The following is a 72,089-nucleotide window of genomic DNA, read 5'->3' on the forward strand; positions in this document are numbered from 1 at the left end:
AGTCCCAGGCTCCAGCCAGAACAATTTTCTTAGAGCAGTGCCTACTCCTATGGCTTGCCCTCAGCACTTTCGCACATCTCAGCATCTGTGGCTCTGCCTGAGGGCAGAGATGATGTGCACAACTCATGCCAAGAATAAGGCCCCAAGTGCCTGGGAATTAGTACCACTGGGCCATGCCCTCAACCCTCAAGGATAGGCGTTGGTGGATAAATAGGCCACTCCTCCTTCCTTGAGTGGGGCAACTTTGAGGCACGTTCAGCACAATCACCCAGGTGTCCCCAGTAACATTGAGCCCTAGTTGCTCACAGTGTCTTCTGCTCATGAATGCACCTCACATTGGCTTCCTTCCCTTCCCTGTTTCACTTCCCAACTCCCTCACCATCCTTCCTGGAATTACCTCCCAAATAGCCTAATGGCAACCGAAGTCTTGTTTGAGGGTCTGCTTTTGGGGGGAACAGTCAAATTCCACTCGTGAGGGCAGTGGCGTCTTATATTAGATATTTTCACTTAACAAACAAATGTGGGGTCAAGTCACATGAAATTTCTAGTCTCTCGTCCCCCACAGTGTGCCTGGTCTTATTAGGTTATTCTGTATGCAGAGAGTTCAAGTTCTGAAGTCAGGCCATCATGTGTTTCTTTCCAGGGCTTGGCCACTTAGAGCTGGCTACCCCTGGGCAAGTTACTTTATTCTCTAATCCTAGTGTCCTCATCTGGGACTAGAGACCAAAATAATCCCTACCTCATGGGGTTGCTGAAAGGAATAAAAGAGATGCTGTTTGCAAAGGCTTAGTACAGTGCCTGGTGCATTGTAAGTGCTTAATAGGTGTTAACTATCATCACTGTTTTTATTGTTATTATTATGTCTAACTTAGTTTCCAGAATGCATTTCTGCACATAATTTAAGAGTTGCCACCTGTTTCTTTGGCTCAGTGTTAAACTCACAGATATGCTACAAGGAATTCAAATTGGTGATCAGATTTTTGTTCAGAATATTTCTATGTCCTAAAGTGTTCAAGTTCTGGAGTTTGGCATTTACCAATCCAAAATTGTCTGGTGCCAAACCATGTAGTTTCCCTTGGAGGGAGAAAATTTTGCCTGATAATCTCTCTATGCTTTCTCTCCATATTTGCCATTCCATTTTCTGGAATATTCCTAATTGTGCCCATAATTTAATGGAAGTAGTTCAAGATTCTATGACAGTATTTCAGAAGTAAAGGTAATTTTTGTGTTCTGGTAAAATCACTCATTTATAAAGCATTTTATGTTAAAATATTTTAAATTTCTTGTTTTGTCTCTTCTATCACCAAATTATGTTCTCCTCTAACATTTATTCCCAAGGGCAAAACCATGCCAGAAATTGAGTAGGTGCTTTGATTTTACTGTGACCCAGACAAGTAACCATATGAAAAAGAAAAGCAGAATTATTTTAGGGGCCCTTCAACATCCTTTCCTAGCTTTACATTCTCAACCTCCTGTACCTTTCTTCCTTAAAAAGTGTCCTTTCTCATCCCTTTCCCCTTTCCATCCCACCAAATAACATGGCCTGTAAACTTCAGTATCAATAAAGAGGTTTCCGTCTGTGAGAATTCCTTAACAAGTAATTTCTAGACTCTCACACACACACAAAACACTCTCTGGTTATCACACTGAACACTGAATGGAGCATTTCCCTCAGCTATGCATTCCACGAGGTGGGCAGCACCCAATGGTGCTAAGTTTTCAACTGCAGTCTTTATTTTGGTATATCCTGTACTGGCACCTTGTCCTTCCAGGTGCTTAAAATTTCTCCCTTACCTTTTGCTCCATTTTGGCCCCCTTCCTGACACCAAAGCTCAGGAAGAATCCACTGTAAGTCATTTGTACCTTATTGTTGTTAAACCTAATTATGGGGTTGGCATGGTACTGGGGCCAGGAAAGCAGGCATCTTGAAGCTACCCTGGACCACAGTTTTTGCCCTCAAGCCTGCCGTTAGACATTCAGACAGGGACAGTGACCGAGGCAGTTAGTATTCTATATATAAAATTATAGGGATTAGTTCATGTGACCACGAGGGCTCCCAAGTCTGAATTCTGTAATTCTGTAGGGCAGGCTGAAAGCAGGAAATTCTGATAAAGGGGGTTCTAAAATTTGGCATATTCTAACCCTTTAGGGCAGGCTGCAAGCTGGAAACACTGAAATAGGTGAAATCGTGTTCCCCAGGGGAAGTTGGCTGACTGAAGCAGACAGAAATTCTTCTTTCTGACTTCTAAAATCTTCACTACTGGCTTTTTTTTTTTCTTAAATAAAATTAATAGTTTATTGATTTTTCAGTGGAATACTGTACATGCCAATAATAAATGAATTTAAAAAAAGGGTAAAGAAAATGCATTTCAATAATAGACATAAATGCAGTGGTAAAATGAACCTGCCAGTTACAATATAATGAAATTACATTACAAAAGTTAGACAGCCCAAGTTCACATTATGAATTCTTTTGTCAAAACCAGGAACTATGGAATGCATCCTTAATATTCAAAGATATGATAACTCAAGGAATAAAAGTCCTGATCTACACTGTGATTTTGCTAAACTTTTCAAACATAAGGACCTATTACGATGCTGTTTCCGTTTAATACGAATATTGTTGTAACTGGTTTTGGTTCAGACTAAATACAGACCTAGATCACATGAGTTCCATAGAGAGAAAAGAATACAGAATGACCTTTCTACATAGCCATTTAGGCCAGTTCTGAAATTATGCGCTGATAACCTTGGTCAGAGAATTTTATCTGGGCTGCTGGAGGAAAGTTATGGCGTAATGACCAAGATCTTTCCTATAAATGGCCTCCTCTAACTTCATACCGGTTAGCCCTTCCTTGGCTTCTTCAAGGGCTGACCAGAGAGTTTCCCAGATGGCCATCACCATAAGGACTCTACCCACGTTGGTTACCACTTTGCCACCTTTCAGGGCAGAACCTGCTTGAAACACTTCCAGTCCTAAAGCTTGATCCTCAGGAAACCCTGTTATCTCCACATCCTTGGCGTTATCTCCAGGGCAACCTTTACTTGCCATGATAACAGTTATGGCGGAATGGTTTTCAGGCCAAATGGGCAGAGATGTGTGGAGCAGACCATCTAAACTAGACTGCATCACTTCATAAAGGTCATTTTTAAGGAGGGGGAGAATTGCTTGGCACTCTGGATCACCAGAATGACAATTAAACTTCAGAACTTTCGGGTCATTCTTGGGCAGCATTATACCAGCATGCAAAGGCCCTGTGTATGGAGCACCTTCCCGCTGCGTGCCGTCCACTGTCCTCTGAAGAACGGCATTTTTAACTTGTAGTAAAAGGAGGGGCTGTACAATAGGCCCCCATCTCCACTGTGTTGGGGTCATGATCTCCTTCCAGCAGTGGCTTACGGTCCTGTGCTGGGGGACATGGGGGCCACAGTCTTTCTGCCAGTGAAACACAGACAAGATATCTGTACTGGTTTGAAAGGAAGTATGCCCCCTAGAAAAGCCATGTTTTAATCAAAATCCCATTTCAAAAAGGTAGAATAATCTCTATTCAATATTATATGTTTGAAACTGTAATCACATCATTTCCCTGGATGATGTGATTTAGTCAAGATTGGTTATTAAACTGGATTAGGTGATGACATGTCTCCACCCATTTGGGTGGGTCTTGATTAGTTTATTGGAGTCCTATAAAAGAGGAAACATTTTGTAGAATGAAGGAGATTCAGAGAGAGCAGAGAATGCTGCAGCACCACAAAGCAGAGAGTCCACCAGCCAGCAACCTTTGGCGATGAAGAAGGAAAATGCCTCCCGGGGAGCTTCATGAAACAGGAAGCCAGGAGAGAAAGTTAGCAGATGATGCTGTGTTCGCCATGTGCTCTTCCAGCTGAGAGAGAAGCCCTGACTGTGTTCACCATGTGCCTTCTCACTTGAGAGAGAAACCTTGAATTTCATCGGCCTTCCTGAACCAAGGTATCTTTGCCTGGATGGATAAGTTTGGGCATTTCTATAGACTTGTTTTAATTGGGACATTTTCTTGGCCTTGGAACTGTAAACTAGCAACTTATTAAATTCCCCTTTTTAAAAGCCATTCTGCTTCTGGTATATTGCATTCTGGCAGCTAGCAAACTAGAAAAACATCTTTTCTCCTTCAAGAAGTTCTTCAATGACAATTGTTTCTCCAGCTGTTCCAAAAGCTTTATCTTCCATAACCTCCTGTACAGTTTGGCAGGCCTCTTCTTTGCTCTTCCCCTTTCCCAGCTGCAAGACCACTGGTTTCACAACCAAAGCAGAGAAGTCTGCACTGAAAATAGAAACTACAGGCTTCCTCAGGTTTGATGAAAGCTCTCCATTTTGCAGTTGGAATTCCACCTTGGTCTATAACTCTTCAGCAAACCTTTTGCTGGATGCTAAGTTGCTTCTTTGGTAGTTCCAAAGCATTGCACCTCAGCAGTTGTCAGTTTCTCAACAACTCCAGCAGCCAAAGGGCCTAAAAATTCAATTTTCTCATCTTTGCAGAACTGAGCCAGGGTAACATGATTGCTGATTGAGATGTTAGTATTTGAAATCTCTCCAGAACACGTAGTACCTGCATTTCCTGGGGCAACCAACACATGTTTCACGTGATGAGACTGCACACGTTTACAGGCTACTGTATTTTTCCCTTCCTCCATTGCCAATGATAAGAACTTGGGCTGCCATGGCTGTTGATACGAAGTGGCTCTGTGTTCCTGCCTTCCCACTCACTAGTGTGCTCTCAGTACTGGCTTTTAACACCTCCAACTAATTGGACGAGATCTCTCACATTGCTGAGGGCAATCTCCATTGCTGATTATAGATGCAATTAGCCGTAGATGCTAACTATACTAACTATAGCTGCAAATCCATCTACAAAACACCCTCACAGTAACAATCAGACCAGTGTTCATGTGAACAAACAAATGGACACTGTAACATAGCCAAATTGACACATAGAATTGACTGTCACAGTGGCCAAGGAAGTTGAGTCCCTTGTTTCTCTTAGTTATTGTTGGGCTCCCAATGTGCAGGGCATAGAGCCCTGGAATGCTGGGCTAGAGAGAATGGACAAGCCTAACATTGATCCCACGTAGTAAACCCAAATAGTTACAACGCTATACACATAGACCAGCCACTCAGAAGGCCAGGGCACCCAAGGAAGGAGGGGGTCAGAGTGGATCAGAGAGAAAAGTATAGAAAGCATTGTAGCCAGGCCTCTTCCCTAATTCAAAAAAGGCATGCCCCTGTTTACCATGTTGGCCCCAGGAAAGAGGGAGAAGAAGAGAGAACAAGAGGGGCACCAGCAAGATAAAGCAAGAGGGCCAGATCTCCTCTCCACTGGGCAAAGCCTCTGGCCAGTTTCTGCTATTGACCTTTTGGCTGGAAGAGGACGAGAGGCTCAAATACCCTTCTGTGTGATCTAGGAAGGGTGGAATTCTGTTTACAAATATGTCCCAATCCTTGCCTTGCAACCGACTGGTCATAATGGTGTTCCTCCTTTGGAATGGGGTGTGGATCCAGGAGTGAGTGGAGTGAGAAATCTTCATCTCCAGAAGTAGAAATTGTTAAGTTAAAATAATTTATTCCCTCTCCTAAGGCAATTTGCATGTTGAGACTTTATTAAAGGAACTTCAGGCATCACTGAGGAATTGGGGAGGAATTCAGACCCATTTAATTAGGCCTTCCATTCTGTCCTGGGGAGTCACTCCAGACTATGTCAATAGAAGTCCAACAGGAGTATGCTTCCTGTTTAGTGACTTGAAATAACTAAATGTCAGCCCCAAAGTGCTTGGGAGTGTGGACAGATTAGCTCCCCATATCTCAGCTCTCCCCGAATCCCATGGGAGCTGAATTGAAGGTCAATACTTGGGATTCTCTGGCAGTAAGTGGGTGTCTAGGGAGTATAGATTTTCTGCTAGGTAAGCACCACTCTCCCTCATTGTTGGCCTACATGAGGCCAATTTCAAACCTGTCAAAACATATTATGGAGTAACCAGCCATTAACAAAACACTACACAGGGCATTTCTGGAATTTAGGGTTGATATTGCTCAACATTCACCCTTCCCTCTCTCTTCCCTTCATATCCTGGCGACAACAGACCCTGGCTGGTAACAACATATCCAAGATGCCATGGGCGAGAACAGTTTACACTTATGGTTCCTTATTCACCTGTTGTTACAGCTGTTCTGGAAAATGATGGATGGTGGTTGAGCCACCTCTGCCCTTGGGATTCACTCCCTAGAGAGAGTATATTTAAAGTGCATTGGTACGCATAAAACCAGAAACTCAAAATAGGCATTGCATTCTAGTTCATTCGGTGTTTTCCTTTGACTGTCAAGCATTCATTCATTTCTTCGTTATCTGTTCACTCAATAGTTATTCATTAGCATTATTATTTAGTAGACACCATACTAGGTACTGTATATTCAGTAGTTAACAGGGCAATCTCTGCCTTCACAGTGTTGGGGACTTATCTGTATCACTTAGCAATTGCTACGATATGCTGCAGAGCACGCAACCACAAGACTTCAGTGGCATACAGCAGGCATTCATTCGACTTATCTATTTGTGGGTTGGTTAATCTTGGCTGGGCTGGGCAGGGCAGCTCTGTTGGTTTTGACCAGGCTGGATCATGTCTAGAGGTTGACTGAGTTAGAATTGCTTGGCTGGGTGGCTCCACTGCAAGATCGGCTTGGGCATGGCTCTGCTCCGAGGGTTGGGCTCAGGTCTGCTCTATGTGGCTCCATTCTGAAGCTCCGACTGAAGGGGAAGCAGCTGCCCTGGGGGAGCTCTCCCTGATGCCAGTAGTATAGCAGAGTTGCATGCCCAATCTGGCAAACACTCTTCAAGCCTTCAGTCATGCTACATCTGCTAACATTCCATCAGCCAAAGCAAGTAACCTGGCCAAAACTGACATGAAGAGGGTGGGGAACGTACCCTGCCTCTCTATGGGAGGAGCTGCCAATTCACAGGGCAAAGGGAGGCGTGATAAATCAGGGCCATTAATGCAAGTGACCATTGTTATTTCTCAGTGGGCACTCCAAGCCTCAGGCAAAAACTTCTACCAGCAGAGGCTGGGCATTGGCAAATGGCTGGCTTCGAGGGGTGGTGCGTATGTTCTCAATTTACCATTCTGAGCTGCAAAAGCCCAGAATACTTAAAAATATTTTTAATGGTTAAAAAAAATTATCTTGCACACACATGTGTTGGAGAATGAAGGACACGATAGAATTCTTCAACATTGTTGATGGCACCTGATTGTTTTGAATAATGTTGTTGTTTAATCACAAGGTACAGCAGAAGGAAAAATATGGCCTTGGAATCACATAGCACTGGGTTCCAATTCCAATTCTGGTCAAATTACTTAACTCCTCCAGAGATCAGTTTCATTTTATATAAAATGGGGGGAGGGTGGATATTATATTTGCCTTGGTTGTTGTGAGATTTTTTAAAAATTCAGTTGTTTATTTGAGGTTTTTTTTGAATAATAAAGTGTTTTAGAGTAGTTTTAGATTTACAGAAAGAATGCACAGTACATACAAAGAATTCCCGTATACAACCCCCTCCCCACACAGTTTTCCCCTGTTATTCTCATCTTGCATTAATTTGGGACATTTTGTTGTGAGAATTTAATTCTATCATCCACATAGAAGCTGCTGGTAGAGTGTGTAGCACTGGTTATTTTATTAATTACTTACTATGTGCAAAAAGTACTCTAGGCCCATTAGGGAATGATTCTCAAACTTTTTAGGTAAAAGGATTTCTTTTGTATGAAAATATGTCATGGGCCAGCCCCCTACACAAGAATTCTTCTTTTACTATTTTCTTTACTGAAAAGGAAGAAAAAGTTAAAGCACTCCTTGCTTGGCCCCTAGATTTTGAACTACTCTGTGGGAGATACAAGATTAACTAATTGCAGATGTTATAATCATTTAACCCCCTCATTGACCCCATGAAGGAGCTATTGTTCCTATACCTCCTTTACAGATGAGGAAACTGAGGCTCGGAGACATTAACTTTTCCAAGGATTCACAGCGCCACAGAGATACAACCAAACCCATTTTTAATTCCGCCTGAGCTTCTGGGTGGAATGTATTTCCTAGTTTCCCTTGCACTTAGGTGTGACTGTGTGACTGCATTTTTTTTTTTTTTAATGGGCAGGCACCAGGAATTGAACCCGGGTCTCTGGCATGGCAGGCAAGAACTCGGCCTGCTGAGTCACTGTAGCTTGTCCTGTGTGACTGCGTTTTGACAATGGATTGTATGCACAAATGGCCACAAAAACCTCCTCCATGATTTTCTGCACTTTCTTTTCCCATCTGGCAGCTGAATGCAGAGGACCCAATAGAGGACTTTGAGTCCCTGAGCGATCGTGGAGCCACACGGGATGGAAGGAAACTAGATCCCTGAATGACCACATGAAAAGTACCTCCTGAGCAGAAACATACACTTTGGATTTTGTATGAGCAACAAATTAACTTTTATTGGGCTTAGATGCTGAGATTTGGGGGGTTTTCTGTAAGAGCAGCTGGTGTTCCACACTGTTATGTATTGAATTGTGCCCTCCAGCCCCACCTGCAAAAACATATTCAGGTTCTAACCCCGGGTCTTGAAATGGGAACTTTGTAAACAGGATCTTTGAACACGTTATTAGTTACAATGAGGCCAAACTGGATTTGGGTGCGTTCTAGTTTGCTAGCTGCTGGCATGCAACACACCAGAGATGGATTGGCTTTTAATAAAAGGGGATTTATTTCATTAGTTCTTCAGAGGAAAGGCAGCTAACTTTCATCTGAGGTTCTTTCTTATGCTGTGCTACGTTGAGATCTCTCATTTCAGCACCAGCCAAACATCATTCATTGCAGCAGGCACGCCTCCTAGCCGACTGCACATGTAATGAGCAACAGATGAGGTTCATATATCATTGGCTCATGTCCACAGCAACATAACTAGGCACCTTCACCTGGCCAAGTTGACAACTGAATCTAACTACCACAGGGTGGGCTCCAATTCCATATGATTGATAACTGGTGTCCTTCTAAGGAGAGGAAATTTGGACACAGACAATAGACAGGAAAACAGCCATATGATGGAGGCAGAGATTAAATTATGCCACAAGCCAAAGAATGCCATGGATTGCGGGCCAGCCACCACCAGAACCTGTAGACTTTAGAGGAAGCACAGCTCTGCCTACATCTGGATTTGGACTTGTAGCCTCCAGAACTGTGGGACAATCAATTTCAGTTATTTTAAGCCCCTCAGTTTGTGGTAATTTGTATCCACAGTCCTAGGAGACTAAGACACATACCCTAACTCATTCATGTAGATTGTAAGCAGTGGGGCACAGATTTTCACCCCGGCAAAGTCTGTGAATTGAACTACTGTGCCATACTGTACATAAAAATGGAAAAGTCAAAGGAAAGAGTGACACATGTCTTTTAAAAATCGATTTATCCCCATCATTGGCATTCTTAGGAGACTCACCTATCTCTTTATTTTGGCCTTTGAAAGAATGTTGAGTTGTGGACATGAGCAGATAGAGGAATGGGAGGGGGTGGGATTGGGAATTTGGAAAGGGAAGTGAGGTGCAAAAAAGGGACCTAGGCAAACCATGTGTTCAAGAAAAGTGAAAGGGAAGTGCTTGCTGGGCCCAGGTACAGCTCAGCTGGACGTCTGTTGGGTGAAATGGTTGGGATGGCACCTTTTTTTTTTAAAAAAACGTTTTTTATTGTATAGTATAACATATACAAAGCAAAGAAATAAAAAAGCAATAGTTTTCGAAGCACTCTTCAAAAAATGGTTACAGGACAGATTCCAGAGTTGTCCTGGGCTACCATACGATCTTCTCATATTTTTCATTCTAGTTGCTCCAGAATATAGGAGGCTAGAGGGCTTAAATACTTTTTTATCATTACAATCAACTTTTTTCTTTCTTTTTTTGTTCACAATAATAATATATACAAAAGAGCTATACATTTCCAAGCACAGCACCACAATTAGTTGTAGAACATATTTCAGATTTTGACATGGGTTACAATTTCACAATTGTAGGTTTTTACTTCTAGCTGCTCTACAATACTGCAGACCAAAAGAGATATCAATTTAATGATTCAGCATTTGTATTAATTTGTTAAGTCCTATCTTCTATATATAATTCCATCATCAACTTTGATCTTTCATACCTCTCACTTGGGGTTGTTTGGGCTATGGCAATTCTAAATTTTTTTACATTGGAAGGGCCTGTCAGTAATATGGGGTAGGGAGATGTAACTATCTGATGTTCTGGAGAGGTTGGCCCCTCTAGGTTTCAGGACTTATCTGGACCAGGGACCCATCTGGAGGTAAGTTTCTGGAAAGTTACTCTAGTGCCTGGAACTCCTGTAGAATCTTATATATTGCCCTAGGTGTTCTTTAGGATTGGCTGGAATGGTCCTGGTTGGTGGTTGACGTTCTTATGATAGGTAGCAAGGTATACCGAAAGCTTGGGTAAGAACAACCTCCAAGAGTAGCCTCTCAACTCGATTTGAACTCTCTCTGCTGCTGATACTTTATAATTGCACGTCTTTTCCCCCTTCTGGTCAGAATGTAATTGTTGATCCCATGGTGCCAGGTCTGGATTCATAGTTCTTTTTTTATAGTTTTGATTTCTCTATTGAGATTCCTCAATTATGTGGAATATAATAAATATGATTCCAATTTGGTATGTTTTTCTTTGAATCTATTTATAATAGCTGTTTTAAAGTCCTTGCCTGCTAATTCCAACTATGCTGTCATTTCTGGGTCTGCTTCTATTGACTAATTTTCTTTCCAGTTATGGGCCACATTTTCCTACTCCCTTGTATATCTAAGCTTTCTTTATATAACTTGCAATTCCACTTTTATTATCTATCTCCAAAGAATTGAAAACAGGGACTTGAACAAGATACCTGTACAACAATGGTTATAGCAGCTTTACTCATAATAGCCAAAAGGTGGAAGCAACCAAAGTGTTTGTCAACCAATGAATGTATAAATAAAATATGATATATATATATATATATACACACACACACAGTGGAATATTATTTAGACATAAAAAAGAATGAAGTTCTGGTACATGCAACAACATGGATGAACCTTAAAGATATTATGTTAAGTGAAATAAATCAGGCACAGAAGGACAAATATTGCAGGGTACCACTTATATGAAATATCTGAATAGGCAAATTCATAGAGACAACAGTAGATTAGAGGTTACCAGAGGCCAGGAGGAGAGGGTAACAATAATAATAATACCAGGGAGTTATTGCTTTCTGAGTGTGGGGTTTCTGTTTGGGGTGATGAAAGGGTTTTGGTGATGGTAGCACAACACTGTGAATGTAATTAATGCCATAGAATTGTACACTTAAAATGGGAAATTTTGCATTTAAAAAAATAACAAATTACATGAAGGACAAAAACATGAGTGGAGGGGGATTGTGTCATGGAATAAAAGCCACAAAAGAGACGTAAAAACAGCAAAAAAAATAACAAATTTAAAAAAAAAATTGTATGCTAGGCATTGTGAATGTTGCTGAGGTCTGGATTTTGTTGAATGCTGAGTTTTTGTCCTAGCAAGCATCTACTTTACATGCTATTTTAGTTTGCTAATGCTGTCAGAATGCAAGACATCAGAAATAGAATAGCTTTTGAAAAGGGAATTTTAAGTTGCAAATTTACAGTCCTAAGGCCATAAAAATGTCCAAGCTAAGGCATCCAGATAAAGACACCTTGACTCAAGAAAGGCTGATGTCTGTCACATGGGAAGGCATGTGGCTGGTGTCTGCTGGTCCTTGTTCCCGGTTCTGTAGCTTCCAGCTTCTCATGCCAGTGGTTTCCTCTCTAAGCATCAATGTGCCTTCACTTAGCTCCTCCAGGACATAACTCTGGATTCTGGGTCTCTTAATATCTCATGGGATGGCACATGGCACCATCTGCTGGACTCTGCATCTCCAGACATACGTGTCTAGGCATTTGCTCTCTGAGTTTGGCACTCCAAGCATCTTCAAATGTCTGTGTTCCTGTTGGCTCTGAAGCAACTCTTCTCTAAGCATCTCTGTTGGCTTGAGCTTTCTCCAAAATGTTTCCCTTTTTAAAGAACTTCATTAAACTAATCAAGACCCACTTCAAATGAGTGAGTCACATCACCATCTTATCAAAAGGCCACATCCACAATTGGATGTGTCACATCTCCATGGAAGTCATCTAATCAAAAAGTCACACCCAAAATATTGACTTAGGATTAAAAGGCATTGCTTTTCTGGGGTATACCACACTTTCAAACCAGCATACATGCCAATCAGTTTGATCCTTTGGACGCTTGCCTTTTTTTTTTTCGCATGGGCAGGCACCAGGAATCGAACCGGGTCCTCTGGCATGTCAGGCAAGCATTCTTGCCTGCTGAGCCACCGTGGCCCGCCCGTGGACGCTTACTTTTAAGCTTTGTTAGGGTGAACCTAGAGTAGCCTTTAGTTGAGAGCAGACTGTTAGCCCTACTCCCAAGTCATGTAATTTCAGGGGCCTTGACTCAATGCATAGAACATTCAGTGACATCTTCCCATTCTGGTAGTTGGAACCGCAATATCTCCCATTCCTATGCAAACTCCAGAATCTCCACGTAGCTCACAGTTCCCCAACAATTTCATTCTCTCAGGCCTTATATATTTTTTGCTCTACATGAGTTCAGCTTAGCCTTTGGACAAAGTTTTATGGGAATCTTTATGCAGATTTCTGAAGCTCCTTCTCTGCACAGTTCAATCCCCTTATGCATCCTGCCCCTCCTATTTCACCCCAGCAGCTCTATACTCCCATCTTTGACTCCTCACCTCAATGAGGCATCCATGGTCTGTTTAACCTCTACCTGCCTATACTGTGGTCTGGAGAGTGTCTCCAGGCAGAAAGCCAGGACGATCATTATCTTATCTTGTGTGTTTCCCTTGCCCCAAGAATCACAGATTTGTGCTGCATCTCTACATCTGAAAACAGTCACATTGTATTTTTTGTCCAGTTTCAGAGTTGTTGACTATGGGAAGGCTAGTAGGGAATCTATTTATGCCATGATAATGGGAAGCAGAAGTTAACTTCCTGTCTCTTGGCTTTGAAAAGAGTCATTTGCCTCTTCTTTTTTTTTTTTTTAATTTTTTTTCTTTTTTTATTAACGGAAAGAAAGGAAAAAAAAAAAGAAAGAAATTAACACAACATTTAGAAATCATACCGTTCTACATATGCACTCAGTAATTCTTAACATCATCACATAGATGCATGATCATCATTTCTTAGTACATTTGCATCGGTTTAGAGGAACTAGCAACACAACAGAAAAAGATATAAAATGTTAATATAGAGAAAAGAAATAAAAGTAGTAATAATAGTAAAAAAAAAAAAAAAACCCTATAGCTCAGATGCAGCTTCATTCAGTGTTTTAACATCATTACTTTACAATTAGGTATTATTGTGCTGTCCATTTTTGAGTTTTTGTATCTAGTCCTGTTGCACAGTCTGTATCCCTTCAGCTCCAATTATCCATTATCTTACCCTGTTTCTAACTCCTGCTGGACTCTGTTACCAATGACATATTTCAAGTTTATTCTCTAATGTCCGTTCACATCAGTGGGACCATACAGTATTTGTCCTTTAGTTTTTGGCTGGACTCACTCAGCATAATATTCTCTAGGTCCATCCATGTTATTACATGCTTCATAAGTTTATCTTGTCTTAAAGCTGCATAATATTCCATTGTATGTATATACCACAGTTTGTTTAGCCATTCTTCTGTTGATGGACATTTTGGCTGTTTCCATCTCTTTGCAATTGTAAATAATGCTGCTATAAACATTGGTGTGCAAATGTCCGTTTGTGTCTTTGCCCTTAAGTCCTTTGAGTAGATACCTAGCAATGGTATTGCTGGGTCGTATGGCAATTCTATATTCAGCTTTTTGAGGAATCGCCAAACTGCCTTCCACAGTGGTTGCACCCTTCGACATTCCCACCAACAGTGGATAAGTGTGCCTCTTTCTCCGCATCCTCTCCAGCACTTGTCATTTTCTGTTTTGTTGATAATGGCCATTCTGGTGGGTGTGAGATGATATCTCATTGTGGTTTTGATTTGCATTTCTCTAATGGCCAGGGACATTGAACATCTCTTCATGTGCCTCTTGGCCATCCGTATTTTCTCTTCTGGTAGGTGTCTATTCAAGTCTTTTTCCCATTTTGTAATTGGGTTGGCTGTCTTTTTGTTGTTGAGTTGAACAATCTCTTTATATATTCTGGATACTAGACCTTTATCTGATATGTCATTTCCAAATATTATCTCCCATTGTGTAGGGTGTCTTTCTACTTTCTTGATGAAGTTCTTTGATGCACAAAAGTGTTTAATTTTGAGGAGTTCCCATTTATTTATTTCCTTCTTCAGTGCTCTTGCTTTAGGTTTAAAGTCCATAAAACCACCTCCAGTTGTAAGATTCATAAGATATCTCCCTACATTTTCCTCTAACTGTTTTATGGTCTTAGACCTAATGTTTAGATCTTTGATCCATTTTGAGTTAACTTTTGTATAAGGTGTGAGATGCGGGTCTTCTTTCATTCTTTTACATATGGATATCCAGTTCTCTAGGCACCATTTATTGAAGAGACTGTTCTGTCCCAGGTGAATTGGCTTGACTGCCTTATCAAAGATCAAATGTCCATAGATGAGAGGGTCTATATCTGAGCACTCTATTCGATTCCATTGGTCGATATATCTACCTTTATGCCAATACCATGCTGTTTTGACCACTGTGGCTTCATAATATGCCTTAAAGTCCGGCAGCGTGAGACCTCCAGCTTCGTTTTTTTTCCTCAAGATGTTTTTAGCAATTCGGGGCAACCTGCCCTTCCAGATAAATTTGCTTATTGGTTTTTCTAATTCTGAAAAATAAGTTGTTGGGATTTTGATTGGTATTGCATTGAATCTGTAGATCAGTTTAGGTAGGATTGACATCTTAATTATATTTAGTCTTCCAATCCATGAACATGGTATGCCCTTCCATCTAGTTAGGTCTTCTGTGATTTCTTTTAGCAGTTTTTTGTAGTTTTCTTTATATAGGTTTTTTGTCTCTTTGGTTAAATTTATTCCTAGGTATTTTATTCTTTTAGTTGCAATTGTAAATGGGATTCGTTTCTTGATTTCCCCCTCAGCTTGTTCATTACTAGTGTATAGAAAAGCTACAGATTTTTGAATGTTGATCTTGCAGCCTGCTACTTTGCTGTACTCATTTATTAGCTCTAGTAGTTTTGTTGTGGATTTTTCCGGGTTTTCGACGTATAGTATCATATCGTCTGCAAACTGATAGTTTTACTTCTTCCTTTCCAATTTTGATGCCTTGTATTTCTTTTTCTTGTCTAATTGCTCTGGCTAGAACCTCCAACACAATGTTGAATAATAGTGGTGATAGTGGGCATCCTTGTCTTGTTCCTGTTCTTAGGGGGAAAGTTTTCAATTTTTCCCCATTGAGGATGATATTAGCTGTGGGTTTTTCATATATTCCCTCTATCATTTTAAGGAAGTTCCCTTGTATTCCTATCTTTTGAAGTGTTTTCAACAGGAAAGGATGTTGAATCTTGTCAAATGCCTTCTCTGCATCAATTGAGATGATCATGTGATTTTTCTGCTTTGATTTGTTGATGTGGTGTATTACATTAATTGATTTTCTTATGTTGAACCATCCTTGCATACCTGGGATGAATCCTACTTGGTCATGATGTATAATTCTTTTAATGTGTTGTTGGATACGATTTGCTAGAATTTTGTTGAGGATTTTTGCATCTATATTCATTAGAGAGATTGGTCTGTAGTTTTCTTTTTTTGTAATATCTTTGCCTGGTTTTGGTATGAGGGTGATGTTGGCTTCATAGAATGAATTAGGTAGTTTTCCCTCCACTTCAATTATTTTGAAGAGTTTGAGGAGAGTTGGTACTAATTCTTTCTGGAATGTTTGATAGAATTCACATGTGAAGCCGTCTGGTCCTGGACTTTTCTTTTTAGGGAGCTTTTGAATGACTAATTCAATCTCTTTACTTGTGATTGGCTTGTTGAGGTCATCTATTTCTTCTTGAGTCAAAGTTGGTTGTTCATGTCTTTCCAGGAACCCGTCCATTTCATCTAAATTGTTGTATTTATTAGCATAAAGTTGTTCATAGTATCCTGTTATTACCTCCTTTATTTCTGTGAGGTCAGTAGTTATGTCTCCTCTTCCATTTCTGATCTTATTTATTTGCATCCTCTCTCTTCTTCTTTTTGTCAGTCTTGCTAAGGGCCCATCAATCTTATTGATTTTCTCATAGAACCAACTTCTGGTCTTATTGATTTTCTCTATTGTTTTCATGTTCTCAATTTCATTTATTTCTGCTCTAATCTTTGTTATTTCTTTCCTTTTGCTTGCTTTGGGATTAGTTTGCTGTTCTTTCTCCAGTTCTTCCAAGTGGACAGTTAATTCGTGCATTTTTGCCTTTTCTTCTTTTCTGATATAGGCATTTAGGGCAATAAATTTCCCTCTTAGCACTGCCTTTGCTGCGTCCCATAAGTTTTGATATGTTGTGTTTTCATTTTCATTCGCCTCTAGGTATTTACTAATTTCTCTTGCAATTTCTTCTTTGACCCACTTGTTGTTTAAGAGAGTGTTGTTGAGCCTCCATGTATTTGTGAATTTTCTGGCACTCCGCCTATTATTGATTTCCAACTTCATTCCTTTATGATCTGAGAAAGTGTTGTGTATGATTTCAGTCTTTTTAAATTTGTTAAGACTTGTTTTGTGACCCAGCATATGGTCTATCTTTGAGAATGATCCATGAGCACTTGAAAAAAAGGTGTATCCTGCTGTTGTGGGATGTAATGTCCTATAAATGTCTGTTAAGTCTAGCTCATTTATAGTAATATTCAGATTCTCTATTTCTTTATTGATCCTCTGTCTAGATGTTCTGTCCATTGATGAGAGTGGTGAATTGAAGTCTCCAACTATTATGGTATATGTGTCTATTTCCCTTTTCAGTGTTTGCAGTGTGTTCCTCACGTATTTTGGGTCATTCTGGTTCGGTGCATAAATATTTATGATTGTTATGTCTTCTTGTTTAATTGTTCCTTTTATTAGTAGATAGTGTCCTTCTTTGTCTCTTTTAACTATTTTACATTTGAAGTCTAATTTGTTGGATATTAGTATAGCTACTCCTGTTCTTTTCTGGTTGTTATTTGCATGAAATATCTTTTCCCAACCTTTCAGTTTCAACCTATGTTTATCTTTGGGTCTAAGATGTGTTTCCTGTAGACAGCATATAGAAGGATCCTGTTTTTTAATCCATTCTGCCAGTCTATGTCTTTTGATTGGGGAATTCAGTCCATTAACATTTAGAGTTATTACTGTTTGAATAATATTTTCCACTACCATTTTGCCTTTTATATTATACATATCATATCTGACTTTCCTTCTTTCTACACTCTTTTCCATGTCTCTCTCTTCTGTCTTTTTGTATCTGACTCTAGTGCTCCCTTTAGTATTTCTTGCAGAGCTGGTCTCTTGGTCACAAATTCTCTCAGTGACTTTTTGTCTGAGAATGTTTTAATTTCTCCCTCATTTTTGAAGGACAATTTTGCTGGATATAGGAGTCTTGGTTGGCAGTTTTTCTCTTTTAGTAATTTAAATATATCATCCCACTGTCTTCTAGCTTCCATGGTTTCTGCTGAGAAATCTACACATAGTCTAATTGGGTTTCCCTTGTATGTGATGGATTGGTTTTCTCTTGCTGCTTTCAAGATCCTCTCTTTCTCTTTGACCTCTGACATTCTAACTAATAAGTGTCTTGGGGAACGCCTATTTGGGTCTAATCTCTTTGGGGTGCGCTGCACTTCTTGGATCTGTAATTTTAGGTCTTTCATAAGAGTTGGGAAATTTTCAGTGATAATTTCTTCCATTAGTTTTTCTCCTCCTTTTCCCTTCTCTTCTCCTTCTGGGACACCCACAACACGTATATTTGTGCGGTTCATATTGTCCTTGGGTTCCCTGATACCCTGTTCGAATTTTTCCATTCTTTTCTGGAATTCAGATTCCGGAATTTGGAATTCAGATGTTCCATCCTCCAAATCACTAATTCTATCTTCTGTCTCTTTAAATCTGTCATTGTAGGTATCCATTGTTTTTTCCATCTTTTCTACATTATCCTTCACTTCCATAAGCTCTGTGATTTGTTTTTTCAGTTTTTCTATTTCTTCTTTATGTTCAGCCCATGTCTTCTTCATGTCCCCCCTCAATTTATCGATTTCATTTTCGAAGAGGTTTTCCATTTCTGTTCGTATATTCAGCATTAGTTGTTTCAGCTCCTGTATCTGATCTGAACTATTGGTTTGTTCCCTTGACTGGGCCATATTTTCAATTTTCTGAGCGTGATCTGTTATCTTCTGCTGGCGTCTGGGCATTTAGTCAGATTTCCCTGGGTGTTGGACCCCACAGGTTGAAAAATTTTTCTATGAAATCTCTGGGTTCTGTTTTTCTTATCCTGCCCAGTAGGTGGCGCTCGTGGCACACGTTTGTCTACAGGCTCCACCAGTAAAAGTTGTTGTGGGTCCTTTAACTCTGGAAAACTCTCGCCGTAGGGGAAGTTTGGCAGCCAAAGCGTCTTGGAAGAGTGCCAGCTGGCCTGGGGGTCCGAACACGGGGAGGGTCGCCGGCCGCCGCGGCATGGGAGAGCGCCCGACCGAATTTCCTAGTCAGCCCGGGGTGCCAAGCGTGGTGGACGGGCGCCAGCTGTGCAGCCCGGGAGAGTGCACTGTTCCCAGCCGGACCGGGGAGTCACGTGTTTGGAAGGGACCCCCTGGTCACCGTTCTCCGCAGTCTGGGGATTTTCTACCCAACTCTCTCAGTTGGTGCAGGGAGCCTCACTTGGTGGGGGTGCCAGCTGCCGTGGCCCAAGGGGACCACTTGCCCAATTCTGCCAGCTGGCCTGGGAAGGAGGAAGGGAGGGACTCCAGCTGCTTGCCGTCCCGCCCAGGAAAACCCGCGACCCTCGGTGTTCTCACCGGAGCTGGTTCTCCCAGACAGTCAGCCGTTCCAGAATGGGGTACTCCGTCCCTTTGATCTCCGTTGTGGCTCCGGGAGCTGCTCTGTATTGTCTCCACTCCCCTAGTAGCTGTTCTGGAGGAGGAAAGGTGAGGGTGGCAAGGCTGTCGAGGCTGGTGGCGGAGGAGCCGGTGAAGGCGGAAGAAGGCACGGTGGTGGTTGGAGAGCCGCCGGAACAGGAGGGGGAAGAGGGGAGAGGAGGGCGGGCAGGTCGGCTGCTGCAGGGCGTGAGCGCCACGCGGCGGGCCGGCGGAGAAAGAAAGAAAAGAAAGAGGGCCAGCGGAGAAAGAAAGAAAAGAAAGAGGGCGGGCAGGTCGGCTGCTGCAGGGCGTGGGCCTCATTTGCCTCTTCTATCATCACCCACTTGCTCACTGTCTGTTGGTTGCTCAATACCAGAGAGTAGGCTGGAGGGTCTCCCAGTGGGGGTCCTTGGGGAGAAGCCATCTTGTGCTATGTAAGGGAGCAGAAACTCAGAGGGGCATTGAGGGGTTGTGTCCTGCTAGATGGTGCCAGCCTTACTTGGGTTGGCTGTTCAAGCCCCTTCAAGACTTGGTAGGATGCAAGCTCCTTTTTCCTTTGTTTATTTTGCAAATATGTGTATGAGTTGAGAGTGGTGGTAGGAGGGAGCTAGTAGGAGCAGGAGGAGCTCTAGACCAGGAGATCTGAGGACCAGACCTAGTTCTATCACTTATAAGCTGAGGGATGTTGGACAAGCCATTTGGCCTCCTTGAACCTCCATTTTCTCATCTGTAGAATTGGGAAAACGGTCATATTGTTGCCCGCTTTAGCAAATTCATGCTCACAGATGTGAATGTGTCTTGTGAACCCTGAAGCCTCTTATAAACATAAGGAGTGTTTTCTCTCAAGGAAGCCAGGTGAGATAAAGAGTGTGATTTGCCCAGACCTCAGCATCCCTTTCACAATATCCCATGTAGCTGAAATAAGCAACCAAGAGAATGAATAAAGATGAGACTCCCTCTCCCATGCTCCCCTGGCAGGTTGAATTGGTCGATTTGGTTCCCCCAGCCAGAGTAAAATCAAGCCTGTCCACTTGGGGGGTTTGTGGTGGGGGTTCTTGGTTCAGAAAATAAACAGGTGACCCAAGGCTTGCAGCCACCTGGAGAGGCTTCCCAAGGCCAGGCCAGTCTGCCTCTGTGCCGAGGGCTGCTGGCCACCCAGAGTTCAGGCAGATGGCTTTGGGGACCTATGGAAGTGGCAAGCTCTTCTCCCTGTGAGGGTTTTGACTTCTCTTCCACCAGCCCACCATGCTCCATGGGCAGGCACAGAAGGTCAGAGACACAATTGCCCTGGAGTCAGGGTTTGATAATCTCCCCGGGTCTGAGGCCGAACAATGGGGACCACCAGCGAGAGGTGCCAGTTCAGCCTCCCAGGCTGACCCCAAAGACTTTACCCGTAGGATTCAGCCATATGTCCTTGTTAATCCAACATCGGGGTCACAGGGTGGAGAAAAGTATAGCGCCTGCCTAATGCATTGGCTTAACTCCCCTCCCAGATTATAATTCTAAAACTCAGTAGCAGAAGAAATTTAGTTGTTGAAAGATGGCAGTGAAAAAGCAAGAAAAAACAAAAAAGTCGTCTGTAAAACAGCTACATTCAATTTGTACATAGAGTCCTAGAGAGAAAAATGGATTAATTTTAACGTCACCCCCATTTCTCTTCCATTCTCCCCACCCACAAAGATTAAGCAAGAAAGAATGGGGTGGGCTGAGAGAGGACAAGAGCTCTTTATAAAACTTCTGACTGGTATGGAGATTTTGCAGCTTTCTTATTAACCTTTCTTGAACCCAGGTTAGAACTCACACCCCACACTCAGTTGTATTTTTTTTTCTTGTTTCAAAAGTGAAACTTAAACCCAATTTAATGTAATTAAACACTTTTCCCAGTGTTCACAGCATAGCCCTGGGCAGCTGGCACTCTTAGCTGACTTAAAAAAAAAAAAAAAGAATCTGCCTTTGCAAATTAAAAAGATAATCAGGATTTGAAGAGGATGAACTAATTGAGTGAGGGTTTTCAGATCTAGTCATTTAATAATGTAAACGCTCTCCCAATGCCCATGGATACATTTTCAAGTTCATTCTCCACTGGCCAGAAGTTCTACATTCTAGTAAGAGCTCTTTCCTCCCTATTTCAATCAGCAGACATAGAGGAACTGGCCAAGAAATGCCTGGTGTCTTTTTCAAAACTAGCTTCCTGAAAATGTTCCAAATCACTCATATACAAGCAAATAGGGGACGTGTGGGATATGTGGGTGGGCCAGGTCCAAGTTTAAAACCAGGTTTAAATGCAGACATTGCTTGCTGTGCCTTCCCTGAAAATGCAAGAGAATAAGAACTACTTGTTTAGGGAGTATCTCTTTTTTAAAACCGGGATTTCAACTTAATTATAACAAACACCTTCCACCTTGAGAAGCATTTACCTTCACCAACTACGATGCCTGGTTTGCAGAGCAGCCTGATAAAGGCTCACCTCTTGGCCACCCAAGACCCCACTGGTAATTAGAGGCTAACAGGGGAAAGGCTCGATTTTCACCATTTTTGAAAAGGCAGCTCCATTTGCTGCTTTGCCCGCTCAGGCACTTTAGAATAAGTCACATGGTAGGTTCTACATTGCTATAAACTTTTTGACTACTTTAAAATACTTTCTGTCTGAACACTTTTTTCCTACACCAGCAAGTGGAATGAACCCTGAAAGCAAGATGCAGTGGCAGGAAGAACTGTAGGTTCTTATTTCGATTTGCCCACATCAGCACAAGTTTGTGTGGATAAGTTCCAGGGCTTTGTCTTTAAATGGTAGAGGAGGAAAAGCATTCTCAGGCTGATAAAGACACTACTGCACGAGTCCTGGAGAAGCGGATGACCTGCGAGAAGAGGCGTCTTGGTCCAAGCTAAAATATGCCCAATTAAAGGGGAAAAGGGAGAGCGGTGGCATTTTAAAAACTCATCTCTGGATGTGTGCTGAAAGTTAGTTCTTCTGTGTGAGAAATGCCAGATGGGCAGCTTGGGGTCCTTTAAAAAACATTCTGAGCCAACGAAAAGATACTGGTGTGAAACACTGATACAAAGAACATTCCATGGAACAGAATACGGTGACTTGGGATAAAGATCTAGTTGGGAGGGAAACTCGGCTCCCCACCAAAAGAGATCCAGGGAGAGGTGGGGACCTGCCTCTTAACCTTTGGTTAAGAACGTCCCATGCCCTCTGGCCCTTATCATTATTGGAAAGCCATGGCAATCAGTACTGGTCACCTTTAAGTGCTTGTTGAATTGTTTGCTTTTCTGAGGGCTTGTTGTGTAGTATTAGGCACCAAGAGATAGAGAGATAATAAATGTAGGCCCTGATTGTTGGGGCTCAGAGGTTAGGTAGGAAAACTATTGGAGTTATTATTTCTATCTAACAATTATTGAGCATTCATGTACGAAATGCTATTTGAAGCACTTTACCTATGTTAGTTCACTCTACCTATTTTAGTTCAATTGATTCTCACAGCAAACTTCTGAGGTAGGCATTATTACTATTCCCACTTCAGAGATGGGGAAACTGAGGCTGAGGGAGAGGAGATGACTTGCCCAAGATACTAGAGTTAACAAATGGCAGAGTTCATATAGGTAGATGCATGGGCACAAATCACTAGGCGAGATGTGGCAGGGGCTGTCACAGAAGTCTAAATAGTATGCGATGGAAGGAGAGGACACCTTTGGTTAAGGACAAGGAGTTGCTTCAAGGAGGAGGTGGCATTTCAATGGGGCTTGGGAGGGTAGAAGGGATTCCTTAGGTGGAAACCAGGGTGTGTTTCTGTGGACACTGTGGTGAACACTTTCACAGGTGAGTACCCAAGCCAGGAGTTGCCTCCTGCTACTGAGCACCCTGCCCCAACTCCAGATGGGACCAACAGGCTCATTTGTACTCTGTGTCTTTATGATACCAATTCAATGATTACCTGATCCCCCAAAAATGGATTTGTGTTACTGTGCTGGTTTGAAAGGATGTATGTACCCTAGAAAAGCCATGTTTTAATCAAAATCCCACTTCATAAAGGTAGAGTAATCCCTATTCAATACTGTATATTTGAAACTGTAATCAGACCAACTCCTTGGAGATGTGATTTAATCAAGAGTGGTTGTTAAACTGGATTAGGTGACGACATGTCTCCACCCATTTGGGTGGGTCATGATAAGTTTCTGGAGTCCTATAAAAGAGGAAACATTTTGGAGGATGAAGGAGATTCAGAGAGAGCAGAGGATGCTGCAGCACCACGAAGTACAGTCCACTAGCCAGCGCTTTGGAGACAAAGAAGGACAATGCCTCCCAGGAAGCATCATGAAACAGGAAGCCAGGAGAGAAAGCTAGCAGATGACGCCGTGTTCGCGATGTGCCCTTCCAGCCAAGAGAGAAACCCTGACTGTGTTTGCCATGTGCCTTCTCACTTGAGAGAGAAACCCTGAACTTCATTATACTTCTTGAATGAAGGTATCTTTCCCTGGATGCCTTTGATTGCATATTTCTATAGACTTGCTTTAACTGGGACATTTTCTCAGCCTTAGAACTGTAAACTAGAAACTTATTAAATTTCTCTTTTTAAAAGTCATTCCGTTTCTGGTGTATTGCATTCTGGCAGCTAGCAAACTAAAACAGTTACTAAAAATAAAAACAAAAAAAAAGTTGATTGAGACAACATCCACATGGAAGGAGAGGTAAGAGAAAAGTACCAGAGGTGGTAGGACAGAGGGCACATTTGGGGAAAGGGGAGCTTAAGGCTCCTCCCACCCAGGTAGAATAGTTGGCAATGAAGACGAAAAGAGAAGACAGAACCAACACTGTTGGGGATTCTATGGGCCAAGGCTTTTTACACAACTTATCTCATTTTATCCTCAAACAACTTTACAAGTTAGATATTATTGTTGTCACTTTATTGATGAGCAAATTCAGTACAAAAAGATGAGACAACTCACCCTAGACCACGGGATGGCTTAGGGCAGGTACTGGAGCATTTGAATCGATGTCTCTCTGATTTTAAAGCGTGAACTCCTTCCATTATACCAAGGAAGGCTAAAAATCCAGGCATTTTGAGTGCTAGGCACTTGGATATTTTAAAGCAGAACATTGGTATGTGTTAAGATACTTAATCTGGCAGGGACTGTAAAATGAATTGCAGTGGTAGGAGGAGATGAGAGTTGGAAAGGACAGTTGAGGATGGAAGTCTGAACTAGTCATGGCAGGAGAAGGAAACAGAGAGGCCCAATTCTAGAAATAGTTTGAGTTAGAACTAATAGATCAGTGGTTCTCATATTTTCCACCACCAGGAGTCAATATGGAGGGAGGCAGAGCCAAGAAATATGGAGAAAGACAGATTGTTAATGATGTTGGTTGAGCCCCTGGATCCAAAGGTTTAGGGCAAAAGATTTTTATCAGTGATCAAAAGTTGTGAAAGCAAGAGGGAGAAAGAAGGATTGGGTAGAAAGAAGCGGAACTGTGATATGGCCCCAGAAAACCTTGCTTGCTCTTGTAGGAAGCCCTGGAGTGTACACTGCCCATCAGAGTTGCCTAGAATTGGGCAGAAGTGGCTGAGTATTTAGACTCCTGTCTTGCTCAGTCAACAGATGTGGGCTGTCCCAGGAAGGGTGTTACCTCAGGAATGGTGGCTCTCTGCAGCTGAGGAAGACCTGGAAGTCTCTGGGAGCTAGAAGCCATCTATTGACTCTACTCCCCATGGTTAGGCAGCAGAAGCAGCAGCAGCATCTCCTGGGAACCTGCTAAAAATATCAGTCCACCTCTTGAATCAGAATCTGTGGGGTGGAGCCCAGCAGTCTGCCTTCTAAAAAGCCTCCAGGAGAACCTGATGTTGGTTCATGTTTGAAAGCCTCTGCAATGGCTTTCACTGTGGATTGGATTTGAGAGGTTGAGAGGGGGGTGATGAGTACAGCTCAGGGGTAAAAATTATGTTATTTCTAGACACGTTGCATCCCCATGGCATTCGTCCTCCTGTCATGGCAGCTCATTTCCAGTGAGATGTCTTTCCAGTGAGATATCTGCCCGTAGAATGCCCAGTTGAGGAGTTTGCCCCTTACACTGTGTTATGTGCCCCTTGATCTCTGATTCTCTAGTGTGGAGCCATGAGTAGAATTGTGGTCCTGGGTCCTTCACACGGGTATTTTGAAGACTGCAGGAGATGGAAGATGTTTGGACAGAGGTTGTATGTTCTCTGTCCATCCCCCTTTCCCTTTAGGACAGACTTTCATCACAGTAAAGCTGGAATATATGGATTGGTATCCTTATAAAAAGGGGAAAATTGGACACGGGAACAGACGGACAGAGGAAAGTGCCATGTGATGACTGAAGCAGAAATTGCTGATTCCTGCAAGCCAAGGAATGCCAAGGAATGCTGGCAAACACCAGCAGCCAGGAAGAGGCAAGGGAGGATTTTTCCCTAAAAGTTTCAGAGGGAGCATCATCCTGATTTTGGAGTTCTAGCCCCTAGAAGTGTGAGATAATAACTTTCTGCGGTTTTACATCAATCAGTTTGTGGTGTTTTGTTATGGCAGCCCTAGGAGACTAAAACAAGAGGTGTAGAAATGCTGGTGCTGACAGGTGCCGGTAATGAAGCCAGTAGGTACTGAAGTGGTTAGGTGAGAGAATGTGGGTGGGCACCATCAGGCCTGCTATGCCCACCAATCAAAAATTCGAGGGACAGCCCAAATCAGGAGAGACTTGGGAGCTGGCTGCAAGGCAAAGGGTGTACCCAAAAATGAACCCATCCTCTGGGACATTGTTGGCTTCTTCTCAGTTTCTCTTGATACCATGACTGACCTGAGAGAGACTAACTTCTGAACCCCATGACTGTGGGGCATTATGAGAAGATTTCTCCCTGTGGTGGACAGCCAGCATGCCAATGTTGTTTTCTGTTCATTAAACACCCCCCTCTAGCTTTAGTTAATAGTATTTCAGCTTGCAAGTCTAATGGATGGATTTGCCCGAGTATGGCTGGGGCAAAAGTAAGAGATGTGGGAAACCCTATTAGAATAACCTGCATCTTTTGTGTCAAAGGATTTCTCATTGTGAACTTAAATTCACAACGGGCATTGAGCTCAAACACGAAGACGTATTTCTCTGTTCCAAGGACCTAGAATCATATCTGGAACATATTAAATGTTTAATAAATATTCTATAACCCTTAGCCAACAGCTATAGAAAGTTCTGAACTCACTTGAACATTAGTTCATGTGGGTGCCCATGCTCTATTCTAGCAGACTGTTCCTCCTCCATATATTACAGTCTAATCCTGACGGCCTGGAAGAGCAGAAAGAACAGAAAACACATTCTCCTTTATTTGATATGGATAAGGAAAGCCATTATTGTAATATCTGATTACCTGAGAGTTCTCATTTTTAACCCCCTCTCAAAAATTGTAATCTATGTGGTTTGGAGAGGGACCCAGGAGTCTGTAGATTTTAGAATCATCACAGATGTGTTCTAAGCAAGCCAGGTTTGAGAACCATTGTGTTACACGGAAAGAGTTTTGACCCTTCCAACTTTGTGAAAAGTGCTCACGCTCATATGAAGGAAAAGTTTAGATTTCATTGTTGTCCAATTTCTCTCTACATCAAACAGAGTTGCTATGGTTTTTATTCTGGCTCATGAATTATTTAGCTTTCCCCACTGCTTCACCTTGAGACAACCTCAAGAGGATCAAGGCTGGTTGCCAGTAGATGAAGAGACTAAAGCAGAGGGGACTAAAGTCTAATGAAGAAAGAGTTGCGGCTAAGAAGGAGACTGAAGCTATTCTCCACTGTGCAGTAAATTTTGTGTTCCCATTCTTTTCAGGGCCATTCCTGGCAAGTGGACAAAGAACAGACTTCAAGAATCCCCAAGCGGAAATGCCAAGCCCAAAATGTGACTGAAAAGGATGGAGGGATTTCACACAGGATTGTGGATCATAGGAAGCCAGGAATCCAGATTCCTGCCAGACATCTTTTGGCTGCAAGTGACAGAAAAACACCTGAAGCTGACTTGGAGTAGAAGATACTTCATTGTCTCAGGTAATGGGAGAAGGCCTCAGAGATACCTTGTGATACATTCTTTATTGATCCATAGGAAAATCTGCCTTCTATTGGGTTCTTTTCTCTAATTCCCTTCTCTCTGAATGTCAGACTGGAAGGGAATATAGCTGCCAAGGTGTCCCTGGACTAACCACCTGTCCTTCCTCAGTTCCAGTTTGAAAAATTCTATAGAGGGATTCCAATTGGTCAGATTTGGATAACATGCCCATCTGATAGACCAATCAACCATGGATCGGGGAGGGGTGGACTAGAACTTGCAAAATCTATTAAAACCCCATGATTGGGTGGGTGAGGAATAGTTTCCCCCAAAGAAACGACTCTGCCTACAGAAGAGGGGATGAATGCAAGGAAAAAAGTCATCAATACTCTCACATCAGACATGAGTTAAGGAGTCCTTAGTGTTGGCTGGTGAAATGTCTGGATCGGGCATTTGCAGGTAGGACAGCCATTGACATCAGAACATCTTGTCCAAGCAAATAGAACATTTAGGGTAACCTTAGCATTAATGAAGTTTCTGGGCCAGGGACAGGAGAGAATTTTAGCTTGGGGGAGAAAGCAGCTAAGTTAGATTGGTTTACTAAGGAGCAGACCCTGAAACAAGGTGTTCATGATTCATTAAGATGTGATTACAAGAAAACTCACTAGGGAGGTGAAGTGGGACCAGGAAGGGAAGAAGGTCCTGGGCAAGGACATGGTTCCAAGCAAAGTCCCATGAAAAATAATGCTGACTCAACCCTTCAGGGAGCTCTGGAGTCAGAGTTATACTCCAGAGTTGTTCTGCACAAGGAGTGGAGACTGTAATATTAGATTCTCCTGTGCTCATCAGTGATTAACTCAGGGAAGCAAATTCCCAGGCACTCCTAGTTCTCCCTGCTGTTAAGGAAAGTGGCTCCAGCAGCTCAAGTGCTATCCTCTGACAAAGAGGTGCAGGTGCTGGTGGTTGGCAGTAGCTGCACACAGGGAGCTGGTTTGCAGAAAAATGACAAAGGAATTTTAGAAACATGGACAGAGCTCTGATAAAATCTGATGCACAAACACACACACTCATTCAGCCTTCAAAATATCGAAAAGTGTCATTTCAAATCCACTTGCCTATATGGTTAAGGGCCAGTGTCATCAGCTGGTCTGGTGTCCTTGTTGAACAATTAGAAACACCAAGAGGGACATAAGTATGCCACCAAAATTCAGGGTCATCTATAACAGTGTGCTTCCTACAAGTTTGATGGTCCAAGAATATAAACAATTATTTCGATGGTTCAATAACAAAAGAGAGTTTTTATGGAAATGGGCCCATATCCAATACTCTGCAAGCACAATACCCTGAGCGTTATACGTAGCTCATGATTCTGGGGTCGGCTGGGTGGTTCTTCTGGTCTGGGTCAGCTTGCCTGATGCTTGCTGGATTCCCGCATATGTCTGTGGGATCACTGGGTACTGGGCAATGGAAGATGGGCTCACTTGCAAGTGTGATGGTTGGATGGTGCTCAGTTCTTCTCTATATGCCTCTCGTCCTCCAGGAGGCTAGCTCAGGCTTGCACACATGGTGGTCTCCAAGCACAGCAAGAGGGCAAGTACTAAATGCTTTCCAAGTCTCTACTGTCATATTGCTGATGTCCATTGACCAGAATGAATCACACAGCCAAGCACAGAGTAAGAGCTGGAGGATGCTATCAAGAATATGGGTGTAGAGAGGTATGTTAGTCAGGGTTCTCCAGAGAAACAGAACCAACAGGATATATAAGGAATTGGCTCATGAAACCATGGGAGCTAGCAAGGCTGAGCCCTGTAGAGCAGGTCTCAGGCTGGAAACTGATCAAGTTGATGTGGAAGTCCTTAGTGTGAATTCCCCAGAGGAAGCTGGCTGGCTGGCAATCCCAGCAAAAGCTACTGCTGAAGATGAAGCAGAAATTCTTCTGACTTCTGAAATCTACAGTTTTGGCTTTTAAGACCTCCAATTGATTGGATGAGGAGACTCCCCATGCTTATTGATCACAGATGCAATCAACTAATTATAGATGCAAATTTCATGAAATACCCTCATAGAAACAAGCAGGCCAGAGCCTGACCAAAAAAACCCATAATATAGCCAAGTGACACATGAAATTAACCATTACAGGTGGGGAAGAATTTGTGGCCCTTGGCGATCTACTTTAGTCATACCTTGTGTGTGCTTATATATCACAACTCAGAACACTCACCCAGTTTTTGAAGCAGTAGAAAAGGGGGTATAGCTATATCCCTTTGTATAATAATTATTTATTTGGAGACTTGAACTATATATGGTGTTTATAAATTGTAAATCTATAAATAAGTCATCAAGATTTTCAGACCTAAACACAAGTGAATATATATGTTTAAGAGCAGATTTAAAAGAATGGTTTTGGATATTCAGCCTTCCTAGATACACAAGTGTCTACATATTTCTTAAAAGGAGTAAAAATTAGTTAAGAGACACCGTCATTGTACGCACACACGTCAGAATAACCTATACCTTCATAAGGGTTCTATCACTTTCTTTAACATGGGTGCTCATGGCATACACACAATAGCTCCTTTCATGTTCAACTTTCCCTATATTTTCATTTTTTTTTAATTCAGTTATAAGATTAACAACTTAGGCATTGCCACATTCTACTTTATTTTAAAAATAAAAGTAACATTTGGATCCCAATTTGATGAAGATCTTTTTCTCTCCTTTGGAGTTAGAGCTCACCACTTGGGAAGGTACTTTACCAGGCATTCCCTTTTTCTTTGCCTTGACTGAGGATGTGTGAAGTGCTTCACAATTTTACATGCTTTACTCATTGCTTGGGGTAACTTACGTGCTTCATGTTCTGTCAATGAACAAACAAAAGTCTGCCAAAAAAAATCATTTGGGAGCAAGACCGCTTGTGGTGGTTTGAAACTGTACGTAACCCAGAAAACCATGTTCTTAAAGCTAATCCATTTCTGTGGGTGTAAACCTATTGTAAGTAGAACCTTTTGATGAGATTACTTCAGTTAAGATGTGGCCCAGGGTGGGTCTTAGTCTTCTAACTTGAATCCTTTATAAGTGGGATGAATACAGAGAGAGAAAGCTATGGAAGCAAGACACTGGAGGCAATAAAACCCAGAAGAGAAGGAGAGATCAGCAGATGCCACCAACAGAGGAGTCCAGGATTGCTGGCAACCAGCCTTCAGGAAGAAAGCAGTGCCTTGATGAAGCCTGGACATTCTCCTGCCTCACTTTAAGCTCATAAGCTAATACTTTCCTATTGTTAAAGCCAATCCATTTTATGGTATCTGCTTTGAGCAGCCTAGCAAACTAAAACAATCACTCAGTATTTGTGAGCACTGCTTTACTCACTTCTCTACCCCCTATATTTTCCCCGTGAATAGTCTTGAAACAGTTTTGATTAAAAAATAATTGCCATACAACCATAGCCAGTAATATTCAGCAGGAAAGTATCCCAAAGAGGCTTTATTGTGTGTTACCAAATGCAGGTCCTTGGTAATTAATAATGATAATGTTTAAATTAATAATGATAATATTTTTTCCTTTTTGCCTGGTTAAGAATGAATTTTTTTTCTTTGACAGGACCTCTTAAGGTGTAGCAAGGTTCCAGTACCTTGTCCATGCTTATTTGCCTTTGCCCAAAATTCGAGGATGTATTTTTTAAGGAGACCCCAAACAATACACATTCAGTCCTCAGAATCTAGTTTTCTATTTCTTCTCTCTTTGTGGAACCAATCTACGAACTGATGTTGGAGCCTGTGCACAGAAATGAATGCTGCACAGCTGGTATTCCCTTTCAGCTTCAGATCAGAAGTCTGGGTCAGAATCCATGCTGACTTCAACCTCAGTGGTTCTGAGCAGCGGGTAGGGGCACTCAGGCCATCTGCCTGCAATGATGTCTGAACTCCATGGTGAGCCCGTGTGGGCTGTGACTAGAGCTGGATTCCTTTGGTTCTGGAAAGATGGTATGTGGCAAAAGCCCAGCCTACACTTAAGCACTCCCTTGGTGTTGGGGATTGACTCCTGTCCCCCATAAAAGACACATTCGAATCTTAATTCGCATTCCTTGAGTGTGAACCCATTCTTAAATAATATTTTTGAAAATGTTCTTATTAGGTAAGGTGTGGACTCATCTGTGCCTAGACACTTTGAAGATCCTGTTTAGACGAGGCCAAATTGAATCAGGGTGGGCCTTAATCCATATGCCTGGAGTCCTTAGAAAGAGAAGAAATCTAGACAGACGACTGAACAGGAGAAGCAGAAGCCAGAAGGGGAAGCCCCGTGACAGTGGCAATGGTGCAAGCCAGAGGACCTCAGGCACCACAGCCAGCCACCCCCAGACGCTATCAACCCCTTGTCGAGGTCACGATGCTGTACTCGTAGCCTCCCAAACCACGAGACAATAAAGTCCTGTTAGGTAAGCCAGCCCATCGTGTGGTATGTGCCGTAGCAGCCCTGGTAGTCTCCGGACACTTGGCAAGGAGGGAAAAGGCTGAAGCCAAGAGAGAGTAGGCGAAGGTGGATGACAGAGCTCTCAAATATCCTCGCAGAAATGAGCCAGTGAGCTAAAGACCGCAGCCCTGACTGTCAGCTCCTTATTTGTAAGTAGTTAATGTTTCTTAGCAAGCACTTCTAAAAGAAATTGGTATGTAATGACAGCACTCACTGGAAAACAGGCCGATTATAAAATGCACTAACTTATCTGGTATTCATTTGAAAAGTAAATGGATGCACAGCAAGGTGATAGTTCACTATCAATTCAAATATTTTCCCTTAACAGGCTCTGGCACTCCTGCTTTAATTCAAGCAGAAACACAAGTATGAATAATCAAACTAGATGACGCTCATCAAGAACCTTTGTGCCTTGCACCATTTCAAATGGTCATTGAAGCTTAATGGCAAAAAATTTACATTCTTCCTTTAATTTGTATTCTATTCCTTCCTTCTGAGTGATGTGATTGGGACGTGCAGTCGCAGCCTGTATTATTTTGATGCAAATGCTATGTTGTGTGCCTGAGTCCAATTTCCTGGCTTTTGCTAGCAAGAGAAGTGACTGTGAAAATAGTTCAAAACCAAGATTATTGAAAGAGTTTGTGACTGCTGCTTCCAAGGGATGGAAGAACGCAGTTGGTGAGCCCGTTGGCTGGAGACTCCTTGGAAGACCCTAAGTTAATGGATGTCCCACAAAGGAAAAATAAAACCAATAGGAAAATCACCATTTACTTGTCTCCTTTTTTTTTTTTTTTAACCCCACCTGCTTTCTACAAAAGAATTTTAAAGATCTGTAATTCAAGTAAAACTCCCTCCTTTCCCGAGACAGACTCAACCCAGGAGGAACGCTTTACTGAGATAGACGGGGTTGCTCGCCAAAGTCTGCAAACATCGGGCCCCGAGGGCAATCCTTGAATGTAATGTATGCACAAACTAATTTATGACACTGTGACTAATTTCCATTTCTTGTGCTTAGAGTTGCCTGGCTAATTACAGGGATGTTTTCTTAACTTTAGTAATTACGCTCTGTGCTTTCCGCAGGCATCAGAGGAAATGAGCGAGGGCGGATGGCGCAGCTCTGGGAGATGTGTGCGGCCTGGCGAGGGGGGTGGGGGCGCGCGCCGGCGCCGGTGGGGCCAGCGTCACTGATCAGAGCCTCGCCAGCCTTCACCAGCGACCACAGGCAGCCTCAGAAGCATCTGGAGAAATATTTGCTGGAACGCCCGTAATTAGACGGGCTGGCTTAATGAGGAGAAGTTTGCGGGCAGAGGGAAGCCGGCGAGTCTGCGTGGGGATCTGAAGGTTTGCAGCGGCGTCCCGGGAGGTCGGCGCGCAGAGCGATGCCCGCTGGGCGCACACGCGGCTGCGTCTGTAACATCCAAAGCTGGCCCCGTGGGGTCTGCCGGTCCTAGGCGGGCTCCGGAGGCCTGCGTCCCCTGCAGCAGCCGCAGGGCTTGCCGAAAAGACAGCAGTCACATCCGCCTGGCTTTCTTCACACGCACAAGGCAAATGCGAGGAAAACTCAGCTGTGTGGCTTTGTGGAAGCTGGCTTTTCCAGGCGGCTTTTGAGAAGGGGAGGAGTTGAAGGGGTAGGATGGGGGCTACATTGTGAGCCATGATGTTTGTCTCATTCCAGGGCACTCTCCCCATGCACCTGGGTCAGCATTCTAGATGCTAAGGTTTTAGTTGTCCAACCCTATCAGTTAGGCCTTTCAAGCAAATTTAGAAACGTGGGACTCTGATCACATAATCAGGGGAATGGCAGTGCGACTGGGGACCATGGGGGATGAGGGGCTTAGCGCAGGTGGGAGAAAGCACCCACGATTTGGAAGCAGTTACTTCCTAAACGGTTGCAAAGCTCAGAATCCTAGATATTGCAGCTTAAGCATGAGCCAGAGGGTGGGGGAAGAATCCAACTGAACCTTTCAATAATCAGAAATGAAGAGAAGTAACTCATCAATGCATCATGAACTGATCACGTTTACCAGCTCTGGTCACATTCCCTGAACCTCTCTTCTTGCTTCCATGTGGCCAAACACAAGGGAGAAGCTAAACGTGTGTGTCTCTGTGTGTGTTGGCTGGTTGTTCTCTACTCAGCTCATCGATTTTTGCTTCTGGGACATCAAGCTATTTATTTTTGACATACTATTAGAAAACATGAGAAGCTTCTAATAATCGGTTTCCACTTTACCAAATTAAAAATGATTCTCCTACTTTATAGAGATGAGGTGATTTACATCAGGCCATTCAAGATATAAAAAATAATCTGTCCCCTAAATATTCCATCAGATATAAACATTTGGTGAAATGTACTCCAAGCCACTCATGATACAAATTTTTAACTACTCCAACCAGGTAACCCACATCAAAACAGACTGCACTGAGAACAAGGCTGTTGAAATTTTAATGTGCCATTGAAAAACATTGATGGGCTTGATTTTGAGATTCTAAAAATGGCTTTCCAATGCATTGGAGCAGACTTCTTCATGAAAATGATGAAAACCTACATCAGGGCTACTACTAAATCCCTTCTTAAAATTTGACTTCCAAATTAAAGAATTAACATTTCAGAAGGACAGCACCTCCAGTAAATTACACAAAAAAGCAATGAGTAGAGGGAATGCCAGGGAGTGGTTGAAATATTGACAATGTCTCAGAGTCCAAACAGGACAAACATCCCTGACAGGAGGGCTTCCCAATCTTTGGAGAAAGAAGAGGAACAAGCAAATCCCCAACGCTGGGTAGAAGTAGCTCAAATAGTGCCTAGAATTCCAATCACCCATGGCAGAATGGGGGCTTCTTCCTGTTGCTTGTGTGTTCCCCTTAGAGCAGTCTGCCTGGAAACAAGCCCCCCTTTCATCCATTCAAGCGAGGTCAGCGTGCATGCTCATGTGATGTGGAAGAAAGGAAAGCGACAAGAAATGTAATTATTTTGACACATTCTTTTTAAAAAGGTTATTATTCCTACTTAATGCAAAGTGGTTTATACCGCCATTATGAAAGGGAGTCCACTGTCCTTGGTCTCTAAACCACGAGCACTCTGAAGTTTCAATGCCAGAGACAATCAGGAGTCACTAATAGTCTGATGACAAGCTGCGTGGAGGGAGCAGCTCAGAGCTGTGAGAAATGCACTCCTTGCACACTTCCTTCTTTCCAGTATTCTCTGTGTCCTACATTTTATAAGGAAACAAACTCATTTTTACCTTGCAAGAAAGAGAAAACAAAGTGTGGGGCAGGAGGCTGTCCCTCATTAATTCATCATTTTCTCCCTGGATGCTTCTTTTTTTTTAATTCTGCAATTCTATAGCATGAGACCTTGATTGTGTAATTCCCCAGAAGCAAGTTCTGAACAAACACTGTACCTCTGATTCCTTGTGATGCCCATTCTGTCTGTTGGGAAGAGCAGCTCTGGGTGCCTGTTAGTCAAATGTGCATTAACATTTGTTCGTTCTGGAGAGAAGGGTTACCATGTCTGTCCCCATCCCATTTTGTCTTAAGGATGGTTTGATGCTGGGAGACAGACACCGCAGAAGTCCCCAACGCTGTTCCCTTTTGATCCATCGTGCAGCCACAGAGGGTCTCAGATGATGTGTCTCAAAATGTCATTTGCACAGAGATCAAAGTCCCTCCAATAGCATGGTCCCTATGTTCCTTGTGGCATTCAATGGAAGGAAGGGATCAAAGTTATAGAGACTGTATCACTGGTGGATAACTCCCATGCATAGTAGGTGGGAGTGAGTTAGTCCATGAATGTCCTCTTGAAGTTTCCCAGCGAGCATTTACTTTGGGAGACATCAATGAGGAAGCACTTCCACGGGATGTGTTCTGCACTGCTCCTCCCATGGCTGCTGTAATTCAAGTAAAACTCCCTCCTTGTAAGTAGTTACAATTGTCAATTGTAATTGACAATGTCTCAGAGTCCAAACAGGACAAACATCCCTGACAGGAGGGCTTCCCAATCTTTGGAGAAAGAAGAGGAACAAGCAAGAGTCCCTTGCATGAACCAGGGCAGGCCATGGAGGACTTTTAAACAAATCCTTGTTCATCTATTGCCTGAGTTCATGAGTTCATAACTCCAGCCAGAAGTCTACATTGAGAGAATTCCCGTGCACCCTAGCTTTTCTCATTGCAATAAGTACCTTTCCCCCCCATGTCCATTCTCATCTCTAGGGGTTCTGATAAAGTTTCTTGAAAATAAATACAAACTTAAATCTCCACGGAATCCAGAGACTCAGATTTTCCAGGAAATGTCTCAAAGCATGTTTGGGACAAAAATGATTTCAGATGTATGTGTATCTGCATTAAGTGAGGTTGCTGGCATTCTACTAAAAATGGAAAATTCATTTCTCTTTTCAGGACTTAGGCATAAGAACTGCCTTTGAAAGCAGTCAAATTCATGTTTCTGAAAAAAGAAACAGAAAGAAATAAATATTCATTTAGCTGTGTTTTAATTTTTTTATTTTTAAGAACAAGCATGTTGTTCTGGTCTTAATTTTAGATGCTGACATCATTCATTAAAATTATTAGGCTACAAATCACTTCCTTAAAATACTTTCAGCACTCAGCTATGAAAAAATAGATTTCTTTCAAAGACCCTGTAGTTGAATGTGCTCAGTGCTACTTTCTGTATCGTGCAGGTCAATTTAATTCAGTTCAGCTCTCTCTACCCAGCTAAACAATTGCTTTGCAGACTGTGGAGAGCATGGTTGAATGCAGCCAGGAATACCATCTAGAGACGGCCTTGGGCACTTTTGTTCATAAAAACTTGACATCCGAAGTCCCACTGTTTATTAATCTCTCATCAAAGAGTTAGTCAAGATTTCTGAAAAAAAAAAAAGTCAATGTCATATAAATCATTATTAATGATTCAGTAATGAGTAAGATTAAAAATGGAAGAATGGACTATTTTAAGAATGGTTGCTGGCGTCCACTTTTACAATCAGTCCCTCCCACAAGTCTCCCCTCTTCCTATCTGCAGCCTGCTTTTCTCTGCCATTCCAGATGGGGTAAGATATCACTGCATATAATTATTTCAGTGAGACCAACACAGGTGGTCTGGATCTCTATCTCTCTCTCCAGGCCTCTGCCCAAACCCCGGTTTCTTGCTTCCCTCTTAACAACATGAGCTTTGTTTTTCTTGAAAGACATCTTAGTTTATAGTTTTGCAAAAGCACACTCTCACACAAGGATTTGAATATAAGTGGTTTATTTGAGAGTCTACTCCAGAAAGAACAGGTGGAGAAGAACAGAAATGAAATGGGGAAGGGAAGGAATCAATGTTTGCATTAATGAGGAGGCTACAGGTGCGGGCACCGTCTTGCTGGGGGCCCATGGGAAGATGTGTGGAACCCAGAGTTGTCCCAGCCAAGGAAGCTGGGGTATATATCTATCAACTCATGTTTGTCATTGGTTGAGGAGCCAAGTATACTCCTTTGGTAAGAGAGAGCACCTCTGAAGGCTGCTTTGCATGGCAATGGTGAGGACCAAGAGGATATGGAAGCAACACCAAATGCTTCTGCTACACTGGCTGAAATCACTTGCACAGTGTCAATATGCTTGTCCAAGTCCTGTTCTCAGCCCTGATTCTGTCGCTGACAGGCTATGTGTGATGTCACCTATGCATGCCATGCACCTTCCTCTAGCCTGTGTAATGCATGACACTGAATAAAGGATTCCTCGGTGGCTCTAAGCTCCAATGGGAGTCCATGCTGGTCTCCCCCACCCTTAAAATCCTGCTATAAGACTGCCAATTAAGTTGTTTATCACAGCAGTTTCACAGCTCCTGCTGCCCAGTGGCTATGTCCTGGACCTCATACCCATCTCCTGCTAGAACATAAGTGATTAGTCAGGTGGCCACCTGATCCTAGACAATATGCTGGGTAGAAACATTGACTTGAAAAGATAAACTGGTCCAATCAGAGTGCTTCTTTCAAGGATCTCAACTAAGAAGCAGGGAAACTGGGTCCATGAATGGTGGTTGCAGCAGTTAGAAGGTCATAAGGTAGAATTAGAACTGTCAAGGGCATGATAGAACCAAGGTGAATGAGGTCAAGCACTGATCCAATGCTGTACTACTAGGGCTTAGAATAGTAAGTAGCACAAAGTAAGTTCTTGGTACCATTTGTTGAGTCAGTGAATGGATTGGTGGTGCAAGCTGAAGTGATGGAGGCACAGCAACTGAGAGTCATTGGAGGAAGACAGTTGAAGAGAGAAGAGTCAGAAGCAAATTCATGGTATGTCCTACAAAAAAGAGCAAACATAGACAACTCGTCATGTGAATGAATTTAGATTACAAACTCATGTAATTGGTTCTAATAATCAAGACAGATAATGAGGCAGAGGAATGGAGAGATTAAATAACTTGCCTAGGATGACAAGCTAGCCATTATTTGAACCAGGCTGTCTGGCTTGGGAAGGCCTTAGTTTTTCCACTATTAAGTCCCCAGGCCTCCTTGCATCTAGAAGGACTCTCAAAATTAACCTCTGTGTCAACCAACCCTATTTCTGTGCCTTGCCTTTGATTGATATTTGACTGCGTCCCTCTTCTCCTCCATGTTTATTCTGATGATAACTTACCCTCTTGTCTCCCTAACTTGAGATAGCTTGAGTGGATCCCATTCCTTTCAATCAAAGAGCACTCTGAACAAGGGACTTATTGGATCATGATTTATACCATCTTGGACTCTGTGATGGTTTCGAGGCCTTATGGATCCCAGAAGAGGTTGCTCTTAAATTTAATCCATTCCTGTGGGTATGGACCATGGCATGTGGGACCTTTTTATTAGGTTATTTCAATTCAGATGTTACCTACCTCATTCAAGGTGGGTCTTAATCCTATTACTGGAGTCCTTTATAAGAAGATGAAAGAGAAAAATTCTCGAGAATATTTGAGAAAAGCCCCAGAGAAGCTAAGAGAGGACCCACAGAAAACAGAAAGTCACTGAAGCCAGAGGCTGAAAGCAACAAAACATGGGAGATAAAAACCAGCAGACACCATCCATGTTTCTTCCCATGTGACGGAGACGTCCCAGATGCCAGCATCCAGTCTTCAGAGTCCAGGCATTATCCTGTTGATGCTTTGAGTTGGACATTTTCATTGCCTAGGTACTGTACATTGTAAGTTAATAAATCTCCATTGTAAAAGTTAACCCATTTTTGGTATATTGTATTTCAGTGGCTTTAGCAAACAAAAACAGGCTCTTACCATAGTTCTTCTTACTTTATTCACACAAGTATAGTTTGCAGAAATGATATACTTCAAATTGTGCAGATATGGGAAGTCATTGTATGTGGTCAGCAGAACTGGATAGTGCCAGATATTTAAAGTTAATACAAACTGCATAAAATATTAAAACTTTAGCACTAGTAATTCATTGAATAGTTATTACTCCAACTTGGCTTGTTGTAAAAGTGCACCATCAAGTAATGCTTGAACCAAAGGGATTTAGGAAATTCAGCCAATTAGAAATTGGCAGTGTCCTGGCCCCACCCCTAGGAGTAGTTGTTTATTTCTGCTGTCAAAACTTGATAACCAAAGCAGAGACCAGATAGATGAAGCATTTTATAGGCAATATGGACAGGTGAATTGTTCATGGTTAATGGCTATAATACTTTACTAAGGTTTTATGCATTGAAGAAAACTTTATGAGAGAGATGACATGTTAGAGGTAGAGATGGGAATCTGGATCTACAAGGGGACAAACTTGGAAGACTTTGGATATGCACAACTTATGCCTCTGGTCTCACAGAACCTTCTGGCTGGGAAAGGAAAAATGGGTCCCCTTCTCTCCACCCGGTGGTATCGGCTACCTCTTTACCTTTCCCACACCCTTCTCCCACAACAGAAATCCAACTTAACCAATTTGATACTTAGGGACTACTCCACAAAGGCTTTAGATGCGTCTCTAATCAGCCAAATTCTTCTTTTCTATGACAGAAAAACTGAAAGCTGCTATTCCCTGAGTGATGACTCCTATTTATTCTTCTGTTAGGGACACCTGCTCATGCCTACAAATCACTTGGATGCCCCATCACTCCCAGGAAACATAAATATTGATGAGTGCTTGGCCCAGGCACTGGGGGCCATGTAACACTTATTGTAGCAGAGAGGAGAATGCAGCTGACTGTGGAAAACATCATTAAAGAGGACATGGTGCATACATTAAGTGGTGCCTCCACTACAGCAATGGCTGGGGAGGGTGAAGTTGAGCAGTGAGAGACTCCTAGGCGTTCACCTGGGTTCAGACACATAATTCTCAATTGCAAAAATCTCTTTCACCTGGGTTCAGGTCTGACCCATCTGTCAATCCAGTAACAGTGCAAATATGACAAACTAGTAGCAAAAGGGACAAAAGACAGAGGAAATACGAGCCATCTTCAATGAAGGAGGAATCTGCAACAGTATCATATCATAAACATTCCTGGCAAATACCAATAAATCTAGATTGAGTTGAAGGTGTTAGTTGACAGCGAACACTTGCTGCCACGATACTGGATAAGGATCTGAATTCCTCCAAAGTATCTGTCAACACCGAGAAAAACATGGGCAAGGATTCCTAGAGGCTTGAGATTCAGTATCATGAGCGGACAAAGGGAAAGGGGATGGGGGAAATGCCCTTATCTTCGTAAGAAGGTGTCCACTGCTTAGAGAGAGCTCAAGATGGAAGAAGAGTTAAGGAGGAAATTGCAATGCTGGTTGTCTGTTTCTGTTGTCTTGGACCAGGCTTCCTGCTTAAGGAAAACTTCCAAAGAGGAAGCTAGGGGAGGGGCAGAGGGTGGATAGCCAGAGCATGATCACAACTCAGAGAAGATGTGCCCTTAGGGTAAGGAAATGAATGCTCACAGGGGGAAAATAGCTGCAAGCTGATAAAGACAGGGAGATGGTGTGAAGATTGTAGGTCATCGCAAAATGAAATGGGAAAGTCAACTAAAAATAATGATTACAGAGAAGATGATAGGTAAGAGAGACAAAGGAGATCCATGCATTGATGTTTCTGAGGAAGAGAGCAGAAAAATGGAACAAAATACTCAAGGACATAATAGAAGAAAAGTTGGCCAAAATTAGGAAACATTTTTAGAGCAAAATGTCCCAGAAAAAAAGAAAAATAAACAATGGTCAACACTGAGATATATCCTGGGGAAGGCACTGAACTCAGAGACTAAAGAAAGAAGCGTAAAGACATCAAGATAGAAATATTTTAACCCTCAGCAACAAATTTTGAGAGCCCACTATGTGTCAGGCATGGTACTAGGCTCTGAGGATTCAATGACCAACAAGCTCAGATTCCTGCCATCATGAACTTTTCCAGCATAGAGGTGAGCACAGGAGAGTTGGAAAATAGAAAGTAAACAAGTAGATAGAAAAGATATTTAGCATAATCTTTTCTCCTGAGTATATTAAACAGCCACCTTTTGAAATTTTCAGCTAACTGCACAGAGAGATGGCAAAGATGGGGCTCAAAAATGTTGAAAATTGCTCTTTCAAGGCAGAAAGGTTTTGCTTTTTTCTTTGTACTTTCCTGCATTGCTTAAGTATTGCATAATGAGCATGCAGTTTTAAAAGTCCAAATAAAAACATTCTTCTAAAATGAATACATAAAAACATAGTGTTCGGGTCAGAATACCAATGCCCTTTCCATCCCTGTCCAGCTTCTCCTCCTGTGCCTCTCCTATGGTGTCCACAAAGTGGTACAGCCTACATAGTGGATAATTTATACCCACAGCATGTCTGGACTGAATAGAGGCAAGGACATGTTACAGATCATTTGGTGGTTTGAATGAATTACGGGAATAATGTGCTCTGTGGTAGGTTGAATTATGTACCCCAGAAAATACATGTTTCTAATTTTAATCCATTCCTTTGATGCAGATCTCTTCCAACCCTCAGATTAATTCAGGAGTAGAAGACGATGCAAGATGACCATCAGAAAAGAGAGTATTAGGCTCAAGACCAACCAAGATCTTTATTTTACTTAGTTGGGTCAAAGAAAAAATATTGTTTGAATTCAGTGATTTTGTTAGGTTATAAAGATGGCCAGCCACTGGAATCATAACACATATGGCTCAATTGTGTTAGTTATACAAATTTAAATCTTCAGCATGTCTGAGCATTGGAGAGGAGCTGGGACACCTTCACATAAGCTAAGGCAAGAATAGTTATGTTCATATAGAATTTTAGTCCCAGAAAGGATAACATCTATGACGAATGTGCTGGTATGAGGCTGTTGTGTACCCCAGAAAAGCCATGTTCTCTTTCCTAATCTAATCTTGTGGAAGCAGACCCATTCTTTAGGATGGGACTTTTTTTTTAGTTGTTTCCAAAAAGATATGGCCCAACCAATTGTGGGTGGAATCTGTTTTATTAAGTTGTTTTCATGGAGATGTGACCCACCCAATTGTGGGTGGGACCTTTGATTAGGTGGTTACCATGGAGATGTATCTCCACCCATTCAAGGTGGGTCTTAATCAGCTTACTAGAGTCCTTTAAGAGGGAAACACTTTGGAGAAAGCTTTAGAGCTGACACAGACCAAGATGTTTGGAGATGCAGAAAGAAAATGCCCCTGGGGGAAGCTATTTGAAACAAGTAGCCAGGAGGAAAATCTAGCAGATGCTGCCATGTGCCTTCCCAGCTGAGAAAGAAACCTCAGATGACATCAGCCCTTTCTTGAGTCAAGGTATCTTTCTCTAGATGCCTTAATTTAGACATTTTTATGGCCTTAGAGCTGTAAACTTATAACTGAATAAATTCCTTTCAGAAAAGCCAACCCGTTTCTGGTATATTGTATTTCCATCAGCATTAACAAACTAAAACAGTGCATTAAATACAGTAATCAGCCTAATTTGTTCATGACTCCTTCTAGATTCCTCTCATACTGACTCTAGGCTTGGTCATGTAACTTGCTTTGGCCAGTGGGACAGTAGCAAATGGGATGTAGGCAGAGGCATGAAAAACAGAGACTGGCCCTCTTGCTGTTCTTGGGATCATGATCCACGTGAACAAGCTTGCTGGACGTGAGAGACCCTGTGGGGCAGGGACGAGCCTTCCTAGCTGAACCTTCTTTGACCAGACAGTTCCCAGCCAAACCAGCAACTAGCAGCAGAATCTTGAGCATGGCCAACCAACATCAATTGAATGTAGTTCCCACAGGCTGAATCAACCAGCTGAGACCAGCCTAAATGGCTATCCCTTAGGAAAGGGAATAAATAAATGGTGGTTGTTTTAAGCATCTGTTTTGGGATGGTTTATTATATAGCAATAGATAACTGAAACAACATCGTTGTTTTTTAATACTTGATATTAAAAATACCAGATAGAATAAACTTTTTTTAGCACTCCCAGAAGTAGCAGTTTACCAAATCCAGCCAATTCTAGAACATGCAACTGAATGAGGAATAGAGACACGATGGAAATCCAAAATTCATGGAGGCCTCCAAATTTTATTATCAGTTGCTTTTCAACTTCACTGTGGCCTGAATCAAGTGGGAAAAAAAATGTATTCCTATGGTTCTGATTTCACCCAGTACTCCTTTGCAATGGGTGCTAATGAGCAGCGCAAGGAAAAAGGCAAGCCTCAGGTGGGAATGTATGTGTGTGTGTGAAATAAGAGATGTGGATAATCAGTTTCTGGTTAATGAGTCAACTCACACTAAGGAGCATTTTACTTTTCTGCAGCCTTTTGATCAACTTGAATCATAATCAGCTAAGAAACACTGGCTCCTAAAGTTATACAAATCCAAGTTTCACTTCTTTTAAATACACTCCAAAGTAATATGGGACAAACTCTAATGAATGAATCTTGTTTTTGAAAAATATTTCATACTCTGCTTACTTCTAAAACAGAAGTTGATGTGGTGGAAAGTCTTCTGTGGTAAAGACAGGGAAGTTGAGGTGGTGGGATGTCTTCTGTGGTAAAGACAGGGAAGAGCTGTGTTGGTGCCTGTAGCTGGTGGTTGAGACACCGGCATTGCTTTGTTTGTATCACCTTGGCTGACCATGGAGATCTCCTGTGACAGTTCAGAAACACAGTTCCTGTGTGGCTCTCTGGGTGGGGCAGCCCAGAGGTGCTAAGGGGTAAATGCTCCCAGGAGTGAACAGCTTGCTATATAACAATAGATGTATTTGATGGCAAGTGACAGAGTAACCAACTAAAATGTGGAGCTTAGTTTTCTCAACAACACGAAGTCTGAGGTGGGTTCTTCTTGGGTTAGTTAATTCATCTACTCAATGGTATCAGGGCCTTGGGTGAGCTTCTCTGTGAACATCTTGGCTTTCTTTGCATGATAGCAAGAATGCTATGCAAATCAAAGTAGGATGTTCTCACACAAGATCCAAAGGTGGGAAGCAAGGGGCATTTCAGCCTACGTGACTCTCTTTTTATGGAAAACCTACTAAAATCTGTTCTGCAGTCTTCCCCTTGGGTCCCATTGTCCATGACCTAGCTGCAGAGGGGGGTGGGAAAGTGAATATCTTATCATTTTAGTTTCTCAAGTAGGAGGTGGGCTCTGCCACCATGGAAAACAGGGTTGGGGATGGTTGTTGAATAGACAATCAACAGTGTTCTCTAAAAAGGAGCTTTCCAGAGAACTGATGTTGCCAGATGGAAATCTTTTGTTGTAGAGTGATAATTTATAATCTTACTAAAGTATTTCCTGTTTTGCATTCCTTGCTGGTTCCTGTAATGACCTGGAACCTGCTCTGCCCTCATTTGGGACACTGAGTCTAAATTGGAAGCAGTTGTTCATTCAACAGCATGGGAAACATTTCTAGTCCCTTCAAGGGTCTCTTTGTTGTTGACTGGGCTGTCCATGGTGACCCCTGCCTTTTCACCCTGGCCTGGTTCTGGACTCCTCTCTTGGTTTGGTATATGGATTTGTATGGATCGCAGCATCTGATACTGCCGTAAGGGCATGAATACATGCCTGATGTATTTGATGTTTATTGCTGCACAACAGATTCCTCCCAAACTCAGCTGTTTCAATCAGCAAACATTTTTTATCTACACAATTTCTGAGGGTCAGGAATTGGAAATGGTTTAGCTGGGTAGTTCTGGCTCAGGGTCTCTCTATGAGGTTGCAGTTCAGATGTTTGTAGGGGCTGACGGCTTGATGGAGGCTGGAGGATCTGCTTCTGACAGCTCATGCCCATGGCCATTGGCTGGAGGTCTCAGTGCCTTGCCTTTCCATGGGGCTTCCTGAGCAACTCAACATGACAACTGGCTTCTCCAGAATTATCCAAGAAAGTGAGGCAGAAGCTAATATACGTTTATAACTTAGGTTTTATTTGTGATATAGAAAGTTATATGGCATATCTCTTTTGCCCTATTCTATTGGTCACATAACCAACCCTAACCCACTGTGGGAGGAGACCAGGAGAAGAAGATCTTCGTCGGGGGTCACCTTAGCAACTGATTATCACACTTCACAACAGGTCTAATAATATGATCAGGCCCCTGCACTGTTTTGGGCTTTTGTTATGATTTTTTTAAAAAGGATTTTCAAATAGATTTTCTGCCTTTTACACTTTCTCCCACTTTTAAAGTAATTTTTATTCCCCTCTCTTTTAGTTTCCTAGGCCCCTCAAGAAAGTACCGTGACATGGGTATGGTTAAACAATGAGAATTTCTTTTGCATCTGGTTTTGTGACTAAAAGAAAGCTCAAATCCAGCCATCATCAAAGTGATGTTTTCTCCCTGAAGGCTGGAGTTCTGGACCTGGCCACTGGAAATCCTTAGTTCTTATTTTGTCACATGGCAAAGCACATGGCAGCGTCCTGGGTCCCTCCTCTCTCTTCCAGATTCCACTGATATCCAGCTTCTGGCTGCTCTCTCTTTGGCTTTCTCTGTCTAAACTATACTCCACTTGTAAAGGACTCCAGTAATAGTATTAAGACCCATCTGATTGAGGTGGGGCCACATCTTAACAGAAGTAACCTTATCAAAAGGTTCTACTTATGATGGGTTCACAGCCTCAGGGATGGATTAGATTTAAGAACATGTTTTTCTGGGGGCATATGGAGCTCCAAACCACCACACCCTCCCTTAATGTCAACTGCCTCTTAAAAGAACCTACAATAGCAGATGTTGCTGGCATTTTGCCTATATGCCCTAAGATCCCCTTTTTCCTTTACAATTGTGGGGCTTCTCCTGGCTTTGGGATGCTTTCAAGCCTTTCCACAAGTTGAGATGATTCTGAGATGAAAACTGTACTCCAGAATTCCTCTGTGGGATTAGACATGAACTATCTTCTTACAGGACTTTGCCTGAGAGTACAGTCTCACTTGGCCTCCTAATATTCCCTTTCTTGCTTCCTGATTCCTTCCAGGTTTTCCCTGGGATCACTCCATTAATAAAACAGTTGCTTAGGAATCCTAATCTCAGGGTCTGCTTCTAGGGGACCTGCCCTAGAGTTGCTGTTGTCAGTGGAGTGGACAATCCCCTGTGCTTATAAGCTTTGCATATGTGTCTGTAAACTCCCTCTGAAAAGGAACAAGAAAGAATTTCCAGTTTTAAGATTATGGTTGGGATTTCAAAACAAACAACAGAACTCATTTATAACAGACATACCAACCTATATTAAAATTCTAGCAAGTGTGCCCAAATGATAGAAAGCTGTGCTTTGCATTTATTTATCTCCCCCTGTCTTCTCTGCTCAAGCTCCCAGTGTCCTGAGCACCTAAAGAAGGTCTGAGAGCCTCATATCTTGTGCTAATGACACATTAGTAGGGTCATTAACTTTTGAAGGGCTTATGCTAAATGTACTCTGCAGCAAGGAGCTATTAAGCTCACTTAAAACCTTTCTCTAGGAGCCCTCTTGGCTGCTTCCAAGTCTTCAGAAAGATGAAAAGGGAGATAAAAAACCGCTGCTTCCAAAAAAAGGCTTGCATTTGGCTGGTGACCGAGAAGCCTTTATCTGGCACATGTTTATTATGAGTTCAGCTTCTCATACAGGCCCAAGGTAAGATTCCCCAAGTCTTCATCAGCTGATGAAAAGAGCAGGAGTGAGCTCTCTGGCCTTTTTAGATATCTGTCACTTCAAGTGTTTCTGTAACATTCATGAATCACTTGTGAGCTTTTTTTTAGAGTCAAAACCATGTAGACACTCAGTTCAGAGGTTGCAGCCTGACCTGTGACTCCGACCATGAGGGTTGGCTTACAGCCTCCAGGCTGGAAGACTTTGTGCCCCGTTCCTGTAATAATTGCTGCTATCATTCTGGTGTGTATCTCTTAAACTTGCAGTTCATCCTGGGAGCCACATTGCCTTCATCTACTCTCTGAGGCTCCCTCTAGGACCCGTTTGCTCTTTGTAGCCCAAACTGGACTCATCCCTCAAGCAAGGCAGAGGTCACCTGGGCAAGAGCAGCCTCCCAACGTGGTTTGTTTAGGAAACAGAAACATGTCCAAATATATTATTGACATTCTGTTTCTACAAAAAGTTGTTCTCTACAAAGGTCTCTATCTTTACAAGGCTGGAAACAATGGACCTATACTCAGACCCACTATGGAAACCCCTTTACACATACCTACTGCGAAACACCCTTTCCCCCCTCTCAGGATTGGGTCAGAACTATTCTACCTTCTCCCTTGAAATCATGTTTCCTACTCTTCATAGTAAGCAACAAAATGGGCACCTGACCTTCTCCTAAAGCTAGTTTCTTTTTATTTATTTATTTATATTGGAGGAGTCGTAGGTTTACAGAAAAATCATGCATAAAATAGACACTTCCCATATACCATCCTGTTACCAACACTTTGCATTAGTATGTCATGTTTGCTGCAATTCATGAAGGAGCATTTTTTATAATTATATGATTAACGATAGTCCATCATTTACAATAGTCTTGTTTTGGTGGTTTCAAATGATATCTGGAAATTTAACTTGCAGAGTATTTTTTGCTCTTTGTTGGTTTCACCATTTTTTTTTGCTAAGATGTATATTATCTTTGCTTACTGTCTTGTTCAAACCAGATCCCACTGAACTTAGCCATTTTGGGTTTTGCTTCCTGTAGGGGAGTTTTAGACCGAGATGATAGCTACTCCACAGATAGCTTGTCCACAAAATAATCAATTTAGGCAAACCGGTGCTCTTTCTTTTTTGTGTTTTACATTTTTCCTTGGTGAAACCAGACAAAATAATCAGATTGATACAGAGTTGTTTAAAGAAACTGAAACATTCTCACTGGATATTTTGGAAAGTTAAATGGAAGACTGACCATTGTTTCCCGGTGTTTATTTTATATTTAAAGAGGTGAGTAGCTGCAAGCAATAAGGAACAGATTTAAGGAAAACAGAGGTACACAAATGTCCCCTGCAATGCAGGAAATTCCCTTCCTCTTATTGCCCTGGTCTGCACAGAGAGGTGGAAGCTCCATGCACTCCAGCCTCAGGACGCCAGGATACCATGGGCTTGGCTTTGGTAGAAATCCATCATCCGTATCCATTTTTCCTTCATCTACTCTCTAAGTAGATTTATCCACGATGTTTGCTGACTTAATAGTGAGAGGAATCACACATATACACACATATGCACACACACACTCCAGGGAAAGTTATTATCAGAAAAAACACCACCAGTTGCCTATTTAAATTCATAAATTCAGTGAGGCTGGGAACAGTCTCTAGGAGAAGAGGGAGACCCGTCTCCTCGTTGATCTGCTGGCTGCACTGGAGTGATGCTGTTTCTCAGCCATTTGGGGTAGAGTTATTTTAGGGGGGTTCTTTTCTTGAAAGGGAAGATATTCCTCAGGCTGGAGAAACATCATGTTACCCTGCTATGTAGGAAAAAATAGCTTCACTTAAAGTTGTCCCTTTACATATTTGCACTTTGTCTTAATTCAGAAACAAAGGGCAGCACAGTCAATTCAGGGAAAATATCTGAACTCCTACTACATTCCAGCACATGATAGGGGGCCATGGAAAGGCGAATATGAAGCACGCTTGACCCGTGAATTCTAGAAGCCTGCAGGCTTGTCGGAAAGAAAGTACATGTGGATGTGCACGCGCACGCGCACACACACACACACACACACACACACACATCCCTGGACACGGCAGTACAATGCCTCTTGTGACCCAGATTCCAAGGGCTGTGAGACCACAGAGGAGCAAGCTGTACTGATCCAACTTAGCTGCTGCAGCAAACCAATTGCCACATTTCAGTGGTTTGCACAGCAGAAGTCTAATTCTTGCCTATTTTATATATCTAGGTGGGCTGGGGGCTCTTGTCCGTATGGCCACTCAGGGACCCAAGTTGAGGGAAGTGCCACCATTTTGTAGCAGTCTTGGTTGAACCATATGGCTTCTGAGCTTGCCATGGCAAAGGAAGGGAAGGACTGAAGAGCTTTTCGCCAACTTATCACTACGCATCAGTTTGGTCCACAGTTTCTGGGTCAGACAAATTATATTGTGAGGAGGCTGAGAAATGAAGAGGATTCACGAGGTCCAGCTGTGCGTCTGGGCGTCCCCTCAAGGCAACAAAACATTTATGAAAGAAAGAGCGTCTTGTCAGTACCTTGAAGGAATTGTAGACTCTAAACCGAAAGGTATGAAATGGAAGGAAAGGGGGAAACTCTACCACAGGTGCTTGTGGGAAAAGAGGTGGCGAGAAAGGAAAAAGGATAGAGCAGGTTTGGAAGGTGGGGAGGGGTCCCTTCTGATTGGGACATCAGGGGAGTGCAGCAGGGTGGAGACAGACAATGAAGGGCTTTGACTGCCCTAGTTGGGGTGGGGGCGTGCTTTCCATGGAAGCCCATTGGTGAGTTCTGCTCAAAGACATATCCTCATTACCCTCATTCTAGGAGTCACCAGTTTTTAGTCCATCCAATGTAGTAGGCACCATACTTAGTTGTTTCTGTGTATCATCGCATTTTATGCTCACAGTAACTCTTTGGGGCAGGCAGTTTTCTTATCCCTATTTCACAAATGAGGAAACTGAAGTTCAGAGAGGTTAAATAACTTTCCCAAGGTCACAGGCTAGCAGGTGATAGAGAGGAACTATATTTTTGGAAAATAATTTAAACTTGAATGGATTTGTTTCTTCCAGTGTGGGTCTTCTTCTTATTTTTTTTTTTAACTCATTGTTAAAAAACATGTTTCCATGTTTAAGAAAGGACGAGAGCCAGCTAAGGCCTTGTGTAATGAGACTAAAATATCTTATTCCACAGACTGAAGAAACAAGTGAAGGTAAAGAGTGGTCTGAAGACTATGTAATGGGCCAGGAGCATTTCCATTTTGCTTTGGAAACAAGCCAAGCAATTTACATTACAGAGCCCAGTCCAAGACTCATGGCTTTGCCTGCTGAATTATGGCTGGTTTCCTCACACCTTTTTTTTTTTTTTTTCATGTTAACAGGCAACTTGGGAGCTGCCCTTCTGGAAGGATCAGAGGCTGTGGGTTATGTACATTCCACATATTGCTGTTCCTCTAGGATGTGATTATAGAGATAAAAATGCCTTCCTTGAGCTTTATTGTTCAAATAGGGAAGCAACATCTAGTAGTTCCAAAAGGAAGCGCTTTTCATTGACATAATTTGTATTGGGCCAAAGCACCAGAAAGCTATGATTTGAAGCAATGCAGGGAGGGTTTGTAGGAGAAGTAGTTGGGAGGTGGCCCTGGGTGTCTGATTCTCCGCCCCAAAGGACAGCGGTGTCTGTCAGACGACATGAAGAGTGGAGCCAGTCCATGAAAGCGCTTCCTGTTGGCTTCAGCACCTTCTCGTTCTCTTGTCCACAGACGAGGGGATCCATAGGCGAGCACCATGGACTGATGTATGAGTGCAGGACATTCAGGTAGCTCAACACCTTCCCCTCCAGTTTTCAGCTAAAGGAACGATCTTAGTTCTCAACCTGTTCCAGATCCTATATAAGCAAAGCCACAGCTGGTAGTCAGTGAAGGAGCCTGACATCCAGCTGCAAAGTGATTTTTCTGTCTTTCATCCCCTCCTGCTATAGAGGCATGATGAAGTCAAAGACGCTGTGTCACTGAGTGAGGCCCAGATGCCTGCATTACATTAAACACATTAGATTAAAGGTAATTTTACAGCCCTTATTGGAATATGATGTACTTGCAACAAAGTACACAGATAAATGTATTTCTAGACACCAACGATGCTAGTGTAACCAGCATCCAGAGTGAGGATCAAAACATGGGGGTGTTGGGGGTGGCTCCTGCTTACACCCTTTTCCATTCTTTCCGATGCTCCCAACTTCTCACACCCATGGTTTTGTCTGCCTTTGAACTTCTATAAAAGGAATATTTTATATTATGTACTCTTGTAAGTTTGGACTCTTTCATTCAACATTCTGTTTGTAAGATTCATTGCTATAGCTGTACCATTCATAGTTGTATAGTACTCCACTGTTTGGATACACTCCAGTCAGGTTAGCTGTTCTACCATAGAGCTCAGTTTGGCACTATCATGAATGAAGCTGCTATGACATCCTGGTTCATGGCTTTAGTTAAACATATAAATGGACTTTTATTGGCTATCTACTTATGAATATAATTACCGGGTTCATGTATGTTTGGCATTAATAGAGACTGCTGATTTAAGAAGGTAGTTCTAAGAATTGATACTGGCAGTGTATGAGGGTCTGGTTGCTCCAGATTCTCATGAATATCTGGTATTTTCCAAGTTATATATATATAGGCTCTGAAGCAATATTACTCTCAAAGAACAAGGAAAGAATAGGCTTGAAGAGTAATTTTATTTGGCTGATGTCCTGGAGAAGTACTCCACAACCTGTGTACCTCTGCCCATCTCCAGCCCCCAGCAAATGCTGTGATGATGCAGCAGTAATTATTTATAAGCTCCAGCCACCTCTGCCTCCTTGCACAACAGACAGTCCTGGGAAATCCTTCTAGAGGCAAATTTGTGCAGACAACCGAGAGATGAGCCAATGGCTGCACTTCTGCACGAGTGACCCCACCCCTGCCCCCTCCCCATTCTACCCTCCCGCAAGCCCACCACGAAGGCTCCCCAATTAAGCAGTCTTCTACCTTCATTTCCTAATAACTTCGCATCTCCACCACCTGCCCGATAGGCAGATCCGCTCTCCTGGTGTGCACACCTCCCCGGCTCACTCGCCAAGACCGAGCACGGTGAAGCTCCCACATAATCATTTCCAAACATTAAAATGGCCCCATTGTCATTACAGCAGGGAGATTGAATCCGCCTCATCAAAGCGGAGTGTGACAGGTGACTCAATAGGACGGAGCCCAGCGCAGAGGCAAGAAGATTAGCAGGGCACTGATATCATTATTTCCGCCTATCACAGATTCGGCAGGGAGGCAATTGTAATTTCTGGGCTTATTAGTCTACATTCGGAGGGAAAAACCAAGTGATAAAACTCACGGTGACAGCTAGGCATTTGTGCAGCAAGTGCTGTCACGGTGACACTTAGAAAATGCCAGTGTGGCTCCGTCCTCCTAATCCTCACTAATAGAGGTTAAAGCCGGGCACAAAGGCATCCTTATCAGCCATCGGTCCACTAATAACATTTGCATTTTTAAGTTAAATATAGTAAAGTAAAGGAGTAAGTCGTTCTTTGCTGTTAGGACAATTAATTTCACACGGGAATTAGAAAGCCAAGCCCAAATTTCCAGCGGCTTCTATCTCTTCAATCGTTTGCAAGAATCCTCGGAGGAAAGAGATGAGCAAACGGTATTAAGAACAATGTCACGGGCTGTGCCTGTTGCCTGTGAAACCGCCGATAGGAGAATATCACGAAACTCCTGAAATTAGATTTCTGCCCCCCTCCAGCCAGCAGACAATGAGGCTCAAGGACTTAAAACTAACAAATGCAGCGGAAAATACCTTCGCCTGCTTAACATATCCCTGTCTTAACGCTCCCTGTTTTGCCAGCTGGAGGTATTTTAAATCGCATAAGAAGGCTGGGAAGAGCCGGGAAGGATAAGGCAGCACCACTGCGGCAGGCAGAGATGGAGTGCTGTCTATTCTGAAGGCCACTTCCCAGGAAAGCTTTCCTAGCCCAGCTGATTTCCATAAATCTCCCCAAATGAGTGTGTTTCTATATTGGCATTTTCAGGGTGTTGGCGATGGAAAAAAAAATTTAAGATTCTTTTTGGAGATAACTCGAGAACTACATTTTCATGGCTGATCCTTGGAAAAATCATCTAGCTTGGGGGAAAATTAGAATTCTAATTTTTTTTTTTTTTTGGTTGGAAAAATATATTACAGTTGCAAGCTGTTACTTTTCCACATTTAAATGAGACACCAATTAAGAACACTATGTAATTCAATTCTTGAGTGAGTGCCACTGAATTCAATTTGTTTCAGGTCAATGAATATAACATAAAGTTATTAACGAAAAGGTCAGGGGCTCTGTATAAAGCATACGCACAGGATGCAACAGGGGTAATTAGTACACATTTCGAATGTGCTGATGCGCTGGCATACGGTGGAGGAAATCTTAACAGGATTAGATGCTAATACATTTTCAAGGCTATTTTTCCTACCCCCCCACCCGCTTATTAAAAAATAAAAAGCCTTAAATTGGCTGCACACACTCACTTGGTGCCTTCATCCTGCAATGGAGCTTAAAGTAGTTGGTTCAGAAAACCACACACGCCAGATAGCAGGGCTGTTTGCCAAATCCGCTTCTGAACAGCTTTGAGAATTCCCACTGCTTGGAATCGTGTCTAGTTAAGAGGCTTTGGTTCGAGTGTATGGACAGATGAGTGAAAAATCAGGACAAAAAATAAATAATATGGGGAATAAGGGGTCTTGGGATGTGTAGGGTGTTCTTTTTCATTTTTATTTTTATTCTTATGTGTATTTTTTTGGAGTAATGAAAATGTTCAAAAATTGATTGTGATCATGAAAGCACAACTATAGGATGATACTATAAACCATTGATTGTACCTTTGGATGATTATATGGAATGTGAATATATCTCAATAAAATTGCATTAAATGAAAAAAGTTATTAAAAGACTCTCTGGTTTGATAGTGAAGAAATTCTGGGAACACTGTTTCGGTAACTTTGGTACCACGTCTGTCATCATTCTGTGTTGAGGATTCTAATACCCTGATCTTACCAAAGGACAATGAGGTGGGGGGGGGGTTGTAGGAGGAAGGAGAGACATGGGTGAGGAAGATTTGTATTATGTACCCCTGAAAATGAGTAAGCACTTGATACCACTGAATCACACATGTAAAAATGGTTAGAATGGCAAACACATTTGTCATAGTTAGGGACATGTGTCAACTTGGCCAAGTTGTGGTACCTGTTTGTTTGGTTGGGCAAGTGCTGGCCTGTCTGTTGCAATGAGGATATTTCATAGAATTAGATCATGATCACGTCAGCTGCATCCACACCTGATTCCATTTGTAATCAGCCAAGGGGAGTGTCTTCTACAATGAGTGATGCTTAATCTAATCATGGGAAGCCTTTTAAGGAGGATTCAGAGGAGACAGGTTCCATTCCTGCTTCAGCTGGTGAGCCTCTCCTGTGGAGTTCATCCAGACCCTCCATCGGAGTCGTCAGCTTCACAGCCTGCCCTGCGGATTTTGGACTCTGCATTCCTGCGGTCCCGTGAGACACATTTATAAATTTTATATTTGCAAGTGTTCCCTGTTGATTCTGTTTCTCTAGAGAACCCTAACTAAGACAACATTTAAAAAATGCTCAACTGGAGTAAGCCATATCTTCTGTCTCCCTTTCCTTCAACCTTCTGGTTTCCCCTTGTCTTAGTTTGACTTCTCCCTGAAGCTGACCCTGATACAAGGACAATACAAGTAGTTTATTTGGGGGATAGCGCCTGTAAATATGGGGTGGGGAAGGAAGAAGTAAGATGGGCCAAGGATGTCATCTGCTACAGGTGTGCTATTGAGTCAGCTGCCCTGTGAATGACTAGAGCTTAACCCCACTGGGGATTGGTACATTAGATTTGTCCTGGTTTTTGTGGGGCGGGTGTGTGGTTTGGTGGCAGTGGTAAGGCCTACAGCGATATGGGGATACGTTTGGGTCTCCCACAGCATCAGCTACTCCCTTCTTCCAGAAGAAGTTGATTTATGCCTTTGGGAAAATTAATATCAGATATCAGATTATTACTGTTTCTCACAGTGTGCTAACCTGGGCTTGGTCAAAAGTCCTGGGCTTGGACTTTTGACCAAGGTGGGGACTTGTGAGAATTTGACCACATTCACCCCCAAGACTCTGTATGTTTCTGCCTTCTCCCTGCAAAGGCACTATCGTCAGTTATGTTCCATTGGAAAATGTGGTATTCTTTTCATGAAGTGGGCCTATCATTTCTTGGTGTTTTTTTCTTCCCAGAAAAGTTCTGAAAATATCTAGAAAATTTGGGAAGACAAATTGTGTTAGTTTCCCAGCTGCTACAACAAATATCAGACAGCAAATTGGCTTCAACAATGGGAGAATTTACTGACTCATGGTTTTGAGGCTAGGAGAAGTCCAAAATAGAGGAGTCAGAAAGACAGTGCTTACTCCCTAAGAATTGTGGTGTTCTGGGGCTGGCTGCCAGTGATTCTTGGTCTTTGGCTTTTCTGTCACACGGCAGTGCACATGAGTATCTCTCTAATGGGCACTTTCTGCTCCATCCATTCCTCACTGCCTAGCACAGGTAATTTAAGGAATTATGAAGGGCCCTTCCCCTCAGTGTGTCCCATTCATTGGTTTTCCCCACTGTTTGAAGTTCTCAGCCAAAACTGCCTCTTTTGGAAGAAGGTATTCTACAGAAAGGTAGCGTTTTAGTTTCCTAAGGCTGCCACAACAAACTACCACAAACTGGATGGCTTAAAACAACAATTTATGTCTCACAGTGTTGGAAGCTAGAAGTCCAAAATCCAGGTGTCAGCAGAGCCTGGTTCCCATGGTGGCTGGCAGGATATTCGTGGCATAACAGATCTTTGTTTCTGTCACGTGGCCATCTTCTCTCTATCTCCCTCTTGCTGACTGTCATATTGGATTAAGAGCTGCCCTTATCCCGTGTATCTTCATTTTAACTAATAGCATGCTAAAGACCCTATTTCTAAATAGGCTCCCATTTCCAGGACCAGGGGTTAGGACTTGAATATAGCTTTTTTGGGAGACACATTTCAGTCTGTAACAGGCAGCTGCTGACATAAAAATACATTCATCAGGTAGGAAACACTAGAATCTCTTATTCCCATCATGAAAATAACAAAATCATGCCCTCTTCATTGAGCATGAGATGCAGGACTGTTTGATCCTTGCCACAAGGGATATCCAGGAAGCCAGTCCTGAAGGCCTTGCTCAGCCCTAAAGAGCGAACGGGTGGAGAAGGTCTTGGTGGGTCCTGAGTAGCCAAGGGTGGTGTGAGGGCCTGCAGCAGCCAATGCTTCCGGGACATCTGGCAGGGACAAAGTCCCCAGTGGGAGAGGAGGCAGAGAATGAGCTTCCTTTGTTACTTGCCTGCTTGGCGTCTAAGGCAGACCAAAGGTCTTTTGAAATAGACAAGCAACACCTTCCCGGAACAGCACGGCAAGGCTGTGTCTTGCCATAACTAATGCAAGAATGCAGACCATAGGAATAGATATTCGTCAGTGCTTCCCACGGGCCAGGCCCTACTTTGCGCACATTACCTGTCCTAACTCATTTTATCCCCAGAACGACCCTTTGAAGTAGGTGCCATCTGGAAATCCATTTGAAGGAAGGGGAGACAGAAGCACAGAGAAGTTAAGTCACTGGATCAAGGCCACCAGCTTCTAAGGGGCACAGTTTGGATTTGAACTCCAGTTGCGGTAGACTCTGTGGGGTGTGACCAGATCCCCTCCCTAGTTTTTCCAGTGTGTTTTTCCCTGTCTTTTATGTGCTTTTGCTTTTGAAGGCTGGGACCTGTGATTCTCTTCAGAGGACTCTCCTTGGGCTACTGGAGTCACTTTGCTTGCATGTGCAGAAATCCAGATATTCCTGGGAACTCACATTTGGGGCACCCATACACCCACCACACACACACGCACACAGACATGCATGCATGCAGGACAGTCCTTAAGCCAGCACTAAGTGGTGCAGAAGTATGCAAGCTCAGCCTGCTTGCTCTGTGCCTAGATAGACTTGAAGGAGTAATGAATACTCTGGGGCCTCCTGTATGGTCAGGCAGAGACCAGCGCTTGACTATAATCACTGCTTCTTACTTCCTGTCCTTCCAGGTCCGGGCCAAATGGAGAAGACCAACTCTGTGGTATTGAGGGAACATTTGCCACCTGCCTGGGGAGAACAGCGGGGGCAGAGCAGGGGTGGAGGAGTCATCGTCTTCCTTGCCCACTTTCTTCCAGCAATCTTCCACCACTGCCATCACCTGCACCCCTTAATCTCTTGCTTCTTTTCCAGTGGAAAACAAAATGAATTTTAAATAATTCTTAGACCTCTGGGTCCTGTGGTAGAAGCTACTTCAGCCTCATTGCCAAAGGTAGAGTGAGTCTGCTCCACTACTGGGTGTTGCAGGCAAATTTGTGCCTTCTTGTTGATGTGCAACAAATCATGGGTGATATACTTGGAAAACCCTGAGAAATTTATGACAAAGCTACTTGAGCTAGTAAACAAGCTCAGCAAAGTGGCAGGATAAAATATTAATGTACAAAATCAGTAATGTTTCTATACACAGGTGGTAACCTGATTGAAGAGACAATTAAGAAAGAAAAATTCCATTCAAAATGGCAACCAAAAGAATCAGGTATCTAAGAATAAGCTTAATCAGGGATGTCAAGGACTTTTACACAGAAAACTACAACACATTGTTAAAAGAAATGAAAGAAGACAGAAATAGATGGAAAGACACTCCTTGTTCGTGGATAGGAAGATTAAACGTCATTAAGATGTCTATTCCACCCAAATTGATCTACAGATTCAATGCAATACCAAGCACAATTCCAACAACCTATTTTGAAGGCTTGGAAAAGCTAGTTACCAAGCTCATTTGGAAGGAAAAAAGATCTCGAATAACTAAAGATATCTTTAAAAAAAAGAGTGAAGTGGGAGGAGTAACACTTCCTGACTTTAAAGCTTACTATAAAGCCACAGTGTTCAAAACATCATGGTACTAGCACAAAAATAGAGTTATTGACCAAGGGAATCAAATCAAGAATATGGAGATAGAATCTATGGTCAATTGATCTTCAATAAGGCCCCAAATCCACTGAACTGGGACAGAAGAGTCTTTTCAATAAATGGTCCTAAGAGAACTGTATACCAATAGCCAAAAGAGTGAAAGAGGACCCCTACTTTATACCCTATACAAATTAATTAAAAAGTATTAAAAACATAAATATAATAGTCAGTATCATAAAATCCCTAGAACAAAATATAGGGAAACATCTTCAAGTCCTAGTAATAAGAGGTAGCTTCTTAAACTTTACACCCAAAGTACAAACAATGAAAGAAAAAAATTGATAAATGGGAACTTCTTAAAATCAAAAGCTTCTCTGCCTCTAAGGACTTTGTCAGAAAGGTGAGGAGACAGCCAACTCAACGGGAGAAAATATTTGGATAACACATATCAGATAAGGATTTGATATCCTGTGTACATAAAGCAATTATACAACTCAAGAACAAAAGAACAGACACCCCAATTATAAAATGGGCAAAGGATATGAATAGACATTTTTCCAAAGAGCAAATACAAATGGCTAAAAAGCACTTGAAAAGAGGCTCGTCTTCATTAGCTATAAGGGAAATGCAAGTCAAGACTACAGTGAAATACCACTTCACACCTATAGGAATGACTGCTATTAAACAAACAGGAAACTACAAATGTTGGAGAGGATGTGGAGAAATTGGAACACTTACTCATTGTTGGTGGGAATGTATAATGGTATAGCTGCTTTGGAAGACAGTTTGGCAGTTCCTCAGAAAACTAAATATCAAGTTGCCTGATGACTTGGCAATACCAATACTTGATATATACCCAGAAGAATGGAAAACTTGATACAAACAGACATTTACACATTGATGTGCATAGTGGCACGTTCCACGATTGCCAAACAATTCAAGGGCCCTTCAAAAGATGAGTGGATAAACAAATTACGGTATATACGTATGATGGAATATTATGTAAAGCAAAATGATGTCTCAAAGCATATGACAACATGGATGAAACTTGAGTACATAATTCTAAGTGACTAGGTCAGACACAAAAGGACAGGTACTGTATGATTTTGCTATTATGATTCTGGTAAAGATAATCTCAAATGTTCACAGTGTAGAATATTGGGGACCTAAAGGTAAACAGAAGCTAGAGATGGGAGAAAGGTTACCCAATGAGGTTGTACTTCAGTGACGGTAGCTAATTAGTGGGGTTATAAGTAGCATTGCCATATTGAAGGTGAATATGACTGAAAGGGGATGTATAGTGCCATGTATCCCACTGATTAACTCTACAATTATAAATAAGTTCTTTCATGAATTCCTTCAAAGGTTTGATCTTGTACAAAGAGTCAATAATAGAGAAGTATGGGGGAAAACCAATATAGCATGCTATGGCTGTAGTTAACAGGAAGACAGCAACAGTACCACAGCAAATCCAGGGGTAAATAATTGGGGGTGGGAGGGACAAGAAACTAGGTGAGATTTTGATTTAATATTTGCTATGCTTATCAGTTGTTTGTCTCTTTGGATCAATGAAAATTATCTAAAATTGAGAGTGCTGCTGATTGTACAACCAAATGAGATTACTAAGACATGATTTGTTTATTTTGTACATTATCCATGGTGCCCAATGGGTGGAGGGGACAAAAGGGTACAGTGACTGAGAAGCTGAAAAGGCAAACTGTGGTATATATATGACAGAAAACTGTGTGGCTACAAACCTTGGGGACAATGTGTTGTGCAAAATAACAACGTACAAAAGAGCAAATATGCTATGGTCTCTTTCAGAAAATACTTAAAGAAAATTGGAGCCTAGATTGTAAACTCTTATAGCAGCCACACTTAGCCCAAAGTTGTAAGTATATTTCTAGGTTATGAGACACTGAGCTGTATGTGCATAAGCTGGTATTTCCCTGGAATTTTGAGTATCTCTGTGACACCTAAGATTCAGAGCTGGAGTTCTGTGGCTCTGAAAGTCAGCTTTGCTAATACAATAACAGTTTAAGAAACTTAAAGGATCAGGGTTCAGTCTGAGATAAAAACAAAGCTGGGACTAAGGTAAATCAGAATACGGGGCAAAAGATGCTAGTGTATGTACTCTAGAGCTTCACCTACTGTATGAGACCAAAGGCAGAGAGGTTTAATGTGTCTAGAACCTAAATTTTTTGTAACACACAGCCTAAATCAACCTGACTGCACAGCTCATTTAAACAACCCGAACACATGGGAGCCCAGAATGGGAAGGAGGCCTTGTAATTCTGTGTGTCTTAATGTAATATCTGGAGACATCCCAGATTAAAAAGTATTGGTAGAGTCCCTTAAGGGACTGGAGAAAAAAATATGGAAATATTAAATTTTCCCATCTGGGAAATTCCTGGTACTCCCTCAAATATTAGGGACTCCCCCCCAAATAGGCCTATCTTTTGTTTTTGTGGCTTGCCCTTACGAAACTTATTTCTGTAGCAGAAAGACTGGGAATACCTATAGTTTCGCCTGAAAGTTGCTTACGAGAAGCCTCTTTTGATGCTCATATGTGGCCTCCCTCTCTCTCTAAGCCCAACCTGCAAGGAAAATTATTACCCTGTGGGACATGACATGACATTCAGGGGTGAAAGTCTCCCTGACAAAGGGGAATATGACTCCCAGGAATACGCCTGGCTTGACATGGTGGGATGGATAATGCCTTCTGGAATAAAAGTGAGGAAGGAAATGTAACAGAATAAGGTACCAATGGCTAAGTGGGTTCAAATGGAGTCCAGAGGCTATGTAGGAGGCTACACTTTAGCAAACTTCTGCTAGAGTTGCTAATTGCCATGGTTCACCTGCCCCAACCATCATTCCTGTTAAGCCTTAAGAACACCCAGGGCTCTATCTGAGACTCTACAAAAGTTTTATGTACTAAGTTTACTTTCCTGAAACCTATAACCTCTAGAGGTTTTCTAGGCCACATAAGTCCTGAAACCTAGAGGGGCCAGCCTCTCCAAGAATCTCTACTAATTCCATTCCTCTATCCTATATTGTTGACACCCCTTCTCAACATGAAAAAGTTAGAATGAGCATAGCCCAAAGACCCCTATAGTATGGGAGAAGGATCAAAGGAGATATAACAGAGAGGATAGGATTTAATAAATGAGTATGACTGTTGGATCACTATAATGATATTTCTTTTAGCTTCCATGTTTTGGAGCAGCTAGAAGGAAAAACCTGAAAATGTGGAATGGTAGCATATACCAAACTTTGAAATCTGTTCTGTAACTACTTGTTAAAATGTACTTTGAAAATTATTGCTTTTTTTTGAAGTTTTGTTATATTTCACAATAAAAAGCATTTTTTAAAAAGTTAAAAAAATAAGTCATGGGTGAAAATAAATCATGACAAGAAAAGAAATGTAAGAAAAATACATCTTACTAAAATTTGATGATTTAAATAAGTATAAGATGAAATTCACTTGTGAAATCACTAAACTAAAAGAACTTAAATTTTATCTAGTATTTTGTTTTTTGGAGTATTCATCCAAAGAATGGATGAACGCATTTCCATTGTAATGGCTCATTATAGATGATTCGAATTGCCTCTGACCCTCTTTGTCTATCATATGTAACAATCATTTTTCCCAGTTGAAACATGTGTTTTAACTTTGTCTTACACAACCTTGTAATTGTATATCATCAACTGCATTAAACTTTTTTCTTGGTGGTTCTTAGTTTTGTGTCATGCTTTCAAAGTCCCTTGCTCTTCCCAAGGTTATGAATATATTCACTTTATATTTTTCTGGTGGTTATTCAAAGAATGAAATCTTTAATCCACACAGAACTGATTTTGGAATACGTACAAGGAAGGGATCCAATTTATTGGCTTCCCCTTAATCTAATTGCACCCAAATCCATTTCTTGGACAATCAGTCCTTTCCCATATTATATATGCCACATTGCCATATGTGCATGGTCTCCTTCATCCTCCTTCGCTCGGTCTGCCTGTCGTTCCATTGTGTTTATGCTGTTGTAATTACTGCAGCTTTGCCATATGCATTAGTGTCTGGGGCTTGCACTCCCACAATTGCCTCCTTTTCAGATGCTCATTACTTTGTAATAGCCTGGACAGGCTGGTGAGTCCAGTGCAGCAGTGGATACCACATACACTGTGGTTCTGGCTGGTCTGGACAGTTCAAGGCAGGCAATGACTGTACAGTCCAATGCACATGTCCTGCAGAGTGGGAAGCAGAACTCCGGACAGGCTTGGGGCTCTGGGTGCTGAGGATGCTTGGGTCCCAGTGTGGCCTGGAAGAAATGGAGTAAGATGTTGGTAAGAGGCTTCTGGGCAGTCAGAGCCAGGAGCACCTCAGAGAACTTCTCTGGGCTTAGCTGGGTGCAGGGGCAGCCAACTACTCCTATGTTGTGTCCTTCACTCGGAGAGTGAATAAGTCAGAAGGGGTTTCTCCACCCTAAGTTCCAGGGCCCACAGGGGTAACTGGCCTGGTTGCTGACTCACCATCCCTGATTCCCTGTCCCACTCCCCTACTGGTGCTTTCTGGGGTCACCTGCCAAGAAAACCACTTGTCCCTGAATTAGTGTCTCCAAATCTGCTTTTGGGAGGACCCAGGCTGAGGCTGGGTCAAGGTGTGCAGAATTTTGTGTGGTCTCAAGAACTAGAAACTCCACATCCTTCTCTAGAATCAAACCAATATATGTGTTAAAGTAACAGTCTCGTAAAACCTATATATGAGTGTTAAAGCAAATAGGTATGAAGTATTTATCAGCTTTTTGCGTGCAAATCACTTTTTAAAGAATGAGCCCATTTTCTCTTCTGGAGATCCTATCGGAAAGCTACGAACAACATGAACAGAACGCTCACTTTCCTCCGGGACAGGATGGTGTCCATACGGCTACTCTAGATGCAAATGCACGCAGAGAAAGGAAACCAGAACATGAGGCGGTGTGTTGTAGTTGATACATGGCTCGGGTATTACTTTAGAAAATGACTTCGCCTTCATGTTTTTAGTGTTCATCTTTTCAGCAGAAGCACCTGGTAGCCCGATATTGAGTGTTCTATTCAGGAAGACTCTCGGTGCTAACTTCATGGAATTTCCAGCCCTGATTAGGTGGTAATTTGCCCCATTTCCCTGGTACCCCCAGAAGGACTTTTATCTGAGTGAGGGGAGGTGAAATGACTCTTCTCTTTGATTGAGTTCAGGACCTCTGTGGCACGGTGATAAATTACCTGTACACCATCCTCCTGCCCACATAGAAGGTTGATAAACTCCCCCGTAACTGTCAATGCAGCACTGAAAAGGGAGAAGGGTGTGCGTGGCCCCTCTTTCTCTGAACCATAGAGACCTACATGATATTGAGACAGGTAATGTCCCAATTTTCGCATCTGTAAAATGGGCACCAAAGATTTAACTTTCAGGATTACATCTGCTATTGCATGCAAAATACCTGGAACATGGTACCCTCATGACTAATGAGTCATTGTTGGCATTTAAGACTTTGGGCCAAAAACTTGATTCTCAAGGCAAGAAAACTCTTTTCCTTTCTACATCTATTTAATAACAGAAACTATCATATTTAATGTAAACATTAGAAATTACAGAGAAGAACAAAAAGTTTTCCCCTGTCCTATCACACAAAAATAACTAAACACATTTTCATTTGTACTTTCCAGACTTGTTTTTGAGCCCATTTTCCCATATATGTCTTAACAAATAAGGGACTGTACATTACATTCTTCATAGTGAACTGCATTTGAGGGGGTTGCAGTTTTAAATCCCCACCCCTCCACATGGGCAGGGACCGGGAACTGAACCCAGGTCTCCAGCATGGCAGGTAAGAATTCTGCCACTAAGCCTCCATGGCACCGCCCTAAAAAACAAAAAAACAAAAGAAACACACAACTTTTTATTGTAGTAACATATATGCAACTAAAAATTTCCCATTTTAACCATTTTCAAGTGTGCCATTCAGTGATATTAATTGCATTCACAATATTGTGCTAACTTCACCAACATCCATTACCCAAACTTTTTCATCCCTTTAAACAGAAACTCCACACCCATCAGGCAGTAACTACTTCTTCCCATCACACTGAACTCCCCTGCCCCATCCCAGCCTCTGATAATCTCCAATCCACTATCTGTCTCTATAAATGTGCTTATCCTAGGTATTTCCTATAAATGAGATCATACAATATTTGTCTTTTCATGTCTGGATTATTTCAATTAATATGAGTTTTTCCAGGTTCATTCGTATAAACTGCATTTTACATATACCGACAAATTATAAAAAATTTACTTTGCAATTATATAGTCTCCAGGTTCATCCATATAAACTGCATTTTACATATACTGACAAATTATAAAAAGTTTACTTTGCTATTATATAGTCTCACACATCATAAATTTTTAGGATGTAATATATTCCATTATATGCAGGGTGACCATATAATTTATCACACAAACGGAGCTATTTTTCAGAGTCTTGAAAGGGTTTTAATTCCAACTGCATCGAGACGGCAAGAGTAAACTGAGATGTAAAGTCACCTTACTGGCTGGGCCTTTCTTAGTTATTATTGCTGTGTGTTTGTGTTTCTCCTAGATGTTTACTATTGCAAATAATATGATGAGGATGAGTATCCGTTATATGCAGTCTTGTGCTCTTTTTCGATTATTTATTTAGGAATAATTACTAGATGTATGATTTTGTGGTCAAAGGGCATATATAACCTTTAAAAGAACAACTTAGTAAAGTAAAATCTTCCTTTACTGTGGTACAGTTTAGTTCACAAAGACATATAATAGGTCGAGGAAGAAAAATATCTTTTATATTTTTGTTCTTTTTTTAAATACTTCCTATACTAACCTAATATTTATAAAATAGCTATTGGAATGCTAAGAATAAAGTTGGTTGTTTTTGCGGTTGTTTTTCAAAAGCGAGATGATACTTTTGTTCTTTCTATTTTAAGATGACGAATGAACGTGGTCATACCCAAGTCAGAAGGAAGACGGAGAATATTAAGAAAGTCACGTCACTCAAGATCGCAAAAAATGGCTAGCTACCAGTTTTAAATTTGTAATAAAAGAAATTCATACTTAAATGAATTTGTAAATAAAAGAAATTAATGTTTAAAAGTAGATAACCATCCCAGACTTCTTTTCCCCTTCTCTGTTGCGAATTCTAATTGTGGCTGTTTTTTATATTAGTAGTTTGAAAGGTAAATATATTTTAAAGGGAGCTTATATACATCAGAGGCAGACCAAAATAAAAACTTCCTTTCCAGGGATTTTGTTGTATATAGTTGGGAAGTGGCTGCCCAGAAAGGAACCACATTTCCCAACCTTCCTTGCAGTCAAGTTGGCCACATGACCAGCTCTTATCAATAGAATGTGATGGATGTGTGCCATGTATAAGGTGGGATAAGAATGGGGTGCTTCCACCCTGCTCTCCTGTCCTTCCATCAACTGACAACAACAGAGATGAGGAATAGGAAAAGGTAGAGCACAAGTGGAAGAAACCCAGGACCCTTAATTATGGAACGGAGTGAGACATCAGGCAACTGTTAAATAAGTGAGAAATAATTTTCTATTGTGTCTAAGCCCTAATACATTTTTGGAGTAAGTTTTTTTTTTTTTTGCAATCTAGTTTAAGCTAACTAATACAATAAGGATGACTGTTATGATGATGAAAATCTGACATGAGAAATGCATGTTTCCTTGTGGCAGGATTCCTCATAAGCCAATTAATTTGATACGCTTAGGGCAGTGCCTCTGATTTCTAAAAAATCCTATTCACACGTTCTATCTGGAATTCTCTCTTTCTCTGTCTTCCTAATAAATTCCTTCTCATTCCTACAGAGCTGTTTCAAGAATTATCTTCCTTAGGAATTCTTCTCTGAGCCTACTACCCTTTCTTCAGTACAGTTAATAATCACTTCCATTATGTCACTTCTAGTTTGTATCTATCATATACTATTACAACTACTTGCTTATATTTGTCCCTCCAACAGATGTAAACAGATAACTGAGTTCCACAAACAGAGCGATCACACAGAATTCAATTTTGTACTTCTTGAATCTAGATGGCACCTTGCCCATAGTAGGGATGTCATAAAGGCTTGTAGAAGGAATCAATGCATGAACAATTGTCATATTTGCTAAAGATTTCTTGGTTTGTTGATTTTATAATAAAAGATAAAGAGGATCATTCTGCAATGCTGACTTGGAATTTCAAATACTCTTGATCCCTATGGTTCTCATCTTGGAAGCAATGATTTCTGACTCAAAACAAAGGCAACCTCAGCTGGCAGGATTTCCAGTGGGGTATTACAGTATGCCCAAGGGAGCTGTTTGTAAGTATAAATGTGTAACAGCTCATTGAATGAAAAGCCCTGGGATATAGGGGACTTGGGAGCATTTGTAATTGGGAATGTTCCTGGTTCCATTATGGCCAGCTCAGTCCTTAGCTAGAGCAGATTTCCACCTGCATTAGGGAAACATACAATCAGTGACTCCCCAGAACCAAGAATCAGCTAAATCAAACAAAGAATGCAGGGTGGACTGTTAAGACTGGAAAGAAACTTAGCAATCATTGAGTCAACCCCTTTATCAAAGACAGTTATGGTTTGTCTGCCCCTATCTTCTTTTTTCTAGGGACTTCCTGTCACTCTCACCATGAGTGTAGAAGGATCTACCACATAACCCTGTCCACAATTGATTGTGACTGTAACCCTGTCCACAATTGATTGTACAAGGTAAGACAATTTGAATCTTTCTCTGGCAATTTTGTAACTGAACCTAAGAAAGAACAATTATTCCTTTCCTGGGCTTTATGACATAAAACATAGAAATTATCCAGGGCTGGATTGTTTTACTTTATGGGCCAGAAAAACAGATAGATAGATAGACAGACAGATAGATAGTTAAATAGATAAGAAAGAAGTAGATGTAAAGCGACAAGCATCCAAGAGATGGAGAAACAGTCTACTGTCCAAGTGTCCTTGGATCTGACTGTTTCTGAGGCCAGGCATATTCCATTCACAGCAGTACTGCTGCCTTCAGGTTGCATGAAATAGAACTGTCGCAATAGAGTCCCTTCTATGTTTAGGCCAGTTCCAGTTGGGTTTCAGTCACTTGCAGTCAAAACAGTCCTAACAAATAGGCTTCAAATTTTAAAGAAGAAGAAAATGATGCTGAGGAAGAAATAAATTCCATCACGTGGCATTGGAAATACATTCTGTCTTGAGAAAAGGAGCATCCTCTAAATCGTGAAGTATATATGACATTATGGCTCATATTAGTAATGGCTTCTTCAGAACGGCTTTACCATCAGCATTTATATTCATAGTATCTGATTCCATTTCTTTTGGTCTTTAAGTTGTTTTTCCTGAGGGCTATAGAAATCATAGGGAAACCGGGCTGGCATGGAGGAACCGTAGGGAAACCGGTGTGACGCCCTCTCCTGCCAGCTATGCATTGTCTTCCCTAGGCCAAGGCTCCTGGTGAGGTGGAAAGGACCCAGAAAAACACAAACATCCCTGTGGAAGGAGTCTGAAAGCCTTTTGCCTCTTTCACCTCCTCAAGCTGCCAGGCCCAAACCAAAGAATGATTAGAATTCTCTTCAGAATCAATTAAAAGAAAGCTGTTCCCATTGTATACAGGCCTAACATGGGAAATTGGGAAGTTTCTGAGGTACAGCCAAATGAATTTGTACATAAGCTTTGGAGTTAATTCATAATGCAAGGGAACTTCTTATCAGCTAAAGGAAAATAAGCACAGTTCTTCTTAAAAATTAAATGTATGGATGCAGGATTATAGCCTGTCCCAAGCTGCCAAAAATGCTTTTGTTGAACCCAAATCCTTTAGATCGTCTTCCAAATTCAAACACTAGTTTTTGTTTCTGACGACATCTGTGTTGGACCTACTATCCCATTTCCGCTCTGCACAGCGGCTGTCCATTAAGAGAGACCATAATGTTTAAAAGATTCTCAAGTAACTTCTTACTCTCTTTTAGGCACTCTCAGAAGTCAGTATTATATAGAAAGCCATATAATAAATGCAAAAATCATTATGGTCTTCCTTGAGACCACTACAGATGGGTAAGGTAGGGTTAATTTTTAAAAATACGTATCTCAGTGACCTAGCCAAGGAATGACAATGAAATAGGAAGGAGGAAGGGGATGGTGTATATGGGAGACTTTTCGTGCCCTGTACAATATGCACTTAGCTTACGTCAATGGCACTGGCTATTGCCTAAGCACATGTCAGTGCTCCACTTCAAGGACCCATCACATAGCTCCACTTGCCTTTGATAGGTTCTCTGGAGCCATCGACCCTTGCTCGGCTTCAGGTGCTTCCATGGAGGCAGGAAGCAATGACTTCAGAGATAACCCTCAAATAATAGCTGAAGGGAGTTAAAAGATAAGTTTCCCACCTCCTAGTTTTTTGAAGGGACAATACTGAAGTGCATGCTACAGGATTTCCCAGAGCAGCAACCAGATTAATAGCTCTTTTTTTTCTATGACACTTTCCCCATTTCCTTCCTCCTGCTTCCTGGGATCACTTCCCAAATAATCTACCACCCAGTCCCTAACTTGGGCTCTGCTTTTTGTGATATCTAAACCTATGGTAGTTTATAAATCTAGCTCCTTGCTTTTATTATGATAATATTTCAGACTACATTCCAAATCCTTGGTCAAGTCCCATTACCTCCAAAAGACACACTTTACTCATTATGTGTGGGTCCTCAATGTTTCTTTACCTCAGAGTCACCAATTAAAATAGTCCCATATTCACAAAGCTCTCACAATTTAACTAGGAATATGCTGCATGAGTCTCAGTGGGACATTTCATTAGTAACATTCATGGAACAGCTATGTGTTTAATGAACTCTTGCTGTGTGCCAGGCTCTTATGCTAAATACACACAAACACATATACAAACAAATAGATATAATGTATATATATAGTACATTATTATACAATGTATTTTATTATATGTTATATATAATTATTCTAAATATATATATATTTGGAGAATTCCTACAATATAGGTATTGACAGATCTGCCTGAATTCGAAGTTCTTGTTCTTTCTACAGGTCTGGAATCTTTGAGTTACCTCCACATTATTCTATAAAATTTCCCCGTGTTCCATTTGACTTTCAGTCAATTAGAGCACCATGGCCATTTGCCAATAATAACTGGGCACTGTGGAAAGGATATACCCAGACCCCTAGACAGCTATTTGGTATAGATCTGAGTTGTCACTGATACCAAGGAACCCAAAACAGTGTCATGACTCCCTATTCCTGGGGGGTTGTGGGGTAATGAGATAGAGTGGTACGTGAAATCCGGATGAAGTCCTTCTCATAGTGTGGCCAATGGGCCCTCAGACTCACCCTGTGGTTATTTCCTCAGTATCTATCCCATGCATGATCAGGATGGAATCCTCAGAAGCTTGTGGAATCATATTGATTCCCTAATATGTGGATTAAGGGTTGTTATGGAAATAAGAGCCAAGTGGAAGCCCCTAAAACTGTTCCTCCCTATTCTGGTCAAGATAGAAAATCAGAATGCATTCCAGGAAGAATTGTACCACTTTCAAAGACTTTAAGAATGCAAGGGTGGTGGTCCGTTTCATATCCTCACCCCATTCACCTATATGAGCTTCTGCAAATGCTGGATGGATGTTGGCAGATAACAGTGAATGACTATAAACTTAGCCACATGATAACCCTACACAAAGTTGCAATGCAGAATGTAGCATCTTACTGGAACAGATAAATATAGCCTCTAGGATTTGGTGTACATCTATTGTACTTGTGAATGTGCTGTTTGTAATCCCCATTAGGAAAATCAACTGCCATTCACTTTTACGTGGGAAAAGCAGCAAACACATTTACCCTAGGTTTTGTCAACTCTACTGTGCTGTTACAATATAATCCATAGGAACTTCTATTGCCAAGATCTGGTGAGCAGGAAGTTCAAAGTACTCTTGATACCATAGCAAAACCCAATGATGGGACACGATCACTACAAAGATTTAAGGTCTAGTCCCATCAGTGAAGATTTTAGGAGTATAATGATCTGAGCTCATTCAGAGACATTCCTTCTAAGGTAAAAGTAAAATTGTTGCACCTCATACCTTCTGCCCTTAGGAAAGAGGTGCAGTATTTGATGACTGTCCTTGGCTCTTGAAGGAAGAATACACTGCAATTGAGAATACTGCTCTGAGCCATTTATTACATGATTATGGAGACTACAAGCAAGAATGGGCTGTATAGTAGGTTCTGGCTGCTCAGACCATATAGCCATCAGGTCCTATGATGCTAGATGCATGTGTGGCAGATAAAGATGTTCTAGAAAGCCACAATAGTAGAGTTTCAGCACATGTCTTTCGAGTTCTTTAGTAAGACTATGCTATCTGTAGCAGGCCACTATGTACCATCTGAAAAGCAACTCCTGGTTTGTTTCTAGTTCTTAGTAGAGACTGAGCACCCAACTGTAGGATATCAAGTGACTACGCAACTGGAAGTGCTTAACATGACCTGGTATCATCAGATTTATCGGATCATTAGGTAGGCAGGCAGGTGTACACCCTTTATAATGTATGTTGGAAAAGTGCATTTGGGACTGGGCCTGAGCAAGTCCAGAGGGTTCAGAGTTATATAAATAGGTGGCCTAGCCTCCCACACTAAGTGCTTCTGTAGCTGTGATACCTTATTTTTAACTCACACCCTTTGTCTCATGGTGATGGTGGTGATGGTGGTGAAGAGTTCTCCATGACAAAGTAATGAAATATGTGGATTTGATTCACATATAGGCCAGTGTGACATGTTATTGCTAGCATAAATGAGCTGCTACTGTGCTATAACTCCATTATTGTTCGTCTCTGACGAACAATAATGGAGGGAAAACTTCCCAGTGGAAAGAACTGAAACAGTGGCGCATTTTGTATTGAGAGAGAAGTGACCTGAGATTTGGAAACACATAAACTCCTTAACAGTGGTGAATGTTTGTCTGGTTGATCAGGGTCTGGAAAGAATGAAATTGAGGAGGAAAACAAATTGAGTGTGGGAATGAGTATGTGAATTGACCTATGGGAGTGGTTGTCTTATCTTATGGGTGAATTTTCCTATGGATATCACCCAACTTCTTTCTGAGGCTACTCCTGGGCTGAGGAAATGGGTTTATGCATGGATGACATGGTGGCAAGGATGGAACCTATGCATATGCCCTCTCAGTAAGGTGGCTCTAGCTTCTGCTTTTGTTTAATACCTAACCTTCTGGTAGTAAAGACTGTTGTGGCTCCCCAAGTATGGCACCATCTCTCAAGGACAGTCAGCTGTTAGATGGGAAGTTGACTGACAACAAACTCTCTCCATCCTGAACTGTTCTTGCTTGAAGTGACACTAGTCTGGGTGTAGGTCTGCCTTCCTTGAATTCAATGTTTCTGCCAACACCACTCTCTCATGGGTTACAGAGTACCTGATTTATTGACATGGGACGCTGCACAAAATGGCTTCAAACAACAGACTGTTTAATAGAGTGTAGATGAGACACTAGGGAATTGACCACAGGATCCCCTGGTCCAACCAGAAACAGCCAGCCAAAAGAATGATGGAATAACCTATTAAAGACTCAGCTAAGTCCTTAACTCACAGCAGGCCACCATGGGGTCTACTCTTTGTTAGCTTGTTAGTAACAGAAAGGGATATAAAACTCTCTTCCATAAGATTGGGGGCGGGGGTAGGCATGTCTGATTGCCGTTCTTGGCTTTAGTTTAGCAATTTTGGATTGCAGGAGGCCTGGTTCTGAGTGCAGCCATTGCTCCAACCCACCTGGACAAAGGCAACAACAGCCATTACTTCAAACCACCCCAGCCAGGGTGGAGGAGACTTAAAGACACTAGGCTTTCTCAGGGCTGCAGGGGACAAGTTCAAAGGCTGCATTTGCTGGGCAGGTCAAGAAAGTTCAGCTTTGAGGAGCCATGGAAGAAACTCCTGGTACCTTTCCTGATAGCCTCTCTAGGGCACTTTGGAGGTCCTTTGTGGTCCTTTGCCCTGTTTTGACTGCAAAAGACTGACCCAGGAACTCCTTCCAGCATGCTCCTACCTTTCCAGAATTTGCCTTCTAGAAAAGATCAGCTAAGACAGTGAAAGGAATTTAAGAAATTATAGAGGCTGACAGCTGGGGGGAAGGCTTGCCTGCTTTAAATAGGCAGGAGAGGGAAGGCTATCTCCTGGAAAATAGCAGGGACACCCAAACTCCTGTAACAGAGGAACTCCAAAACAAGGAACAAGCACGAGCTCAGGACAAGACCCAGGCCTAGAATTGTCAGTGAG

At 42.0% G+C, this 72,089-nt stretch overlaps 1 long non-coding RNA gene and 1 pseudogene across 1 annotated transcript; one reads left to right on the forward strand and one right to left on the reverse strand.

Annotated features, from left to right (window-relative positions):
• Positions 1-2,764: 2,764 nt before the first annotated feature.
• On the reverse strand, positions 2,765-4,699 carry LOC143684126 (trifunctional purine biosynthetic protein adenosine-3-like; annotated as a pseudogene).
• Positions 4,700-31,663: 26,964 nt separating this feature from the next.
• Positions 31,664-33,245, forward strand: LOC143684134 (uncharacterized). The gene is made up of 3 exons (XR_013175860.1): positions 31,664-31,788; positions 32,508-32,600; positions 32,720-33,245. It is a non-coding gene; the product is annotated as an uncharacterized LOC143684134 (long non-coding RNA).
• The last annotated feature ends 38,844 nt before the right edge of the window (positions 33,246-72,089 follow it).

Source organism: Tamandua tetradactyla, chromosome 1 (genome assembly GCF_023851605.1).
Source record: "Tamandua tetradactyla isolate mTamTet1 chromosome 1, mTamTet1.pri, whole genome shotgun sequence".
NCBI lineage: Eukaryota > Metazoa > Chordata > Mammalia > Pilosa > Myrmecophagidae > Tamandua > Tamandua tetradactyla.